This window comes from Poecile atricapillus, chromosome Z, assembly GCF_030490865.1.
Source record: "Poecile atricapillus isolate bPoeAtr1 chromosome Z, bPoeAtr1.hap1, whole genome shotgun sequence".
NCBI classification, from domain to species: Eukaryota; Metazoa; Chordata; class Aves; order Passeriformes; family Paridae; genus Poecile; species Poecile atricapillus.
Window position 1 is genome coordinate 93,853,118 of NC_081289.1, and position 72,089 is coordinate 93,925,206.

Below are 72,089 nucleotides of genomic sequence, written 5' to 3' on the forward strand. Positions count from 1 at the left end.
CCACAGATGACAGCCTTTTGATGTCCATAAAAAATCTACTTGCTGAAGCTCATACTATCAAACCTAACCCACCACTTAGAGTGACAGCGGTCAAGCTTCTCACACACGAGAAACTCACTGTATTTACCAGATTTAGTTGCAGGGATTTTTTTAAAGCAGACTGGCATGTATGAATCAAATGACTGTTGAAATATGTCTCCATGGATACATGAGTATCTAATGCATGAAGGGAGTGAAGACATTTTCTAGACATTATTGACAGATTAACTGAACATGAAACCTTAACTTTCTGAAAAAGACTTTTGAACAGATTCAAAGCAGCATCCTAATTAGAGGTACTTTTGCCCTGTTTCTCCTACGGCAACAGGCTGCATCCTGCCTAGCACAGCAGGAGCTGAAGTCTGACATTATCTAACAGCTATTTACTAGCACATATAAAATGAACTGACGTGGTTAACTTGACCTACACAGACCCACAGTCTTGAAAATTTGAATTCCTTTTACTCTTAAATACAGCACAAGTGGCCAGCAAATGCTGTAATTCTGTTCTGGGGTGCAGTTGTGGGTCAATATCTACCTAAGAAATGTATTTTAGTGTTCTGCTAAACGATTTTTGGAATATGGTATCCACTAAAGATTTTCACATTTTTGAGAGTGAAAATTCAGTTCAGCTAAAGGAAATTTAGCTGAAATTCACATGTTCATGAATGACATTCTCAGAAGCTATTGTCACATACTTTAATCTAACAAATTGTACAATAAACTCTTTTGTACAAAGTTTAGTCACACTTAGAACTGTTGTACTTTATTCCAACAGCATCTACTAAAATACAGGAGTTCTATCTTTCTCAATAGTTTCTTTCTATTTTCTTTAGTCAGACAGACAGCACACTCTCTATATTTCAGGCATATTAGCTGACTTCCCAAGAGAAGCATGGTAATGTATGCAGTTCTTTATATTCTTTATATTCTTTATATTCTTTATATTCTTTATATTCTTTATATTCTTTATATTCTTTATGTTCTTCTTCCATCTCCAGTGACCAGGGTTTAGCAAAAAAGAATTAACATTATAAGAGAAACAATGACATCTTTGCCTCAACCTAGCATAGAAAATTTCTTAACTTTTTTTTCCTGGGATTAATGTTGTTTATCTTTAAAGTGCAATACAAGGAGCACTACATGCTTCTGTACCTAAAATTACTCTTATTAGTCACATCTCTCAAGTTATTTAACAGCTGAGAGTGTACTGTAATAAAATTCAAGCAATGCTGAAGGACTATAAAGTCAGAAGCCATTTGTTGTGTGGATGGCTCATAGAAAAACTAGCAGCTGCATTTCCATAGCTGCTGAAGTCTCTCCCCTTTTTTGATAATCATCTGCTTCTCCAAGATGTATAGGGACTTTATACTGGTTACCAGCAAATACGGAAAAGACTTTTCTTGGTACTTCTCCGGCCATAATTCTGTATTTCTCAGTGCACAGATAATTAGCCGGTAACTTAGAAATTCCTACGTGTTTAAGCATAGTATCTGTATAGCACCGGAAACAGAATGTATGAATGTGAAGATTGCACCGTGAGAACAGACCACTAAAGTTAGGTCTGGTTAAATATTCTCCAGTTGCTGGAAAAAACTCTGCAGTTCCACGCTGATGCCCTTCATTAGGTACCTTCCACAGGTTTTACTTGTATTACACAACAGCAGGAGATATCCAGCCATGATTTACAGGCTTCCAGGAGCTCTCCTAGCTGCCAAGACCTCTCAAAGATGATTGTGAACAGCCACTGCTAGGTCTCCACCAGCTCTCTCAGATACATCTCCTCAGAAGCCATGCACTTATTATTCATGCCAAATTTACCTACATGTTCTCTAACCCAATTCTCCTCAACCAAGGGAAAATCTTCCTTCCAGTATTTCTGTGCCCTGGTCTCTTGGGTCAGAGATTCATAAGGGCTGCTCTTGTCAGTGAAGACCGATGCAAAGATGGCATTCAGTAACTCTGCCTTCTCTGCTTCCTCTTGTTTGGTAACGTCTGCCATTATCCTTTGTTTTCTTCTTTTTATTGATGTATTTGAAAACCATTCATTAATTAAATTAATAAATTAAATTAATTAAAGACCATTCATTTTAATAACATTATTCTGAGGTTCATTAACAGAAAAATTTATCTACAACAATGTCTTTTACAACCTATGCTTAGCAATTTGTTCTCACAAGAGCAACAGAGAGAAAAACACCAGCCCCAGTCTAAGCAAATAGTATTCCCAGTGCAATCTGGCTCACCAACAGGATAGCAATGGAACAACAAAGCATGGCACATCCAGGGAGGTTTAGTAATTGTCTTTGAGATACTTGCTTTACTGAGCAATTCTTCCTCTTCTTGGGACGTTTCTCTGGAAAAAGCCTAGGAAAAAAGAGAGCCAAAGTACTTTCTAATGGGTGTTTTAGTAAAAAAAAAAATAAAAATAAAAAAAAAATCATAAAGGGACTGGATAAAAGACACTGATGTTAATGTCAGGTCATATTACTCCATTGGGCAACATCATCTGGAATAAGTTACTGTATATTTGGTACTGGACCTATATTTATCTTCGATGAAGTGAATGTTCCTTATTTAGTTTAGTCTACTGAAACTGCTGCAGTTTAGCTCTACAAAAACTGCCTGAAAAAAGAGAACCTATAAACCATGGCCTCTGTTTTTTGGTATGTGGGGTTTGGTTGGTTGTTTTGTTTGTTTGTTTTTTGTCTGAGGAACTTTTACTGCATAATAACCCATTTGCATTTGGGTCATGTAAGCTCCCTCAGCTCGTTTTTCAACAGACTGAGCAAACAAGGAAAACGAAGATTTTTCACTTTTTCATCAGACATGGCCTACAAGAGCTACCTAATTTGAGTAGAGAGTTGTCATGGTGCGAATTATGTTGCAAGACACAAGGAAACTGAGAAAATCAAGGTTTTTGCATTTATCCTTGATCCCCTCCTGAGACCATGAACAGCTTTGGCCAGCAGGGATGCTGTGGTGGTTTCCACAGAGACTGTGGAACTGGCCACCTTGGGCATGTTCCTGAACACATCTACCAGCGAAATCTGGCATGAACTGAGCTTTGTGATTCCTTTTGCTTCTCTGCAGCTCAGCCAGCCCTTTACAAACTGAGGCGACGACGACTGCTCTGCTTTACATGGTTGGTAGGAGGAGGCCTCAGCAGCTGCTAGGATATGCTGATCAAAGTGGGAGGGCTAGATAGGGAACAGCTGCAGGCAAAGCAGCCTGACAGCTGGAACTTCCCAGAAGGGTAAGTGCTGCCCTGGCGAGGAGACCATCAGGAGCACGAGTGCGGAACCCGTATTTTGGGGAGCCCGCAGGAACTAGCACTCTGCGGCCCTGCCCCGCGCGCCGCCATCTTCCCGCACCGCCTCCGGCCGCCATCTTGCCCCGGGGCGCGGCCGGCGGTGCGTGGGCCAGGGGCGCCACCTGGCGGCGCGCGCGGGGCAGCGTGCGCGGGGGCGGCGCGGGGAGCGCTGGCAGCGCCGTGAGGGGAGGCAGCTCGGCGGCCGCGGGAGCTGCGCGGCCTGCACCCCGCACCTCGCCCGGTCCGCACCCCTCCTGGTCCGCACCCCGCACCCGTCCTCGTCCGCACCTCGCCCGGTCCGCACCCCTCCTGGTCCGCACCCCGCACCCGTCCTCGTCCGCACCCCGCCCCCCGGCCGGTCCGCACTCCGCACCTCGCCCGGTCCGCACCCCTCCTGGTCCGCGCCCCGCGCCCCGCCCGGCCCTCAACACACACACCGTAAGCCTTCTCCAGCCCTTCTCGCTTTTAACCTGCCGGCAGGCAACGGCTCCGGCAAGCAAAGGAGCCGTGGTGATCGTACCTATCCGCTGCATCTCCCCTTGCAGGCTTGGAGCTCCAGGCGTGTAGGTTTTTGGCAGTGCTGACATTTCTGTGCTAAAAGCAAAACTGACTTCATCAGTAATAAATACAGCCTTAATGTCATTTGAAGTAGCTGCATATTAGTCTTTAGCGAACTAAATTCAGTATCTGAAGAGAGAATAAAGAAACATCGCCCATTATTATAGATGATTTTAAATTAAGTATATATTTAGTTTATACTTAGCAAACGGTTGTTGCGAATTTCTTTAAGCACCATTTACTCCTGGAAACAGAGCAGTAACTCCCGAGTTCTGGCTCCCGTATCAGACGTAGCTTCAATTGTTTAGAGTATTTTAGCTATCAGACAGAAAAACCTGCTCAGGAAACCAAAAAACTAGTTTGAAAGTTAGCTGATTGTTGCATGATTAGTGAATTCTTGACAGGCATTTCTAGATTTTTCAAATGAGGTCCTTAGTCATTCCCTGGAAAGTCTAATGTACCAAGTAGTGAGTTCAATATTTTGCGTATTTCTAAATATTTTTCCTTCTTGTTATTTGTCTTCAGAAAAGTAGGGAAATGGGTCTGGTTTGTTTTACTTTGTTTTGTTTGGACAAATAATTTGCCTTCTTAATTCTTTATTGTCAAATTTTTGGTGGTGACATCTAATTTTTTGGCATGTGATGTGTTCTTCAAGCTGGCATTGACACTGAAAGAAAAAAGGCTGTGTGACATGCACTTCCTTCCCAGTTATTTAATCCCACATGCTACTGCATTTCTAAGCAGCCCAGTGCTCTTAAGAATCTGTGGGCTGTTGAGAATTATAGAATAGTTAACATTTTCATCATGGTTACTTTAAGGTACTCCTACTGCCAGTCTCACAAGCATGTTGATTAAAGAAGCAATGAATTATAAGAATTTTTTATACACTACAGAGGTGATGTGTGTTTTTTATTAGAGTTCTCTCTTGAAAGTTCACAAGAGCTGCATTTACTGGAAGGATCAGCATTTATATTTGTGTTTCTGTAGGGTGATTTTTTTCTGTTTTGATCTTCAGATGTTTGGTGTCACCAAAATATATTGGTTATGCTTATTCTTCCTTGTCCAAAATTTTGTATTTCTCAGTCTCTACAGAAGTTGAGGTTTATTTCTTAATTGGCTGGTGTGCTTATGTGTAAAACCCCCCCAAAAAGATATGATTCTGTATCCACTTTCTATCTATCTGATAGAACTACGTAAAATTTATTTTATTACTCCTTGTTTACATTTTAAAATGAAATAATTTTTATCTCACTGTCTGCAATGGCTTTATTGGCTGTTACTATTACAAACTTCTGTGGAGAAAGTTAGTTCCTTGTGTTCTTCCCAATGAGCAATACAAGTGACGAGGGACTAGAATAAGGTGTTCAAATTCTTAGAATGTCAGTGAGAGCTGGAAGTGCTGTTCATTCAGAATACCAAGAAAGTTAGTGGACTTCTGTTAATGAGTCCAAAAGACAAAATTTCAAGTAATTTTCGAGTGCTCAAGCTGTGCAGAATTCCAGTCTGTTTCAGCATAAGCCTCTTGCTGCCGAAGGACTGCATTAATGCTCTCACCAGGTCTCCTTGTGACCTGGTAAAGCAAGGAGGAGAATTTGTTCTTGACTTGGCACTGCTCACAGTATGTAATTTCTTAAAAAGCAAGACCCAGAACTGATATGAAATTACTAATACAACATCTGAAGCAAAGAGGACTCTTGGAAAATGTCTAGGGCTGCAGCTTGAGTTCTTGTAGGGAAAAAAAGGTGTGTTTTCCAGGCACTAAAATCTGGCTCCTAAAAAGGAGTAGAAGAAGATAAGAACAAACACTTTCTGTCTGTGCAATTAATACCCTATTTGGAAGCAGGAACATGTGATTTAAACTCAGTATGGAGATCCCAGAAGTTGAAAGTTTTGCTAAGAATCTCTGGCATTTGAGCTAAATTTTTAGAAAAAGATCAAAGGTGTTGTACTGTGTACTGAGTTACATTTATTGCCAACTTGCAGCATCTGTCTATAAACATGCATGCATCTATAAGGGGTCCTATTTATTTTTACTGTTATTCTTTCTCTATGGCATGACCAATTCTTAATGTTTTGTTGCACATAGTTTCTAGAGAGTAAAATCAAGAGTTAAATACATAGTCAGTTTTTACAAATCATGAGGATTTCTAACCTGAACATTTTCTTGCAAGACTTATGTTGAATAATAAAGTTTTTGTATGAATTTTAAAACTTTCAGTGTGCAAATACATGTTATAATTATATAACATATCTCACCTTAGAACTGAGCAGCTGTTATAGCTCAGGATCAATCAAACCTTTGTAACATATTTTTTTCCTGATATCTAGTTTGTGATTTACTCATTGCCCTGCAGCCTTTCGTCAAAAATAGGAAAGTTGAAGAGCAAAGTTCAGCAAATTACATTAACACAGAGCAGGTCTAGGACCTGCATTGGAACTGTTTCTCTGTGGTGGGCTGGCCTATAACATTATATTAGTACTATGCTGTCTGCAGTTTCAAGTTGCAAAAAGTCCTGCATGTAGCCCGCCAGAACATGCAAAATCTGTGCTAATAAGGATACCAGTTACCTTTAGGCTTTCACTGGCATCCTTGGAGCATTCTAGTTTCAGTCACCTGAGTCAGTGGTAACAACCTCTGGATATGTTATTTCCCACCTGTCTGTTTCCTTTCCCCAATGAGTTTTGGTCTGTTCACATTTAAAGACTTTCCTTTGTTATAAACTGTGGCAGACCCCTCAATTGAGACTAGGATATGAAATTTTTAAACTTAAGTTTTTGAAATGGCAGCCCTAGGGATTGAAATACCAGGATCATTTAGTTACAAAAAAAAAGGCGAGCCTGTATATGCAGATAAAGCATAGCTTCCCTTGCAAAAGCGTTGAGGTCTTGTGGTAAATCAGCATCAGGCATTTAAAAGTCCTAATTTAAGTAACCATCATAAGTAAGTTTATGTTACATGTCTGGTGAGTGCAGTAAAGTGCCTCCTTGGCATTGTTTCAGGGGGGATTTAGTAGAACTGTACTACTATCATTGAACTGTGCTTATAGCAGGGTGTAACATGCCATACAGTGTTTCAGTAGCAGCCAAATTACTAGCCTTTCCAAGTACTATTGTCTTCTGTAATTAAATGTGATGAGTCTGAGCTGTTTGTTCTGCTTTTTTCTTCCTCTGGGACAAAGGGTTTAATCTGTTTGTTTTCACTCTGATGCCCTAGAACTTCAAAGCAAATAATAAAGGATTACCACCTTCCTGCCTCATCTAGTTACTGAAATTGCCCTCATTTTTTGATGTACCCCAGCACTTCCTAGGAATTAAAATTCACTTTTCATGAAAAAGAAAGTCAGACACACATATCCCTTCCACCCACCCCATCTCCTAGAACTCATTTTCCTAATTTCTGCAGAAAATAACACTTAGAGTAGGTGCTGCTGACAATCTATTAAGCAGGTTAAGTCTCTCTTTTTCTTGCTCTTTTTTTCCCAGCTAAATGAAACAGTTTAAGAAGATGTGAGTGAAATTCATGAGACCTGAGCCAAAAATTGAGGTGTTTTAAAAATGTATTACTTTTTTTAAAGAAAAGGCTTTTGAGTTAGAAAAATATTGGCAAGTGAATTTTAGAAGTAAATCACATTTTGAAAGAGAGTGAAAAAATGCGGAGAAGAAAATATAATTAATCCTGGCAATTGTCATAGGCTATATTTCCCTCATAATTTAGCAGAGTAATAAAGTGGAACTACTAATAAAAACAGAATTTAGAAAGTCATTAAGTATTTATAGTCGTATAGTGTTGCATCTGGGACAACTCAGACAAAACTGATTAGTTCATGGAGTAAGAAACAATTCTGAAGGTAGATACTTGAAATATGTTTTTGTGCTGAATGCCTGATCTAGTCTAGGAAAGGAGAAATTCAGGTAACAGTTCTGAAGCCAGCACTAGCTAAAGGCTTGTGAGCCCCCATGGGCCCAATAGAAGGATATGCAAACTGAGATGTTTCATCATTCTGCCTGAATCCTATTAACCTATTATAACGCTATTTTTTTTCTTATAATTTGTTCTTGATATCAATTTTATTTCACTCAATACTGTGATGAAACCAGAATGAAAAAATTTTTTCTAAAGAATTCACCTTCTTGGTGACATTTCTTTTGTATGACTCTAGCCATGAGTATTTTTACCTTTAGCGAGTGGGACATGATTTACCACCAAGGCGAAATGGAAATTCTACAGCAACAGTAAATGAATGTCACATATACAGAATTATGTTTGTGATTACTGCCATGCTAGGACTGAAGAAGTTAAATAAATTTACTCTTGAATTAAGTATTAATACTCTTGAAAAAAGTATTAATAGAAGAGCAACATCTTGGCCAATGAAAACACTACAAAACAGACTGTTAAGAATGGTAAAATTTACCCTGGCTAAATCAAAATTTTTGGACTCTCAAAAAATCATTACAGAAAAATGATGAAATTATGTCTGTAAAAATTTTGCATTACCAGAGTTTCCCACTATGATTAGTCATGCATTATAATTTTCATCTTCGTTCACAGTTTTGATTTTTCTCTACGTATCAGCTCTTTTGCATTGCCTAAAACACAAATAATACAGCTTTCTTGAATTCTGGCAGTTCGTGTGACAGCTGAGACTTCCGTTGTATCAACATGCGTCTTTTTTGCTATTTCTTGAGGTTCTCAGACAAGACAATTCTTTGTGCACACCCTAAAGAGAATGAGGGACTTCATTCATTACAGAAGGCAGCAGTAACAAATATTGGTGACCATTCTCAGTTAAGACAGAGATTATGTGTTTAATGGCATCACAAAGGTAAGTCAGACCTTTGGCTTGGCTCCTGTTATTTTTCATTTCATACATCTAATGAAGTGTAAATATGTGTGTATAGAAATATATATCTCATAATTATGAGTACCACTCCCCCATTCATTCCTAACAATGAAGATTCATTTTTCCTTTAAGGTCCTTTGGAACTTCTCAACTAAAACAGACCAAACTGATGATTGATACCTTTTATTGGGGGAACAGTGAATTCTGCCCCTCTACCTTCTTCCTTGCTTGCCTGTCAAATGCCATCCTGCATAAATTCTCATTGCCACTCCCAGTACTTAGGAAATCGAAAGGCCATTTTGCACTCTCTGTTGTGCCAGCAGCATTCAGAAATTCTATTGTCTCTCAGCTAGTTTCATGTCACAAACAAGAAAATGTAGAAACATGTCACATTCAGAAAAAAGGAGACAGCAAAGCAGACCACGAGGAGTGTATTTACATCACATCAAAGTCATTTTCAGCCCAGAAATCTAGTGAAACACATTTGTTCAACACAGAGGTACAAGGACTTTTTCACTGTGAAATGCCAGGTAAACCTTTCTCCTAACAGCTCTGCTCTGTGATGCTGCTGCTACTCTTTACTTCACTTGCTGCCTTGGATACTCTTTACTCCTTTAACCACAAATGTTTCTGCTATTTAAATTCTAGAATGCATATAACCTGTGGAACTTCTGGTCATCCAAGTGTAGACAACTCTAAAACAAATTTTCTTTCCCTCTTTCTTCTTCCCAGGCTGTAACATTTATTCCTCAAAATGTTTGCTGGGGAGACTTATAAAAGCTGTCTAACTCAGGTTTCTGCACACAGTTACAAACCTACATTGCCATGCTCCATATATGGTGTGAGTATATTATTATATGATTTTCTTGTATGTTGTGACTGCTTCTTTAAACAAAAGTGTGTCCCAGACAGAGAGAATTAGGATGAGAAGTGTTGCTTCTTGAGAAGGTTAAGGTCTGGCCCAGGGACTACATGCTGTGGACATAGAGTAATGGAGTAGAATGGTGGTGCTGCTGCTAGGTCATGTAAATTCCATGGTTAAAACTGAAGATAATCTTAGACTTCGTTAAGAGATAAGAGAATACTCACTCTGGGACAAAAAAGACCAGATTTTGATCCTAGTCATTATAATCCCAGTCATAATAAACAGAGATGTAGCTATTTCCTAGATTCTTAGTGTCTCAGATTTGGCTGCAAGAGGGCACAGAAGTAGCACAAGATGCAAGGTGGTTTGAGAATGAAACTTATGTATTGGACTTTTATTAAGTCACTGATACTTCAGAGGAAACAAAAATAAACACTGATTTACTTAGGAAAATGATCTTCCATTCACCCAAAGCCATAAAAATAATTTTCTCTTCATCTTTATGCTAGCTACAGCTTCCCAATGGAATTCCAGTTTAAATCTCTTACATAATCAGAGCACTTTCAGGGGAGAATTTGATCCTGAGGGAGGCAGGAGAACTGGACTGACTTGCTCATGTGATAAAAATAGTCTTTTCATTAGACCTTCATGAAGTGCAGAGATTGCCTTGAAACTTGCCCTAGCTAGTATCAGAAATAGCCAAGCCAGAAGTGAAAAGCATCCTTGTACTCAAATGAAAAGGGAAAAGAAGAGCCTAAGATATCCTATGACAGTTTTCCTAATGAGTTTCTCACAGGTCACCATTTAAAATGGCATCGTGTTCTCACTAGCACAGAAGTACAGGAGTACCCTGGACATGCAGATTCTCATGCACCCCAAGTCTCATGACCCCTGGGAAGCAAAACTTCAGGAGTTCAAAGAAGAGCAGTTTCTTTCCTGGTTTTCCCTATTTGGCACATCTAGTTCACTTACCCTGTCTGCAGGTAGCCTGTTTCAGGCTGTTTCCCTGTTTGACAATGTTAGGAGATTTATCCTACTTCACACTTGGAGGGCTAAGAATTTAGTGCATTGTTCTTCCAAACGTGTTACTTGCATGTCTAAACTTTTCCACGAAATATGGAGCAGTTTATGCAGCTTCCATGGGATAAAAAGACTAATAAGGTAGGTTTTTCCTTCCCGCTGAAGTACTGAGATCAAAATATATGTAAGTTAAAGGTCATCTTCTCTTAATGGAATAAGCACCTGGGGCATGAGGAGAAGATATGCCTCATCATTTTAATGACTAGAGAAAGAGTGATATTATGATCCAATACAACACTTGGTCATGGTCAAGCATTAATAAAAACTTATCAGTGGTAAAAAATTAAAGTGCCAATATGTATTTTATAAAAATATCTAAAGCTACAGCCAGTCTGATGTAGATACTTTGAAGCAGGGGTGTGATGTGAACCTGGATATGAAACTAAATCAGTTATAATACTGTTTGTTTTAAAATACTACTGAAACTACTGATAATGCAAAGATAGAATAACATCTGTGTTTCAGGTTAATGATGCATAGAATTCTATCCTGTCTTGATAATTTTCTGCTGAAACAGAAAGAAATGAAAATATTTTTGTGTTTGTAAAAAGTCCTTTACAAAAATCCATATTTGCAATTAGAAATAATTTGGCAAAAGGCACTTTAAGAGGGATATCTCTGAGAGGTTTTGAGCAAAACATTTACATTTTCCTTTCTGGGAAGTATCTTCTTTTATTGCATACTTACTCCTGGACATTATTTTTATTTATTTATTTTTAATACTTCTAAATTTTTTTCCTCCAGCATTAAACTGAGGTATCCTTGTCATTGAGCAAGGACAGAGTGCTCCATTATGGAGGGAGATCCAGGCAGCAAGGCCGGCTGGCACCCCAAAGAGAGCCAGATCTACAGTGCCAGAGGAGGGCAATCTTGACAGGTCTGTAGATAGCCTCCAGCCAAAAGTAGAGGTTAACAGATGAATATATGGTGATGAGAAAAATCCAAGGTCAAGCCAGGAAGTCAAATCCATGTGGTCAGAGTCAGGATTCAGATCAACAGAGTTCCTGGCCATGTATGGGCATAGGTGCAATATAGCTCTGGAAGAAAACAAGTGTAGGAGACCAGCCTAAAAGCAGATCCTGGAGAAAGGTGAGGAGTCCCTGCAAGGGCTTCTCAGGCAACACTCCTACATGTGGTTTTGTGGCTGGAGAGCTGCATTGTCCATGTTGGCCCTGAGACTAGGTGGGCAGCTTCCAGGAGAGAGGGGCATGCTCAGGGAGCATAGCTGCTTATAGCCCATGTCAGGATTGTGTTTCCTTTTTATTACTTGCTTTACACATAACACATAAAAATGAGGTATTTTTTCAGAAACCCATGTGGAGATTTAGTGGCATCAGGCCTCTGGTTGCTATTTACGTCTTTAAGAATCTCTTTTTGGAATTTTATAAACCAGGGAGTTATTTTGTAAAAACTAAATTATAAAGGAAGTGAGGAGTCTGGAAGAAATGTATAAGAATTTACAGCTCAACTCCTAACTAGTATTTGACATAGTAGAGAACTGAAATACTTTATGGTGGAACCACCTGACACATTATGCTCCTTGCCAACCAGACTACACTAGAAATAATTAAGGATTCCGCTTTGGAATATAGTCTCTGAAGGGAAGGGAGCGGGATATAAAAAACCAGGAGAACAAGCAATTAGCCAATAGACAATATAAAACTGAAATAGTGGAAAATAAAATTCCTCTTTATAAATATGACTTCATATGCCCACATTTCTCCTTTTTTTCTTATTTCTCACATTTATTCTCAAGTTTTCCATTCTGGAACTATCACATCATTGGGAAAAGCAAAGATATGTGCCAGGGATTTCAGTTAAAATGAAGCTGAGCCCTAAATCACATGGGTGATTTAGCATGTGGCTACAAAGGATACCTTATTTTATTCCCAGTTGGTATGTCACATCAGGTATTTGGGTTCCAAATCAAAACAGTTTTCTATCTCTTCTTTTGAATCACCATTTTAACCACTATTTCTTGTGTCAAAGCTACAGTGCAAATGGTAGATTGATCTCCGAGTGAGAAAATTCCTGGCTGCCCAGTGTTTTCTGATGGAAGAAAGACATGTCTGACTTCAGCAGCAAAGTAATGTACCCTAAGAACCAGAGAGTCCTGAATAGCAGAGAAATCTTTTCAGGTTCAGTGGCATACAAAAATCTTCTTCTTCTCCCACTAGACTACTTCTGACAATTAGTCAGACATTTGATTCTACAAAATGGCATTATGCCAAACTGGGAATTTACAAAGTTCACTCCACTTGAGGCACAGATTAAAAAAGCTCATTGAGACAAAGTCTCCATCAGCAGAAAGACTGTGATGTTAAAGAAAGAGTGATTTTTACTTCTCTCTGTAACTGACGTTTATTTTAGTTACAGAATGAGCTTGATCATGATAGTGATCATAGGCTGCATTTGCAATCACTTATTTGCACACAATAACCTGAGGACAAAGTTAATTCTACAGTTGTAATATCTCTTCTGCCTTTATTTATTTTTTTTAAATCTGTTTTAATTGTACGTATTTTATGTATTTGTATTGTGTTACAGAAGCTGGGATGGTCCTTTTTCCCTGTGAAGAACTGCAACAATACATTTGTGTAAGATGTCTTGATACATAGTAACTAGCAGAAACCAGAGCAGTGGAGACTTCAGGTGCCTAAAAAGGATACAGAACGATCTAACTGATCTTTGTGTAGCTGGGTTAAGTATTGCAGTGAAATTATAGTGAGATAGAAGCTGGTGGGGTTATAGAGAAACCCTTTATCAAGGAATGGTAGTGAAGCCTTGGATTACACCACAAAGGAAGGGATAGAGGCTCCATTTCTGAATGTTATTAAAAATAGGTTAGACAAACATCTCTATAGCCTGGCATATGCAGAAATGATCATGACTTGAGGAAAGAGTCTGTATCTCTTTTTCTTTTTTGGGTTGGTCCAAAGAGATGATCAATAGGCTAAATGTTCTTTCAGTTAAGAGACATCCCGTCTCACTGATCTCTCAGTGTCTCTTAGGAACTCCTGATTCTGTGACATCCTGGAAACGTGGAAGCAATTGTGGCTTATGAAGGTGTCTTTGTGGGGGAGAGAAGTGCTATGTGCTACACAGATGTGCAGTGCTAATTGTACATAAAATATGAGCTTTGGAAAATCATTGAAGAATTCTGGAAACAGGAATGACTAATACGGTGAGAAGTGATGAAGACAGGAAAAACTCATTCAGGGAAAAGGCAGATTTCTGTTGAATGCTGCTGCCACCAGTGAAATGACCAGTGTATCTTAGGATCATGATAAGAACAGAATTGTCCCTCAGCTGCTGTCTGTCACTATTACCCAGGTCCTCCAGTGCATCTTAAGAGCAGACAAGGTTTCTGTTCTTAAGCACTGCAGACATGTGTAGCATTTCTGCCTGTGTGGGAGGATTGAAAGATGGGAGGAATTTGAGAACATCAATAATGTTCTGCTCGCTGAAAAACTCAAAATTATTCTCTGCTGAGCAGGGACCCACTCTTCTAAAGCTTCCCAGGCAGTCATCCTGACAAATTGAAATTCATTCTCACATTCTCGGACTTGCTGAATACCCTTTGAACAACTACAACACTGGCATGCTATGTTACAGTAACAGAAACACAAAGATTTGTTCAGGAAAATCCCTTATGCAGAAGTCTATATTATGTACTTAGGCTAGGATTTTCTAAAGTTTAACCTGGATTACTTTGAAAATAAGATTCTTGGTGGCTTTCTGAGAACTGAGAGTTCATTTTTTCTTATCCAGGCTTTTTATACACCAAGTAACCAACATCACCAATATTTTCAGTTAATGAAATAATCACTGTTACCTGTTAATTTTCTCTCTATATTTTCCTTGCAGAATTCTAGATTATCATTGTTCTATCTTCTCTTTAGAAGAAGAAAAATTATGTGTTATTTTACATTATGAAAATTTTAGAATGTTCCTTTTTTTTTTTTTTCCCTCACAATAGCTCATTTACTGGTCAATCCTCTAAACAGAGAATAGTATTGTTCTTAAGGAAAAATGTTTCTTCTTCAAGTCTGTAACATATCCTAGGTGACAGTCATCATATAACCTGGAGGAACTATACAAGATACTTTTCATTTCAAGTTTCGATGTATTTTCTAACATTTTTGAAATAAATTAAATATTTAGGCTTGTTTAGTGGCATAGATCAAACCCAAAGTGCAGCAACAGAACAAGCCTTCCTGTGATGTCTCATGAACTAGAGTGAACCTGAGGAATGCGTCTATAAAAGCATACATTTGTTCAGTATTCCTAGTAATCTGAGAGTACAGGGAAGACTACCTGCCACCTTCACCAATTAATACCACTTGCTTTTTTGAGGTTTCTCTGAGTTTGTGAGGTATGTACAACATTGTGGGTCGTCATCAGAATAAGCAGTTTCTTTGCTGTAGTTTTCACTGGCTGTAGTTACCTTTTTTATCTCTTTTGCTTTCATACTGTCTCTCTGCTCTGTTCCTTTGTGTAACTGCACTTCTGCTGTAAGTAAACTGTCATCAAAGATTAATCACCTAAAATTAACCTTTCAGATCCTTGAAAATCAGTATATCATCACATCTTTTTTTAATGTACGATTACCATTTTTTTTTATCTTGAGACCTCTTTCTTTGAAATTCTCTCAAATGTTCAATATTTGGAAAAATGTATGAGAGAAAAGAAGAAATCCTACAAAGTTAAGTGATGGTGTGTGTGCAAGGCTCAGGATCTTGCTTACTGCTTTCCAACATTTCTTCAGACCCACACTTTATTACCTGTTCAGATCTCCCAGCAGACTGAGGGCACTCAGTACCTCTGAAGCTACTAATCTACTATGAAACTTATTACAATGTTTAGTCTTTTAGTTAAATTATCAGTAATTCTGGAGAAAATCAGGTGTTATTTTTTAAACCTGCTAATCCAAGCTCAGATGAAGTGTAAATCTCACTGAACCATATGAGCTCAGATGTGCATTACTTGAATAAGTGCTTGCAACATGAATGACAGAAAAAAACAAAGGATGGGAGGAAAAAACACTAAATCTTAAGGTAGTGCATAATAATAACAATAATCATCATCAGATCAGGCTTTTGATCCAGTTGTCCAGTTCATTTACTAAGGAGCAGAAATCTTGGAATACCAGCACCATGAGGAGGGAACAAGAAGCCCATGCTGAAAGGCCTCTTTGACACATGTAATAGTTTGCTATAATGTGGATTTGCAAGACAAAAGTCAACACCCTTTGCAGGGCTGCATTACGTAGGTCAGCAAAACCCTTTCTCTGCAGGCTGAAGATGCATAAACAAATGTTTGGGGCGACCCAGTGAAGGTGTGGTCACTTGTGCTGTGGTACTGTCACCACATGCCAGAGCCCTGGCAATTTCTTGTGTCTGCGCAGTGCATCACTCTCCTCTTGGGAAGGGGTAGAAGGCCACCATCCATCTGCTGCCTCTGAACTCCCTGGTGACAACCTGAAATCGGACAGGTTCTCTGCTGCACTGTGTTCTGTACTCCATTTGCCACAGTTTGAGCATCAAGAGAGGACTTTTCTTGCAACAGACTGCGTAGTGTGGGTGCGTCCAGAGGAAGATGTCCTTGAAGGAGACCGGACGCGGTGGGAACCTGGCTGCCGTTGTGCTGCAGGGAAACCACTAGAGAGCAGCGTCAGAGTGCTCTGGCCGTGCCCCACTAACGCCGCGGGTAGAGCAAGCGGTCCCAGCAAGGAAGGCACTCGGACTCCGTGTCGTTTAAAGTCATTTCGGAGCTCTCACTGTATAACATGAAAATAGCATGGATAATCTTACATCCCTGTAGATGCTAGGAACTCGGAGCGGTGTGGCGTTGGGACGCCAACCCATGCACAGGATGAACATATTCTGAATAAGTGGAGTTGTTTATGCTAAGAACTAAAGCTTTAGCTACTGATTTCACAAACCACAGTGAAGTGCAGTCCTCATGAATCTGATAAATGGTGTCTTTGGAATGCCATAATTTAAAAATGTCAAATAAACCCTGGTAGTAGCTTTTGAGGTTTTTTTTTTTTTGAGTTTTTTGAGTGTTCGTTTTTGTGTTTTGGGATTGGGGGTTTTTTTGTTTGTTGCTTTTTGGGGATTGTTTGGTTTTGGTGCTTCTTTGGAATTTTTGGAGGTTTTTTTGGTGTTTTTGTTTTAATTCAGTATCCTCGTCTTGCTTCCAAGACAAAAATCATCTGGAAAATTTGAATGTCAGAATAAACAAATATTTTCGAGGATATCTGAAGCTTTCATCACACTAATTTTTGTTTTGGGTTACTGCTGGAAATAGGTGTTCTGAAATACTAGAAAGAACATAGGTAGCAACTTTTGTTCAGTGATATTGTCACCATTATTATTTGCTACAAATGTTAACAAATTTTTATTTATATGACTATTAAAACATTAATAGGAATGCATTTAATAATAGGAATGTTTTTAACCATATCTAAAGTTTTCTTTAGAAATAATTTTTTGAAATATCTTTATTTTGCCTCTGTTTCCTTTATAGTAGAAGTCATTATTGGATTAATTACTGAAATGGAAATAATGTCACTTAAGGGACTGAGTACAGCCAACACATAATAGAAATACATCTGTAAACATAAAGTGATTTGATACTTTAATATCAATCAGTAGAAATCACCTGGGTTTGTTTTTTTTTCAGATTAGGAGATCCTCTGCAGAGAAGAAGCCAAAGAACTCAGTGTTATTGCACTAAGCAAGTCAAGCAGCAGTACATAAAATTCACTTTATGCTAGACTGGGTCTGGCTGTGACAACAAACTCATTCATGGTATGATGGAATGTTAAGATATTAATGCAAATGATGTAACTGCTTATAACTTACAAACAGTAAAAGAAGCAAATGTAAAGCAAATATTATTGAGAACTTCACTTTATTAAAATGTATTTCTGATTTCTTTTATATACAAAGAGTTGTGGATACAGCTGAAGAATATATATTTATATTTATATTTATAGTTATAGTTATATTTATAGTTATATTTATAGTTATAGTTATAGTTATAGTTATAGTTATAGTTATAGTTATAGTTATAGTTATAGTTATAGTTATAGTTATAGTTATAATTATAGTTATAGTTATAGTTATATCACTGAGCTGTCAATCCTTTCTTTTTACCAAGGTTTATATATTTATATTGTACTGGTTTTCTTTTTAAAATTTCTGGTGCTTCTCCACTTAAATGCAGAGATGGTGATGTGCATCTCAAGTAGCTGAGATACATTGTTAAATCAGGTAAAGTGACTGGGATAGATTTTTAAATCAGACAACTGTTAGCCATTCCTGTCTGTCCATCTTTAATCCAAGATTCCCAAGTACATGTGGCCATTCTCCAGGAGTTATGAATGAGGTGGTAGACAAGTAGCTGTAAATATAATGTATGATATTTAAAGTCCTTGAAGCATGATATCAATGTCATCTGAATATTTGTCAGTCCAGTTAGAGAAAATAGGGTCTGTCTGACAGTCTTTTTGCCTCTGTAGTATCTAATAAGTTATAATCCTTCCTTGTCACCAAATTCCTTATCAAGCAAAGATATCCTAAAACACAGGGCAAATAAAACCTCTCCAAGATGTTAATATAAGTGAGCTATTTCAAGTAGATAATTATACCAAAAAAAAAAAAAAAAAAAAAAAAAGCGGGGGGAGTAAATAAAAAGTGGGATACTGAAATTCTCTAAAGGAGTTCCACAAAGTGAAACCTATCATTTGGGTGAAATCGTCATGGTGAAGTACAGGAAGACAAAACACTTGTGAGATTTAGCATCTCATAACAAACATATCATTTTAACCTAAAACATATTAGTTTATACAAATAGATCTTTAATGAATGAAGCCCAACAGATATTTTCATTAATTTACAGCTTTTTCAAGATTATTTTGGCACACATTGCAGTTTTTTTTGCATGCCATTTTGATGCAAGATATAGTGAAGTTCAAGCAGTTTGACTAAGATTCTTAATATCAGATTGGGCTGAGAGACAGAACTCAAGAGGCAGCATAGAGAAATATTCAGGAGAGCTGGATCACAACTTAAAACTTGTATTGGCAGGGCTTCAGGAAACAGATATTAATGGACACATCTATGTCTTTATTGTACCAGCATGGCTACACAGAAACCAATTTCACCTATATATGTAGAAGGACACTTGCATAGAAGTTGTCCTACACCTTCAGGGACTGAGAAATTGAAATCACGATGTCTCATACAATTCAGGTTGGAAGGAAGCTCAGGAAGCTGGTCAGCTGTTCAGCCTTACCATGCATCTTATATTGGTAGCCTTTCCTTTTCTTGGTGTTTATACACTTCTCCTTCTTTGGGCTCAGCTGTGTCTCTGTGTTTATGTCCACAGCATCAATTCATCTGCCTAAGGGTCAGATGCTGCTCATGTTTGACAAGGCACTACAATAAAATTCCCCCATTTGTTCTTCCAGTTTTAAGCAGTAAGTAAGGGGCACAAATTTCAGGAGGGTGGGTCTGCCCCTACAGCAAGTGGGGACTTTTCAAAGGGTTTCAGCAGAGGTGCAGAGGGGTATTTCCACCCTACACCATGAAGTGGAAGAAGAGGGAAGGAGGAGGCAGAACAGCTGCAGCAGCTGGAGTTGCCAGGATCAGCTTGCCTAGCAACCCCCTTCTTAGGCAAGGGCATCTAATTCAGAAGCAATAGCAACATCAGAAGCATCCCTAACACTTGGTGAGCTGGGTGCACGTTAGGGAGCATGGGAGCTGTCAAATCATCAGCTGTAGAGCTCCGAAGCCTCCTCAGTTTTTTGGTAGGTCTACCTAGATCTGCTTATCAGAACATATTCCTCTGACCTGTGCATACAGAAAGAACTGTATATGGCTTATTACAGTGAAACAGCTATTTGTATTGGGAAGTTGTTGATTTTTATTTTAGTAATGTAGAAACCAAGAGTAGTGGAAAAATCAGTATCAATATCAGTATCTTAGAAAAATCAGTTGTATCATTCTATCTTGTTCCATTCACGTTGTGTTGTGATAAGCAATTGCATGATACAGTAGATGATTATGCTTTAATAATACATAGAAAAAACAATAGCAGATTGTATGTGTAGAAACTATTATATTTTTTTAGAAAAGAGAATAAGCACAGAGTACATTATCATAGAGTATTCTGATCTGTTCATGTACACCCTAAAGTGTATTTTTTAGTACATGACTAATATGATCTGCTATAATGTATTATATATACATATATAGTGTATATTACTTTTGCAGTTCAATCTGTGTGCTATTGTCATGCTGTATTCTACCTACAACAGGCATATGCAATCCTTATTTTATGTGTCATTGTGTATATTAACATTTCTATGGTTAAAATTTGTATTGTGTTATTAAAAGTATAACAAAAAATTACTGGTTAAAATATTTTAGGTATAAAAGACTAAAAGAAACTGAGCAGTTTGGAGTGGGGGGAATGCCATTTTAAAAGCAAACAAAAAAACCCTCTAAATAAATTGTCTCTCTGCATATGGTCCTAGAACCACCTGCTCTTTGTAAAGAACCATTTTGGAAGGGAAAGGTTAGTTAAGTCCCTTATCTGTTTCATGCCAGTTTCATGACAGATCAAAATAACATACTGGTTGTGTTTGTATGGAATTATCTTTCTTCTTTTTTTTCGTCCGGAAGTTGGAGAGGTCAAAATATGCCAACCTATGTTTCTGCATTTTGTTCAATTTCTCTAGAAGGATTATAAATGTAGAAGATAGAGCTCATCCTTTCCCTCTTCTCATGCTGCCTTTTATTGACTTTATTATTTTTTTTTTCTGGCAGGTGATATTAGTGGAGGGGTGGCATGATTTAGATAACAAAGAGTATGACTGTTGGCCCCTGGAAAAGCCAGATGAGTATAACATGCTGGACTGTGGAGGTGAGTGAGTCATAAAGAAAGATGGTTTCTTACTTGGGAAATGGCTGAAACCCCAAAATTGAAGTATTCATTATAATAGTTTACTCATGATGGATATTATCCATGGTGAAATGCTTTTAAATTAGTGAAATCAGAGAAACAAGTGAAAGAAACAACTAAAAGATACTTCAGAGCAATTATTTGCCCAGTATACCTTTGTTTCAATAGAAAAAGTAATAACAACAACTGTATGCATTTGCTCAGAGAGAAACTGAGAACATTTTTCTTCTCATTAGAAAACCAAATGGAACGTAATCCAAACAAAAGTGTACTGTGCTTAATCAGTAAGCCAGTAAGCAAAATCACTGATTCTACCTATCATGCTTTTCCACTTTTCTCAAAACTGTTCCATGAGTACCTAAAAGACCCTCAGACCTTTAACCACTTACTTCTGCCAGTATAAAAAATTTACATGATGAGATAACAACAAAAAAGATAATAACTTTTATGTTGATAATTTTTGAGATGAAAAAGTAATTGAGGAGCAACTGATATGTGGAAAACTCAATTTAAGTATAAGTAAAGTTTCTTGTGGTTATAAAGCAGTAGAACAGTCCCAGAAATGTTTTGGCTTCTCCCTTCTTGGGGATTTTCAAAACCTGACTAGACAAAGGCTAGAGAAACATCCTTGAGATGACCCTGCCTTGAGCAACACAGGCTTGGACCGAATGATTTCTGTAGGTGCCTTCCAAATTCAACTCATCTGTGATATTGTGACTCTGTAACAAATAAATAACTGATGTAAAGGAACACTTTGTTTGTGTTGAAAAAGGTAGGACTGGAGACAGGTGTTCAATAGAGTTTTTAGGAAGAACACTTCAGATGGTGATTCTAATAAAACAGTCCAGGAAATATACTGCTGTGTCACACTCCTAGCTCAATGTTATAGTTAAACATTCTCCAATTAATTCTGTTGGAACAATGAAGTTCAAAGACTTTCTAGATAATTTCAACTAAGACTTTTATCCCTGTATGAATTTTCTATTGGTTTAACATTTAAACAGCTATTTATCACTACAGATGCCTTGTTTAAAGCTATTTTTACTAAGTACAAGGGAAAATAATGTGATTAGGTTGCTTAATTAATGTATACAGTCAGTTTTAGAATGAACTTCAAGCTGTATCCTGCCTTTCTTTGTAGGTTTTCTTTGCCATTTTCTGGGTATTGCTAGAAACAAAGCAAAATGCATATACTGTAGCCTCATTGCTGTGAAATTAACAAAAGATCTTCAAAGATTTTATATGTGGGAGTAACTTCCATTGAAAAGAAGAGTTTAGTTTACCTTTGTGACACCTGTATAAGGAAGTAGAAAGTAATTTTACTGAAATTTGTGCTGACCTTTTGTCTTCATTCTCATGTATTCTTTGAAGCTCAAATCTCTTACCTTTTGGTAGAAATCACACTAGCATTTTTTTAAAAATCTTTGTATTACAGTTTTTCACTTCATGTTGGCAATTAAAACAAATTTTTGCTTTTCAAGGGAGATTGGAAATAAAGAGGTTATTTTACAATTTGCCTAGCTAAATCTGATAGTAAATTAGGGGGTTTCAGTACTGTGCAAGCGAGGAACATACTTGTTAAAACAAGTATGAGTAACAGAAGAGGTCATAACCGAACAACAACAAAAACTCTTGTATTTTTGTGAGATCTCTTGTAAGGCAGGTTTACCAGTCCTCTGCAGAAGGAGTGTAATACTTCATGACAAACTGAGTTACAAAAACTGAGTTGTATTATGTAAGTAATTTGATGTGGTGAAAATTAAAACCTTCATCCAACAATAGACAAAAAGGTAGGTGAGTGCCATGGGAAGATTTTGAGGGGGTTAAGTTTATAGATTTAAACTTCTTCCAACGTTTATCTCACTTCATTCTCAGGCCCAGAGGAGGTAATATGGAATCCCAGGGACAAGAGATATGATGGGGATAATTCATCTTTCCCAGTTTAAATTGTGAAAATGGAACATGAGAGATGTCTGATAGCACTCTTTTCACTGGCCTTTGTTCTAGAAGCCTTATGGTTCTATCACATGAGAATGCATTCTTAAATATGTAATTATTTATATATATAATTTATGTTTCAAAAGTTTAAGGGTTTTGGCTGAATTTTGTGTGTGGTAGAGTTATCTGTTCCTCTTCCATAACAAGGTGTGTCTCAGTGAAAGCAGCTGAGAATTAAGTGCAAAACTGCCGGATCAAAAGAGGGAAGCAAATATGCCAGAACAGGCAGCAATGCCATATTCTGGAAACAAAGTTAGTTTACATAAGATGAGCAGATTTTTCATTGCATTTCTCCAACTGTTTGATCTTTTCTGAGTGTCAGAATTCTTCAATTAATGTGCATTTGTGTTTACCAATACAGCCACTAAAATGCATGACTCTTTTTAGCTCATAAAAACTATACTTGAAGAATACTCAGAGGGTTACACAAAGGGTTGTGATGCACTGGAACAGGCTGCCTGGAAAAGCTGAGGATGCCCTATCCCTGAAAATGTTCAAAGCCAGGTTTGATGGGGCTTTGGGCAGTCTGGTCTATTGGAAGGTATCTCAACCCATGGCAGTGGAGGAGGAACTAGATAATCTTTAATGTGCCTTCCAACCCAAATCCCTCTATGATCCTATGAATAGATGAAAATCGCTATAGAGAAACTTTTACATTTGTATGTATCTGTTAAGTAAAAAAGTATAGCAAATATTCTGACCCATGACTGCATTGTTTCTAGGACTGGAGATGACATGGGTGCAAAGGCCTCCAGAGAAGGCTGTGAGTGGGGAATCCTTCAACGTGACCTATGCAGTCTTTGCTTCAGACAGTTTTTATCAATATGCTGTGCAAAATGGAATCCTTTCCCACAGGTATTACTTCTTATATAAATGCTGTCATGATCATATGAGAATTTTGTTTGTACATATTCAGCGATACATTGGAACAGCCACTCTGGGACTCTTCATTATTCCTTTCATCTTTTGAGATCTCTTATAGCTCTCTTTGCCCTGCTATTTTTCCCTTTGCTCTCAGACCAGCCATCATGACACGTTTGCCTGCTAGGTCAGAGACAAGGAACATCACTACTGTTACAGTGAAATTCTGAACATCGCTTCTTGCCTTCTCTGCACATTTATACAGTTGTCTATACAATTTATAGCTGAAGTTTAAGCATGAGTCACAGGCTCTCTGTATCCTATACTTCAATCATAAGTATGATGCAAGTACAAAACATGGATGTGAAAAAGAGCTAGTCCAGCCCTGAATCCATTTAATTCAGTGAGCAAACTTTCTTGATTTCTGTGGGATTAAAATCACTCCAAAAGCTTGTATGTCAGTTCACACGCTCTGTTGGTGATTATGGACATCAGCAGTTAGAGAGTATGTAAGGGGGCAAGTCCAGATCTACAGACCTGGATCTTTAAATCCAGGGGTAATACACTCTGATTTCACACTTTTGTCTGTAAGTAGCAATTCTCCATCCCTATCTAGGAACATCTAGGACAGAGGAGCCCCACTTTCCATGCTGTTGTGTAAGAGATGTTTGTGGAACATTTTTCTCTGCCTGAGAATTGTTCAAATTATAAAAGCTGTTATCCAGAGTTATTTTATTTTATATTGAAAGATGATCCATAATCAATTTGCAACCACAAAAATTTGAATTTTTTTTTGTCATCTACATAGTATGTTTAAAAACTGTTTAAAATTTGTTTATCACATTTTTCTGAAATTTATGGCTACTAATAGTTCTGAGAACTTAACCATGAAGCAAGTTTTTCCACTGCTTGACATGAATCTGATTTTGCTAGTGTTCCCTGGGAGACCCACTCACTCAAATCAGTAAGGAATTTGGAAAAGTCTGCTTTTTGTGTACTTATACATACCTTGAACATGGAGACAAATGGCAGATATTTTTAAAGAGAGATAAATCTATGCTGCAGTTTTTCAAAGGAATCAAATTTGCACCTCATTTTGACTAGAAGGTTATCTGTTTGACACTAAAGGTTATAGTCGCTGACCCAAATATACCTGAGGCTGGCAAGTCAGTGTATGGGCATCAGTGTAATTGGGTGAAGTCATAGTGAAGATATTGAATGAAAAATATGTAATACCATACAAATTTTGAAAACGAGCCCTAAAGAAAAGTACATGATGGAATTAGACACGAACTTAATTAAGTATTTTTCTTAATTTCCAGCATGAACTCAAAGGCTAATAAATTTTAATATTTTATCTGTTTCGATTTTTTGGAGATTGACATGTTTGCTTATCTCATATTTCAAATATGTCTATGCCCTTATAAATCTTGCCATGAGTACAATTTATGTTAACCTATTCCTTTGTGGTTTTGTTTATTTGTCATAATAAACACAGTTTTCTCATAAAAAACCAAAGCCTACTGTCTTAGACCCACTCATTATTGGATAATTCTTCTTTCATTAGGAACAAGCCAAAATATAAATCCTGTGTTCTGGAATTGTTTTATAAAGATCCAACACAAGTACATAACATTTCAGCTGAACTGCAATTGATTCTGGCTGTATCTGAGTAAATCATGTTTGCAGAAAATAATTTTATCTTACAGCCAAATTTATTTGGGTGATAATAAATCAAGTAAAATTACCTAAATTACCCTGAAAGTGTAACTGAGGAAACAGTGTTGCATCACACATTTCGAGATGAATACATTAATCTTTCAGGAATAGGTTTTCAAAAGTTGTTTTGCAGAACAGTCCGTTCAAAAAGTCGACTCTAAATTTGTGGCTTGGGGAATCATATCTGATGTTATCATCCATTTTACTTATTTTCCTTGGCAATTTAGATTGTGGAGCAAAGACTGGAGCTAAATAGTCTGTATGAATTGCATGCATAGATGAAGGTTTATGACTGAAAACATTGAGACAGGAAGTAGCCAGGGACACATGTATCTTAGAGTGGAAATAGAATAACAGTGTCTTTATCTGTGCCAGATGAAGTAGTGCCAAGTAATCCCATCTGGTCATGAAGTCAGGCTGGAAAGAGAAGTGGAGGTTGGTCCCTGCTTGCAGCACAGTATCTCCTAGAAGTCTCTAGTGCGTGGTTAGAGGTCCAGTTGACAACAATCTTCAGTGCTCCAAGAGCATTTGAACCAAAAGACAAATGAAAGAAAGAAACAGTTAAACAGTGTTTACTTCACCCCATATATTTTTGCTACTAATTTCTCTGTGCAGGATAAAGAACAAGCTGTCATGTGTTTGTTGCAATTTTTGTAAATGAGGAATGGATGTAAAAGTTTTTCTCTCTCTCCTTCTTGCTTAGCAATGCTACTGCTGCAAAGGAATTCTGTGAGGATCATGAATGTCCTGCCAGATGGAAAGATGCAAATGGGGATAACTGCTGTGTCTACCATGCCAATGTTCATTCCTGTCCTTTGGCCTTCATGGTTAGTGTGATGGTGCAGCATCATGTGCTCTGTTCTTGCTACTGGACGAGGCATCATTGTCATACGCTGGTTCAAGTTTATAAAGTATTTCTGTGATTCCAATTAGACCAAATTTATATAGTTCATTGTATGTTCACAAATTGTGGTTCACTAGAATCATGGTGGCAATGTCTGTCAGTTTTAGATTTTTTTATTTTTTTTTTTTCCACTGGATGCTGTGGTTGGGAGGCAGTATTCAGAATCTCTCATTAGTGGGACCAGTTTCATTCATCTGAGTTTACCTGACTTGGACCACTTCACAGCCAACAGAGAAAGAAAAATAGATCACTGCATTCTAAAACAAGCAGGGAAAAGTTTTAGTTGGAGGTGTTCCAGTCTCTCTGTTTTATAGAGAGACTGAATAATTTGCTTGGATTACTGGAGTTGAGGGGAGTGAGTATCACCACTTGGGACTTGAACTGAAGCCTATATACCCATGTCCTGAGATGGAATGATTTTTCTTCATTGTGTCAGAGCAAAAAAAGGGAATCCAAATACAGGATAACAGACTTTGTTCATGCAGTGAAGGCAAGATCCATTCTTAGCCTGTCTGCTTGGCCTGTCCCTCTTTGAATGACTCCTTAAAGTTTTCATTCTAAAAATACTGTTTGGAACAATTTTTTTTTTTATCTGTGAGGCAAGCCTTACCCTGCATAAGAACTTTCATGCAGCTGCCCAGTTTTTCTACTTTCACATTCTTGGTGACCAAAGGTGGTGTAACAGGAAGCCTAGCCTACCACTCATCTTGCAGCTGTTTCACATACCCTTCTGTGTGAAAGTCTAATGACTCCACAACAGCTCTAACTTGCTTCTTGGCAATCTGTTCTTAAGGGCTTGTTTATTAATAATTCCCTGAAGGCCTTAGCTGGCACCAGGACTTTGGTTTAAAAGAGGAATCCCTGATGGCACCATTACATCAAAATTTTTGTCTAGAACCATAGTAAAAAACTTCAACATCCCCCTGCTGTGGTGACCTCTCTATTATTTCTATTTTCATGATTAGTTCTGCTTGAAATTATGGTGTGGAAATGGAAAAAGCATGTTCACCAGCATGCATCATTTGATTTCTTCATAATACTCTAAATGTTAGAGTTTCTGCTTAAAGGAACTGAGCTTTTGACTGTCATACAGTTGAATATCACTGCATAATATTGAACATACACTTCAAAGTAAATTTTTTCCATTATTTGAGAGGAGTTTGGGTTTTCATTGGTTTTTTGGGTTTTTTTCAGCATCATGTGTTCGAAAATATTTTATTTTGGTTGATTTGCTCCATTTCTTTTGACTTGGTCTATTATTTACTCTCCTTTGAAAGAACTGTCTGAAGAATTATGTGGAGTTAGAAGATAGGCTTAATCCTTTCAGGTAAACAAAAAATGATACGATCTTTGGACAGCCAAAATTAGTCCTCTGTGTTTGCTGTTGTAGGAGGCTTGAGAAATGCTCTGCAAACAGGCCCTGAAGCAGTGCCTCCCTTCCTCGTTAAAGAAAAAAGAAGAAAACCTGTAGTATCAACCACTTGATACAGCAGCTGTTGTAGTCAACAACTACAACTGAAGTATAGTTGTACTGTACTTCAGTACAACCCCTTGAGAAAAATAATAAAAGTAGAATATGTTTCTGGTTCTGGTTCTAGCACAGCAAATCCAAAAAAGTGAACCAGCTTCATAAGATCACTCATTCTATGAGTACACTACAGAGGCTCATGCTTTAAGAAATAACAATGTATGTGAGAACTTAACTGAATATAGGAACAATTACTTCTCTGTTATTTTGTCACAGAACCGTGTTGCTTGTGCTTTGGCAATTTGATAGCTTTGGTTATGAAACAGAACTTTATTTACTGTTAGAGAACATAAATAATTTTGAGAAAGTAAAAGAGGAGGAGCTAGGACTTTCATTGTGTTCTGGTATACTGACATGACCAATATGTCTACTAAAGGCTAAAGGAGGAATATGTGGTCCGTGGATCCCAGATGACGGCCAGATATTTACTCACACATTGTCTACTGCTGGCAAAATGAGCCAAAGAAACTGGACTGCCAAGGTAAAGTCTATTTATTGCATATAGGATTTGCTGATTTGCTCTTTTTGGAGCTTGCTAGTAATTTAATGCAGTTCATTAACATATTTCTCATGTCATTTATGTTTATGTATTATTATCTGAGTTATGCATATAGCTGAGTACTGTCAATTCCCAACTGACTTGATTTGGACGTATCACCCTTACACCTTAGGTGGTAATGGAAGGAGTGGGGATGGGAGGAAAATGAATAGCATAATCTGTCCATTTGAGGTCCACATTAACAATACATTTCACTCCTGACTGGACTTTGATGGAGGTTCATATGACCATTAGGGAACTTCTACCTAAAGAAATAGCATGAAAGCCTACATGGCAGGATGCACAGGGCTGATAGCCCTAACTGGTGAGTAGAAGACACACCAGGAAGGGAATCAGACCAGTCTTTCTCACAAGAGCTGTCTCTCCTGATTTGATTTGAAAAACACGCACAAATTCTTCTGAAGGATACCACAGTCGGTCAGTTCTTGTTATAAAAGCCTAGTGTATGCAAATGAAGTTTTGGTGCTTTCTGGTTTGTTTACTTGTTTTTCAGGTTGTTCTAGTTCATGTGGGTGTGACTTCTCTCATTGCACACATCAGAGTTGGGAGAATCCAAGCTGCTCTGGAAGCAAAAACCACAGTCCTTCCTGCAGTAGGTATGATGTAAAATGAAAATGTGAGTTAATTGCTTATTGACTGCAAATCTCAGTGCTTTCTTCATTTGTGCATAGTTAACAAGAGCAAAAGCAATTCCTACCCCAGCCCACCTTTGAAAATACACAAATGTCTTCCTGAAATTCTTCTTCACATAACATGAAGTCTGAAAAAGTGTTTGAGCTTCTAACAGTTGTATTAATCTAGAACAATAGAAGGCCACTCTTGTCAAATAAGTAAGTCAAGTACCATGACCAATGGCTTTAGGTACTACAAGGCTTGTCTGCAGTTCATGGGAATGTGAGAATATTCTTCCAGCTAGTGTTCTGAGGATCCGGACACTTTTCCTCTGAAGGGAAGCAGACTAGTCTTAAACATATAGGAAAGGTAGAAATCCATATTGATTCCCATGTTCACATTGAAAATTGCTCCCAAGGGCATCAGTCTTTCATTCTCTTGAGTGTAAGAGTATAGGAGGAAAGCACAAAACACTGTAGCAATTCTCTTAGTGATGTAAAATTTTAAAAGTGGACTTGTTTAATAAATTAAATACACAACCTGAAGAAAGTTATTGAATAAAACAAAAGTAGCATCACAATACTCTTGTTAGCTACTCTTCTGGAAGTGTGAGAATATATTTCCTAATGTTACGGGAAAAGAAGAGAAAAAAAAACACAAAGCAACTTGAATGTGAATAGAAGTATTTATCTATAGAATTTTCAACTCATTTCAAAACAACTGCAGCTGAATTTTCCAGGAAATTTACAATATATTTGACATGAAATTTTAAAAATGCAGCTCTACCCCTGAGGCAGAAAGTGACTTCTGTTATTATCTTCGTATTATACTGGAATTAATGAGGCTGAAACAGAATTATTACTGAGCAGTAGCATTTTTTTGGGTTTTTTTTTTTTATTAAAAAAAATTACATAATGACAGAATAATACCTTCAGCTCACCTCTCAAGTCTGAAGTACAGCATAATATTAGTTTAGTCACAGAGGTAAAATTGAAAGACGACTCAAGACATGGGAGAAGGACTTCTGTTATTTAAGACTTTTGTTTTAAATTACATCTAATATTGCTGATAATTTATATAAGACCTTGGAGTAAAGTAAAGAAAATACTTGAAGTGTGGGTTGCAAGGTTTCTTTCTGCAGTCCCTAGTGTCTTCTGTTGCTTCTGAGGAAGTGTCCCTGGCTTCTGGGGATCACAAGTGCTGAATTAAATACAAAGAATGCAAAAGAAAATGCCAGCCTTGAAGAACTTTGAGTTTTAGAAAAAAAAAAGTATGGATAATGAGAAACACAATAGTGATGAAGTGATTTATACACAAAACATGTCAAAAGCTTAGATGTAATTAACATTTAACCTGATCAAAGAAAACCTGTATTACTTCAGCAATTCAGATTGTTCTTTAAGTTGCTGGGATGGCATCTCTGAATTCTTCAAAATTTATTCTCTCTGGGACTCTGAGGTTACACAGGTCAAGAACCATATGATTAAATCTCAATACAATCTTGTGGATGGATGAAACTGCCTTAAAATTTTCTGATACGTGTTTTGTTTTCTAATCAGTCTGTGGAGATGGTTTTTGTGAGGAAGAGGAAGACTGCTCTATCTGTCCAGCAGACTGTGGGGAATGCCCTCTTTCTGTTGATGTTAGGATAGCAATTGCCTTACCAATATGTTTAGTCTCCACTGGTTTCATCTTGACAGTCATGGTAAGTTTTTATTTCCTTTCTCTTCCATGATTTTATTAGACAGAGTGGAGCTCTCTCTTAGTAGAGGGATATATTTTCTTCTGCCTCCAGCACCATTGTTCATGGAAAAAAGCAGAAAGAAGGGAAACAACTTTCAAAGCTTCCTTATGAGGGAAGCCACATTATATTAGGAAGTTTTGTCCTGTAAAAGAGAAGATTGAGGTGGAATGTAACACAGGGATGGGTAGATTATGGTAAAGAAAAAAAAGATTTTCCACAACATGGGGTGTAGGGAATGCCAACAAAGTAAGAATACTTTTCACTTGCAATAAAACTCTGTTATGAAATAAACCATTTCAAAACATTATGAAGGCCAGAATTATAAAAGATTTCAAAAACAAATTAGGTAAATTCATTAAGGGATTAGGTCCACAAGAGGCCATTAAATCTCTGAGTCCAAACAGAGCTTTAAAAGCAATGCATTCAAGTTGCGATATTCTCAAAAGAATCATGGGGAGAGGATATTTTTTTTTTCTGTTTTGGCTAGCTGATTTTTTTAATAGGTTCATTCTTTTAGTGTAACAACCAGCTTGGTTTAATTCAAAGTGATTAATTTTTCATAATAGTTATCAATTATTATAGCAGATTTAGGAAGGAAAAAAACAAAAAGGGAATGAGGAGAGAGGAGTATATCAATACTGGAGAAGTAGTTTTGGGTGTCTTTGAATGAAAATGCCTGTATAAAGAGAGAACGATATTATGGCTTATTACTTAAGAGTGCTTCTGGGAAAGAGGGTCTACATTCCTTATATGTCTGCATCTTGAAAAAAATGCATTTGTGCGTTTCATAACAGAGGTTTAGCAGGTGAATATGGTAGTTGTAGAGTCATTGTGTCACAGTGTTGACTATGTTCATAATGGGTAGTTTACTTAGATCTTGGCTTATATAAAATCCTCTAAAACTATAGGCTCTTTTGTCCTCAGAGATCCCTTCTCTTTCCATCTTATGCTGCAGTTGCAGTGAGGATCTGAGGAAGGCAGCTGCATAGAGAGGGAATGAGTAGGAAAAAGCTGATGGTCCACAAATTGAGGTTCTAAGGGAGGCCTGAATCCCATTATATTTGTCTGTCTTTCTGTGCCTCACTGTGTGACTTTTTGAGTTTGGAACAGAAGCACAGTTGAAAGCTATTTGAGCATTCGTAATCCACAAGGAAGTTGTGACAATGAGTTTATAGCAACTGTCCAGTAAATACACATGATCTGATAGAAATATGCAGTTGGACAGATAAGTTCAGATAGTTTTTTTTTTTAGAAAATGCATTGGAGATTCTTGGCCTTGCATATGTTTATTTAAAGTTCTTGTAGCAAAATTAGTCTATTATTTCTGCTGTTTTTCTGGAGGCTGGGAGTAATTTGGTTTTTTCCCCTTCTTTCATTTCTGTAGACATGTTCCTGCTTTCTTCAATAGCAGCATCATGGGGTTTTTAAGTTTTATTGGTTTTACTGTAAGAAGATAGGAAAGATTATTTTATCTGGTTCAGGAATTGATATAATGTAAAAGGAACCACCAGGGAAACTAATGCCTTCTATAATGCTTCAAGCAGTGGAAAGGATTCCACTATCAGTGCCAAAAGAAGCAAGCCTAGTATTCACTTCTTGCTAACATGTCATTGTACATTGCAAGATAAACTGTAGGTTTCTTTCCTCAGAAGCCCTTTGAAATAAGTGGGATGACTTAATTTTGATTCAGTGAGCTCTATATTTGTCATAATTTCAAGCAATGTAGCAACACAATCTCTATAACCTGTTCCTTGTCCATTATCTGGGCTTTTGTTACCCCTTTCAATGAATGCATCATACCTAATATTAAATTTCTTACTTTAGAGAATGGTATAATGATGGTAAAATGCTGCTTTGATTTCACATTTTGGCATTGACTGCAGTCATAACAACTGTATAATTTAATCTGTTGCTCATTTGAAAACATGTATTTACACTTTGTAAATGCTAGCTTCATATGTCAGCTCTACTAAAAATCAGCTATTAGCTTAATGCCTTCTTTACAAAGTAGTCACAGAATCCCTGCCTAATATTCTTTATGATAGAGTATTTGACATAATATGCCTAATTTGTAGGTCATGGGCTAATTCTATTCCAAGATATAAGTTACATTGCTTATTATCTTGGGATTGGGATGAAGTGTGTTCTTGTCATGTGTTTACATAACACAGGGCACTTCCATGAGATGAGATTATTTAAACTCCTCATCTGATCTCCAGGCTGAAATGTAAATGCATAAATGTTGACGAATGTTGACAATGATGGAGAGTTTGTAGACAATGCAAAATATGACATGTAATTAGTTCTGGAATATAGCCTGTACAGTTTTTAGTATATTTATTAGATGCTGTTTTCTTCTAAGCCTGATATTAATACTTCTGGTTCTGATGTTACTGTAAAACATATGCTGGATGTTTACACTTCAGATTTAATTTGGCTACTTCTACGTTTTCATATTTTATAAAAATAATCTCTGATTCAAGGCCTTCAAAGACAGGAGGGTTACATTAGGATTGAATTTTTTTACTTTTGTAGTGGTTTCAATATCAGAAACAAAAGATGCTTTGGGATGAAAGCTGGATTATAGACTTCAGTTGCATCAAACAAGGTTAGTAACTTGTAATTTAATAACTGTAACCAGTTTCCTTATTAATTTTGAGAAATAATCCCAATTGTTCATATTTTAAGGGTCTTGCAAAAACTGAAGCCATTTTTGAAAGACATATCCAGTATTTCATCCCTGTAACCTCTGTGGGCTGCTCACTCATATTTTTGTTTATCAAACTTTTAGATCACAAACTTATTTTAAATAGTTGCCTTCTTTTTATTTATGTTGATTTGTTAATTGAACAGGCAAACCTAACCCAAAATAAACAGGTAAGATCTGAAGCTGGATGAAACAAATTGCGTCAGTGGATAGACCTTTCTGTATAATTGATCTCACTAAGTTGCCCTGGAATTGCACAAATATATTGAGAGATATAGCACTGTCTTAATTTCTCTCAGTATATGCTGAGTGTCGCAGACTCGTTACAAAAAGTGATAAATTTTGACCAGAGGTTTTGAGGGTTTTTTTCTATTTTATCTTCTCGTTATAAAATATGATTTAATTTGTTCTAATTAAAAAAGTTAAGAATAAATTCAGGTGTTATTATATGATTTATTATGCTGTACTTAAGATACATATAAATGATTTACTTTGCTGTTCCTTGATTTAGCATTCAGAAGGAAAACAATACCTAGATCCTCAGATCTAGGGTAAATCGATGGAAGTCTGCTATGCTGATTGTACACACTCTCGTTTTCTGTCTCTAGAACAGAAGAATTTCTAGGAGAAATTGCTAGGCAGATGTCTACTTTGGGTGTCCAGCATTGATATGTTCTTGTGATAATATATAGTAGAGATACTTTCAGCCTTAGACTTGAACATTAATGTCTTTTGATAGGATATCCTTGTTGTTGTAAATAAGAGATTTTGGCTTAGAAATTATTTTGATTTCCGGAACCAAAATTAATTTCAATCCAGATTTGTGAGAACAGAAATGGAGAAAAGTGTTTTTCAATACAGCAAAAACTAATTTGCAAAATTTTCAGCTGATAGTAAATTAGAAAATGCCATAAGCATCACATGCGAGGGGTAGCAGTGGAAAGAGACTGAGGGAAATTAGTAACATCATAAAAAAATAACAAATTAAAATTACTTTGAAAACTCCAAGATGAAAGATGTAACTTTCTTAGAAAAAGAGCCTGCAAAGCAGCAATACTGTTTAAGAGTATTGCTCTAAAAGTGATGATTAGCAACTTAATGAGGATTGATAACATTATAAGGTCACAACAGTATGTCTTCTCTGTATAGAGTTATTCAGAGCTACCCACAGTAGCCTGAAATGCACAGGTACTAAATGAAAACACATCTGCAGTGCTGTACCCAGGGTATGTAGCACTCAGTATGAAAAATTAGCCTTATTTTTTTAAGGTAACTTTGTTTTTTGGTGTATTGCACCATATTGAGAGATATATATGCAGTCTTAGTCTCAAAGCTATCTCAGGGATCTGTAATGTATTTCTGGAAAGAATGCTGGTGAAAGCTTCAAATGTCAATGCAATTTTGAACTGCATATGGATAATACTATGGTGTGGGAACATGGCAGTCCTGATTCAAGGTGAGGTGTTGAACTTCCTCAGCAAGATATTTCTAAGAGGGAGAGTTGAGAGGTCTCAGCAGTTCTGATACTAATTGGCTAAATCTGGATTTTAATTGGAGATTATGACATGATATGTAGTTCATTAAATTTGTTTTGAATTTGTCCATTTTTTTACTGTGAGCTGGTCAACTGATATTAAAAAATGTACATTGAAAATCAGTGGGATTTTTTTCCTCCTACTGTATTGTTGCTCTTCTCTGACTTCTCTCTGGTGTCAGAATCACTTCCCACATTCCTGTACTTTACAGTCTTCTAGGAGCTCCAAATAGACTTGTTAAAATACGGCACAGGGTTTACTCTCCTTCCCTGGGTTCTGTCCTCAGCTTTTAGAAAGCCCTAGCAGAAAGGGCTAATATCTCAAGAGCACAGAAATGAAAATTGCATAAAATCCTGAGGATTAGTGAGAAGTATCTCTGGCAATGAATCATCTTTGAAATTTTTTTACTTTTTATGCAGCAGTCACACAGCTTTCTCTCTTAACAAGAGCAGATGAGATGCAAAGATTTTGAGAATTCTCTATATTTGTTTGCCTTTGGAGTCTCCACCTGTGCATAAATAAGGACCACTGTGTGCCTTTTCTCATCCCACATCCCATTTAGATTGCATTATGCAGACAGCAACAGGAAGCATGATGAGTGCTCCCCCAGCACTCAGTGGCTCCAACATCAGTTGTGTTACTGCTCTGAGCTCCTGCACAACAGCTGCCAACATGTCCAGAAGGAAATATTTCACCCAGACGGGGAGATAGTAAGTCAATATACTACTCATTTATTGCAGTATCTACTGTTTTAGTTTCACCTTGATTTCTGGTTCTTGCCACTTTACATTGATAGGCAGCAAAAAACCTTGAATTTATCTTATTAGGCCAAATCTGGTATGTTAAGGTCATCATCTGACTTCTGTACCATATACTGGCTGTGGAGTATTTTACATGCCAGGCTTCTGGTTTGGTAGTCATTTCTCCTTTTCTCTTAGAGTCTTGTTAAAAGATTGTTGGTACATAAGATGTCCTGCATGTGTTTATGAATGGCCCTTGCTGTTCAAATGCATCTCAAACCAAGACTTTTATAAAACCCTTTTTTCTAAAATGCAGGCAGAGCAAACTAGGTTCTTTGCTCCATAGAAGGGCATCGTCTACAGTAGCACATTAGAAATCTTGTCCTTTAACCAGCTGACACAACTCAAGGTTCAGAGCATATCACCTCTGAATCAAATTATAAAGGTGCATATCATGTAACTATAAGGATAAATGTTATATCCTGCCATGCAAAAAGCAACTTTTCCCATAGAAATGATAAAATTAGGAGGTAGGAGCAGGACACATGCAAAGCTAGAAGCTGTACTTATCATTTGAATACACAGGGAAGGATCTATGCTTTGCAGGATAAAGAAGCTTACTTGGGATCATTGGCTGAGAGAGAAAGTGCCTTCAGCATAGCTTGTGGAAAATCACAGCCACTTCATTGATGAAATACTGTGTTCAGCATTGATCTTTTTTTCTGAACTCTTTCTGAATGGTGGCATTTTCATCATCATCATCATCACCTTCCTTGCATGACTCAAAGTCAAAAACATTTATAGGTGGTGAAAAATGTAAGAATGGGGCATTCAGTCTCATTGGTGAAGCACCTACAACTGCTATGCTAGACACCCAATGCTCTCTATTTATATGGTGGACATCACTAAAATTCCTGCAGGTATCTTCACTGAATTCCTTTACTCTGAAAAGGAAAATTGCCTTGCTCTCTATCAAATTCAGCTACTTCTTTGCTGAGAATGCTCAACCCCATGAAAACAAAAATATGTTAAATGCCAGTGAAGGATCTGCAGAACAGTAGCCAGAAGTAATGGATAGCTAGGAGGTGGTTATATGTGTTTCTCTAGCTCTGACATTTTCTTTGCTGTTACTCCATCATCAAACTGCCCCAACTGACTCTAACACTCACATTCCAAATGTTGTCCACAGATCGGGATTGATTGAATATAATCACTAATGTTCCTTTATCAAAAGAAACTTCTGTTTCTTATCCTGTCCCTTGTCTTAGATTCAGATTTACAACTACATATAAACATGCTTACATTCTCTGCCTCATCTCTACGGATACAAAGATGTTCCCCATTACAAAATATATGCAGCCCATTTTTGTAGTATTGCTGGATTCTGAAGTGGCCCTAAGACTGTTAACAGCATTTCATTCTGTTTCAGTGATGGTAGAACAGTGGCCATAAAGAAAATAATGAAGAAGGCATTCACACTGTCTAAAACCATACGTAAAGAGGTAAAGCAAGTGAGGTAAGAAGTGAAATCTAAGAACTGTATGTTGTTCCATTTGTACACTAATTTTTTAGGGCTTAAAATCTTTCCAAATGTAACTGTAAATTCGTATTTCTTTTTCTTTCAAACTTTGCTTGAAAGGGAGCAAAGATCAAAATTTACTTATGTCTGTTTTACTTTTTCTCTACATTGTGAAACAAGGCACATTTTCATTTTCCAGTTGTGCTAAAAAATCAGGAGGGGACATATGTGAAAATTATTGTTGTGCTGTGATTTTTGTTGATTTTCATAGGGAACTTGACCATCCCAATCTCTGCAAATTCATTGGCGGTTGTATAGAAGTTCCAAATGTTGCTATTGTCACAGAGTACTGCCCCAAAGGCAGCCTGAGTGATGTGCTCCTCAGTGAAGATATTCCTTTAAACTGGGGTTTCAGGTAAAAAAATCCAGCTTTTGAAAAGCTAAATGACATAGACTGTGCTATATGCTGTTTAAGACTAAACCTTAATTTTAGAAGTTCTTGTCTAGACAGGCCTGTAGAGGGGAGGGAGGGAGGGAGGGAGGGAGGGAGGGAGGGAGGGAGGGAGGGAGGGAGGGAGGGAGGGAGGGAGGGAGGGAGGGAGGGAGGGAGGGAGGGAGGGAGGGAGGGAGGGAGGGAGGGAGGGAGGGAGGGAGGGAGGGAGGGAGGGAGGGAGGGAGGGAGGGAGGGAGGAAATTTGAATATGCATACTCAATCCAACTTATCTTTTGAGTGTTTTGAGAAATCATATGTTTAGTGCTTGAAATGCTAAGCCAATGACTTTTCAGCTCTTTCTCTAGTTATACTGCAAAACTATTTGAAAACCCTTTCTTCCCATAGAACTTTACTTCGCTCCCAAATGGTTATGTTAGGTATCCCTAGTTAACTAAAATCCACTGCATCTTTGTTTGTGAAGTCATACTGGTGAAATTGTTAGCATACCTGCAAGTGGTTTATTATTCTTACTAATACAAGAAATGAGCTTACACTGTCAATGAAACTTTCACAAAGGCAGTGATACTGTTTTTTGAGATCGATCTTCTTGACATGTCCTTTCTGCTTCTGCTGTATGCTTGCCTTCAGCAAAGAAAAATGCTTTTCAGGAAGGAAACCTTCCAAATAAAGCAAGAAAGATAATAAAATTGTTTCACTTGTAAACATGTGAAAGCACTCCCAAGGATACAAAAGTACTGACAATTTCTAGAAGAAACTTTACTGTCTTGGCCTGTGAGCCCAGGGAGATATGGGTTTTCAAACAGTCACCTTAAGTGTTTTGGAAAAATGAATATAGGGACACAAATTGAAAAAAAACCCCATATTTTCTGTAAACTTCAGTAGGCTTTGGAGCCATTCTTGAATGAAAGTGGAAATACTAGCTCACTGATTTTTGACTTTCAGGTTTTCTTTTGCTACTGATATTGCTCAAGGAATGGCCTATCTCCACCACCACAAAATGTATCATGGACGGTTGAAGTCTAATAACTGTGTGATAGATGACCGGTGGGTTTGTAAAATTGCAGGTAAAGAGAAAGCTAGAAAAAATTTTCAAAACTGCCCAGCTAAACCCCTTATTATAAATTTTACATTCTTCCCAAGTGGTTTCATGTTGACATTTCATGTGGAATTGCTGACTGTACCAGACTTCACCAGCAATGCCTTGTGCTGAAGCAAGTTTCATGTTGCATTATCAAGTCAAGTCATTTAGTACTTGTCAAAGATGCACATTTCAGGTCCCACAAATTATTCAGTCTATCAACATCTGAGCAGAAACTCTACCTCATTCTCTGTTTTGATAGACAGAAACCTGAGGCATGGACAATGGTGTAAAAAGATGTAGTAATAATGCTGACTGATTGGTAAGCACAAGGTAGTTTAATGGAGACTTGGTAGAAATGGTAGTTTAAAGCAGACTCAACTCAGAGCTTTTAAGTCCTGTTCACAGTGTTGAATTGTATTCTCCCAGAGATGGTGCTACAGGTCAGGTCTACTCTTGGTACAGGAAGACAGCCTTTGGGAACAGGAAATCCACTGGCGAGTCTAGTTTGGTTTGCAGCTGCCAAAGGGAATTGAGGCAGTGATCATCTCTTCTACTTTTTGCCCAGAGTAGTCACAATACTCTCTAACCCATAGCTCTTTCTAAAAGCAGCAGCAGCAGATTTGTTTTTTGGTGGTACTATGACTAAGGCTCCTACACAGGGCCAGGCTTGGTTCTTCAACTCCTCAGTATCCTTTTGATTTTAAAACTCTGCTTGGAGCCTGTTGTGGAGAAAAAACATAAAAATTAGACATAGTTGAATAAAATCAACTACCTCACCTTAGCATAGCTTCTTTCAATTAAATAGGATATCTGTGAATTCATTAAAAAATTCTGTTTTGATTCTGTTCTGTGTCAAACAGTAGTGTTTTCAAATCTTCATGGTTTATCTGGAAGCAATAATGTCAAACAAACATCATAAATAACAAATGTGGGAGCTATTATAAAAAATGTTCTCTACATAAAGATTCAGTCCCTAGGAACATCTTAATTAGAGGTCACTTCAGATAAAACCAGATGTCTGCATCCAGCCTTTGCATACAATCAGAAGAGTACTGTTTACGTAAGAAAGAAAACAGAACTCAGTTGTTTTTTTTCTCCTTCCTGATTCTGAGTCATATGCTAAGAATTCCTTCTATATTAGGCTAGAAGTATAGATGGAAAGATGTTTCACATCTATGCTGCCTTTGTTCTGATGCTAGTGGTGTTCAAGTAACGCCCACCATCTGATTTTCAGTTGTTAGTCTGTCTAACTAGTAATTAGTTGAGCAACCTGCCACCAGAGATAAGGATCAAGGGACAAAGTAGAAAAGAAACCTGTATTTACATGCTAACTCTTGCACTGTGTTGAGACTATTATATGAAAATAATTTGATAAAATTGTAAAATAATTCTGATTGCAATGGATCACATAGTTCAGTTTCCCTATTCTAGTTCATTCTTGCCCAAATATTTTGCTTTCAAGATGCTACATTTTCAATAATTTATGGGGGCAAGACCATCCAAACACCACTATTTCTAGACTAAGATGTGTATTTAGAATAGGGAAAATTAAATTCTTTAGACTAGCTGTGTTACTGTCTACTACTGCACGTTTCAGGGAAGTATCCACTGAACAGTTTCCTTCCTGTTTTCTTCCATTTTAGATTATGGCTTGCAGTCATACAGAAAAGAAGATACTCCTGATGGATCAAGTTTATCCCAGCAGCCTTTGATACAGATTTACACAGCTCCTGAAATACGTACTCTTTCAGATTTTGAACCCAACTCTATGGCAGATGTCTACAGGTAACTAAGTTTTCCTGATCTGGCTTTTAGTAATCTTGAGTATTCTTTAACTGCAGTTAGGCTTGCTGTAATTCTGTTGTCATTCCAGGTATATATTTGATTGTATTTTTAAAAGGATTGGAATATAGAACTGGAATCTGGAATATAGAATAGCATAGATATCACAGGATCTTCCCTTTCAAGTTACATAATCAAATACTGAATTCACTGACATTATTTAAAAGCAGAGTTGGCCAAATGATCTATAGGGAGTCACTTGACTGGTAAGATGAAAAGGCATAAAGATCTGCTGCTATCTAATTATCCTTGTTGCTGTTGTTGTTATGAAAAGTAGATTATTTTCAACAACAGTAATACTTTAAAAGTTAATAGCATCGATGTTCTAGAATGTCATAATGCACATATGCATCCTATAATTCTATAACTCAATGTCAATACAATTATTTGGGGGCATTTACATGGTGACAATATTTGGTTTACAGAGGAAATATAAAGAGAAGGGAAAAAAATGGATGCACTAGCAAATAATTTCATTCCTTTCCTTTTGAAAGCATTTATAGAAGATCGCTTTCCAGTGGCTTTCCCTACCAGTGGTGGATTGTTTCTATCCAGCCACTTTTCAGATAAGTGGGAGCGCAATTGTAAACAAATGTCTGCATATAAAATGTACTCGAATATCATTAATTTTTATCTATTCTAACAGATTAACTGAGCAGGAATTTGAAGTCTCAGTAGTATATCTGCCTATAGGCTTCAATATGCCCTTAGAATTTGTTCCAAAACTGCTCAGCTAAGGAATTTTGGGTTGTGTTGGTATTTCTGTCTACTGTCATTTGTCCATGTCGCTCTGTACTTTTTCAACATGAAGTAGTCTTTGAAAGAGCTCTGCTCCAACTAAACAATAATTTTCGGATTGTCTTATGCATTTCAGTTTACCATTGCCCTGCAGCCAAAATGCATCCCAGAAAATGTTTCCTTGACTTGTTCTCACTTTGCTCCTGTTCTGGATAGATATCATTATTTGACTTTGCAGGCAACTTTGCCTCCTCATGGCATTTCTTGCCAAGGGTTTCCCCTTTTAATAGTCCTAATATCTGATTTGCTTCTCATATCATATATGTCTACAATGAACTTTTGACAGATTCAGTGAATGCTTCCTGGATTTATCTTGCTGTCCCACCCACATCTCTGCAAAATCCACATCTTCTTTTGTGGCACTGCAGGTATTAATTTATTGGTTAAAGAAAAGGTAAAAGCAGTGAGAGATAACACCAAAAAAGGGAGAACATGCAGGCGGGGAAGATAGAGAAGTACCCTGTGTGATTGAAAGGGTTGTCTTCTTATCTGGGCTGTTCTTTCAGAATTTGCACTTTAACAAATTTTGTGACTGATGATTTAAGCAGGAGGTAAGCCTTCCTGATACATGTATTTGGCCTCACTGGCCAGGCAGCACTGATTCAATCTTAAAATCCTCAGTTTTTATCCGTGCAAAAATTCCATTAATATTCCTGAAAGTGAGGCCCAAATAAAAAATGAGTAGAAACTGCAGGAGTGGGACTTGTAATTTAGTGTGCTCTTACAGATGAATCACTTGCTTTTAAAGTTCTCTAGGCAAAGTGTTGGTCAGATGGGAAAGCTAAAATGGAAATGAGAGCAGGAGCTGAACGTAGCTTCTGTTTTGAGCTAAAGAGGCTGTTTCAAGTCACAGTTTCTCCAACACTGGTTCTTCATGATTTGTAATCGTCATATGAATTTCACTATCCACAATGGATAGTGAATTTCATTGGGCAGTGCGGCTGAAGATGAATTAAACCAATACTGCTTTATCAGACTTACTATCATCGAATTATTATCCTTGAAAATCTGTTTCAGCTTTGCTGCCTCACCAGGATAGATTCTGCTTACTCCTACCAAATCATCACAAAATTAATACAAAAATCTCTTTAGATTAATTTCTAAATTATTCATCATGTTTTATATGTATTATTTTATTTTCCAGTGGTGGTCCACAAGTAGGCTGAAAGACAGATAAACATATCCTCTTATCAACAGAATGTCTTACAAAGCAGTGCAACCATTAGCAACACAATAGATTGAAAACCAGTATTCTCCAAAAAAGTAAATGTTACCAAGCTAAGAGGCATGCAGGGGTAAATTATTGCACAGTTTCACTATATAAAGAGGCATCTTTATCCAGCCTGTTGGCTTGCTTCTAAGAGGCCTCTGCTCTGAAAGATATCCAATGAGTTCAGAAAAAAGACTAAATTCTCTGTTTTTACTGTCTTTTTCCGTTCTTCATCCTTGATGAATGTATTTGACCTTAGTTCAACTGAGGAAGATAATGACCATGAAAGTATAATTCAGAAGAAACAAGCAGAAAAATATATCTCCTCTGGACACACAGACTTTATGGAGATTTTCTAGAACAGTGATCTTTTCAGTGGCTGAAAAAAAGCTACTCCTCCTACTGGTGATTCTGATGAACCTGCTCCTGACCCCTGATTGGAGCAAAAATCCGAACTCTGTGTTTAACTGGTAGGAATCACGTACATAAACCTGCACATATCACCTTGGATTCCATTAATTCTTACAGTAAAAATTGCTTTGCTCTCCCTCAAACTCGAACATCTCTGGTACTTACAATCATGAGAGGGAAATGCTATGAAACATTCAGTAACAGACCTCTGAAAACACAAAGTAGTAAGAAGTAGCAGTACCATTGCTGTCATTCTTTTTGAGATACTGGGCTTTCAGTCATAGAATGGGGAAGAAAAAGAAATGATGAGAAGAAGAAATCACTGACTCAATTAACTGTTATTGCATTAAGATTTTTCTTCATTTTTATTCTGCAGTTATGCCATCATTTTACTAGAAATTGCCACAAGAAGTGACCCTCTGACAGTAAGTAAATATGAACTATCTGTAGAATATGACAGCTTTGTTTCTGCTTCTGCTGATGATACAAACCATAATTTGAGCTACTGCACCTTTGAGTTACTTTTTGAGCTTATGAATACCAGTTCAGTTCCCATGGAACTGAAACTTCAGAGCTTTGCAGAAGAGCGTATGATAAAAATAATGTAGCTCCAAAACTGCCTTTTGATTAGTTTTGTGAGGCATACTGGCTAGGTGGATGCAGGGAGAATGTATGTATTAATATCTTCCTTTTTCTTCTGCTTCTTCCTTTTCCTGTAATTTACAGGCCCTTTAGTGGAATCTTAGTGATAAGAATAACCTAGAAAAACAAATTAGCTGCTCTCCATAATGAAAATGTCTGTTTTCCATGTGTCTTTTGATCACTGCTAAATAGCAAACACAAAAGAAATGCACCTTGAAATTGAAAGCAGATGGTCTGGATGTATAACCATGTTCTCTCTGAAATAATTTGCTTAACAAGAATTGTAACAATGAAGACTTGAAACTACCATTTTTCCAGTTCTCACAGTTTGTGAGAATAGACTAATATAGTCCCTGTGGTCTCTTAAAAGTTTCCCGATATCTTGCCAGGTATTTGTTTGTTTCAAAAGTTATGTCATATAAACATTGAGATTAAAGCCTGTGAGCCATGAAAAAGCTTTTAGACAAGTTGACCCATTTTAGACTGGGTTATAGTTGGTTTTTTTTATCCTTTCTTCTCCCTTGTGCTCTTATGTAAAAAAAAAGCTGACTTAGAAGTGATAGGGAAGATGTTATAAACGTGATGATGATAATAGTAATATATTTTCAGTGGCTGGCAGGAGAACCATAACACTTGTTTCAATATTGTTCTGAAACATTTTTTCTCTAGAAAGATGATGTGCATTCAGCTGAATGTTCTTGGTGCCTACCTTTGGCAGAATTAATTTCAGGAAAAGCTGAGAATTCTTGCCCGTGTCCCACAGATTATGTAGAGGTGAGTAAAATACAATACTGTGTATAAAAATCATTTATTGAAGTGAATTTACAACACGTCATAGAAGTTTTATGGCAATATTACCTTTGATAACTATAAATAACCCAGAAATCAAGAAGTATACCTCAAACAAGGCAAAATGATAATATTTAAAATCTATAATAAAAAAACCTGTCATTGTGACAGTGAAAGATTCAGTTGCCCCCTCCAGCTGCCAGTGTAATAGATTATGTTTTTAATATCCAATCGTTAATTTTTGTGCCATTTCATTTTATTATAAAGTGTTGAATTCCATACATATTTTATGTTAGTAATATCTAGCTTACTGACAGAGGGATTTCACATAATGAAGTCTGTCTTAGGCAAATTATGAGTTTGGTTTGTTTCTTATGCAACAAGTCTTTCTCTTCAGTAGCCTCAATAAAGTACATCCCCTCCTAGTTTAATTAAATCAGAACAAGATGGGGTCATCCTCATTTCAGTTTAACTGCTATATAATTCACCTTTGCTGGTTTGTAGCAACATAAATGTAAAAGTACTTCTCCTTAGTAGCACAGGCTTTTAATCAGAAAGATTAAAAGATTATAACATTCTTAAGGGGTTCTTTAGCTCTTAATCCTTTGTGAAATTTGTATACAGACTAGTCCTCTGAAAACAGTATGTGACTCCAACAGCACAACAGCACGAGACGAGAGCTTAAGCAGTGTTCAGCAGAAGGAATGTGTATCTCTTACTCATGATTTCCCACAGCAGCATTTTCATGAGCTGGTATCTTTCATCCAGCAAGAACCTGTACAACTCCAGAAGATTCAGTACAGCTCTAATGTTTTTCACCAGCTGCAGACAGAGCTCCACACAGCCAGTTGGCACCAAGGAAACAGACGCATTAACTTAAGATACTGCTTGTGCTTGGAATAATAATGGCTGTTTGCTTTTCTCACTTTCTTTCCCTTCTGCAGTTAATTGAAAGGTGCAGAAAAAGTAATCCATCTCAAAGGCCTACATTTGAGCAAGTCAAGAAAACACTGTACAAGATGAATCCTGTTAGCCCTGTTGACATGATGATGACTCTGGTAAATTTAGATCTTTAATCCAATCCAATCTGCTCACTTTCAGTAACTTCTACCTCTATCCTTAGGGTTGTTTTTCTTTTTTATCTTATTGTCTTTGTTTGGTGAAGAAATCCACAGTTACTTGTTCAGTTCTTTTGGGTTAACTGTCGCTGTAGTTCTGCTTGAAACCCAGCTTTCGTCCTCATTCAGTTTTTTAACTTTCTCAGCTTCTTCAGGGTTGAACAATTTTTTTTGTCTGTCAAATGTTGCTTGCAAACTGTATTCCTCATTTCCTGTGACTCAGTAGTTTATGAAAGAGCATCGTGACCTTTTGATAAAAGATTGAGATTTAGATACCTTTTGTTTTGTTAAGATTTTGTCTGCAGGTTGCTCTCTGCGTTGCATTTGACCCCTATAGTTTGCATGAAATTTGAAAAGCTGAAATTGCCTCCTGCTGTCTTGTCTGTAAGCAACAACCTTGAGTCTAGATTCATAAATTTACTTAAGGAGAAATCTGATCTTTGGATTTTGTAAAAAAGTGTCAAGCGTCTTAGACCTGTCCCCTTTTTTATGTCTGAATGTTTTCAAAACAGAATCATTCAAATACTTAAATCCTATCCAACTAGGCATCTGTTTCAGTTAAAAGATGAATTTTTGAAAAATTTTGGAAAATTCTCTGTTATTTAGATGGAGAAATACAACAAACATCTGGAGATACTAGTTTCTGAGAGAACTCAGGATTTAATGCATGAAAAACAGAAGACTGATCGTCTGTTGTACAGTAAGTTACAAAGAAAAAAATACTGAACATTCTTCTCAATAATTTTATTTCAGGTGTGTAACTACAAACAATAACCTTTTGATAGGTGATTATTTAATAGGTAACATTTAGCTAGCAAAGAATGAATATACTTTTTTCTTGCAAATCTGGAAAGATATTTAGCTACTTTCTGTATTTCCCCTTTAGAAATCGGTACACTCATCTGAGAGCTTTGGCCCAAAATCCACGGTGTTCTGACTTTGCATCACTGTGGCAGGCCTTTTACATAGTTATAAATGTTGTGGAATTGTAGCTGGTTACTTTTGATGGCAGTGTATGTTTCAGAATTCTGTAAGAAAAAAAGGCATAAAGAGATGGGAATAGCATGTATGAGAGGAAAAAACAAAGGGATGTGAAAGTGCAAGATAGGAGGGGCAAAGATGATTAAAAAAAAAAAACAAAACAGGGAAGAGAGAATAAACAAACCTAACGCAGGTAGAAGACACTAGCAAAGAGTTAACAAAGAAGAAATTAGTAAAATCCCAGATCACACCATTAGAATCTAACCTTACTCTTTCTTGGAATGTGTAGGTACTGTTTTTTTGGTCTAAAAGTTATGGGCCATGTGAAAAATCTGGATGTGTTATCAGTGAGATTTATTGTGAATTCTCACATTACAGCAGAGCAGATTTTGATGCAAAAGTGTTTTCTCATTTTCATAACATTTTGCATTTATGAACATTTTTTGTGCCTTTAAACCAACATGTTATGTTTAATGTATTCTTTTATGCATGTAAAAAAATTACAATGCTCTACTTTCTACAACAGGTATGTTACCAAAACAAGTAGCAGATGATCTCAGGCAGGGAAAACATGCACAAGCTCAAAGTTATTCAAGTGCCACCATCTTCTTCAGGTAAATAAAATTGAAAGATAGGACTAGAGCTAACTCCTACTGAAGAAACTTCTAGGCTTCTAGTGGAGGTGAAGCTCCAGTAGAGTACAGAATTTATATCTAAATAGAGTAACTGAGTACAGAATTTATATCTAAACTGCTATTTACTGTAACAGGTGGATCTGTAAAAAAAAGTCTTTCAAAATTTTCACACCTCCCTATTTATCATTATAATTACTTAAATAAAAAATTACATTACTCTGGAGCGTTAACAAACAGCAGCACATCACTTTACATGTGTTACACATGCATGAATATATGTTTCATAAGATAGGTCTAAGTAAAGAATCCACCATTTAGCCTGTGTAAAGTAAATTTATCTATCTTTAAAGTCCACATGGATTTACAATTTAATTTTTTTTTATGTGTACAGGAAGCAACATATAAATGGCATGCCTTCACTTGTCATAAATGAACAGATATCAAGTTCTCTTTTTTTCATTTATACATAACCCAAAATTGAAGACTGCTTAGTCTGTTCCAGATTAAAGTCTACCTGTAAATGGCTTTACTGCATTGATAAGCAAAAAGACTTGGGTCAGTCCATTTTTTTTAATGGAGTCTTTTGTAAATATAAATAAATAAAGACAAAACTATCCAGTAAGAATCTTAGTGAAAGAATTATTGAAAAGAAAAGGTTGATGTAATTGCATTGAGAAATTTTTACTGTGTATTTAAGATTACTAATCAGCAATGATTAGGACAGTGGATGATCACATTCTTTCTGTTGTTTTAACAGTGACATTGTTGGCTTCACTGAGCTGTCCAGCAGTAGCACACCATACCAAGTGGTAGATCTCTTGAACAAACTTTATACCACTTTTGATGAAATCATAGATAACTATGATGTCTATAAGGTGGAGACAATAGGAGATGCCTGTAAGTTCCTTGAGCTGTGGACAAAGATGGGGCTTGGGGCATTAAGATAGAGACTCTCTGGTGACAAGAACAGCTGAAGGAGGTTTAGAAAGCTTCTTACCACTGGGAAGACCAAATAAAACAATCAGGAGATGAGTCCTACCAGAGCCCTAGCAAACTTCAGGAACATTTTCCTGCATACCTTTTGTCATTTGTAGGATTGATAATGCAACATATAATAATAATAATAATAATAATAATAATAATAATAATAATAATAATAATAATAATAATAATAATAATAATAATAATAATAATAATAATAATAATAATTGTGAATCGGACAAATTAATTGAGTAAAATACTGCTGCTGTTTATTTGGTTCCTGTGATTAGTGAGGTCTGGTTTTAAGTCTTGGCAGCATATTAATCCCAGTTCTGTATGACAGGAACACAACTAAACAAATGACCTTTATATGAGATCGTAGATGCCATACCCTAAGGTTTATTATCTGTCTTTTTTGCAAACAAAAAAACCATAACAATCTTCTTTCTCATAATGCACTGTAGGGGCTTGACTGCCTCTTTTTGAGTTTTGTAGGGAAATGGCTTTATATTTGCTACCGTGGCAATCTGCTGGGGATCAACTATGATTAAAATGGAGTTCCATAAAACCTAAAGAAATCTAACAGGGCTTTTGGATGAGACAGACAGAATACCTATAAGAGATATGGGGAAAAAAAGACCACTCTTTTTTCTCCATGGAACTATTGAACACATCATAAAATTCCTGAAAGAAATGCAACCCACAGATCCCTAAAACATAAGTTGCTTGCTCTACACAGTAACAGAATCAAAGAATCATAGAATATTCTGAGTTGGAAGGGATATCATAGGATCAAGGATCATAGAGTCCAACTCCTGGCCCTGCACAGCACCATCCTAAAGAGTCACACCATCTACCTGACATTGTTGTCCAACTTCTTGAGTTCTGTCAGGCTTCGTGCTGTGATCACTTCCCTGAGAACCCTGTTCCAGTGCCCAGCCACTCTCTGGGTGAAGAACCTCCTCCTGATATCCAGCCTAAACCTCCCCTGACACAGCTTCAGGGCATCCCCTCAGGTCCTGTCACTGTCACCACAGAGCAGAGATCAGTGCCTGCCCCTCCTCTTCCGCTCACAAGGAAGCTGTCACTGAATTGAGGTGTCCCTTCAGTCTCCTCCAGGCTGAACAGACCGAGTGACCTCAGCCACTCCTCATATGGCTTCACCTCAAGGCCCTTCACTCTCCTTGTGGTTGTCATTTGGACACTCTCCAACAGCTCAGTGTCTTTCTTACATTGTGGCACCCAGAGCTGTCCCCAGCACTCGAGGTGGGGCCGCCCAAGCTCAGAGCAGAGCAGGACAATCCCCTCCCTTGCCCGGCTGTGATGCTGGGCCTGATGCACCCCAGGACACCGGGGCCCTCCTGGCTGCCAGGGCACTGCTGGCTCAGGGTCAGCTTCAACCAGGATCCCCAGCTCCCTTTCCTGCACTCATTTCTGCTTTCTAGCCTCTCCTTTCCTAGTCTGTCTGCACATCCAGGGTTGCCCCATCCCTGGAGCAGAATCTAACACTTAAACACGTTGTTGATTGCCCAGTCCTCTAATTTCTCAGGGACTCTTAGCAGGGCCTTTATGCTTGTGAGGCAATTTAGTAGCACTGGCAGACTCAGTATCTCTTCCAATTCTGTGTCCACGCCATTTATGAAGGTGTTGAAGAGCACAGGGCTGAGGATGGAGCCCCATGAAACTCCCCTAGTGATATGTCACCAGTCTGATGTCACTCCATTCACAGTAACCTTTTGTGCCTGACCCCTGAGCCAGCTGCTCACCCATCCTGTGATGTGCTTATCCAGTTGCATGCCAGACAGTTTGTCCAGAAGGATCCTGGGAAAAGCAGTATCAAAAAGCTTTACTGAAATCCAAAAAGATTATATCAGCTGACTTCCCTTCATCACCTGGGTGGGTTATCCTGTCATAAAAGAAAATCAGATTTCACAATCAGGACTTTCTGCTTATGAAGCCATTCTGGCTGTGACCAATGACTGTGTTGTCTTTCAGATATTTTTCATTACCTCCCAGAAAAAACTTCTCCAGAATTCTGCTGGGCACTGAAGTTAAAGTGACCGGCCTGTAGTTTGCAGGGTCGTCCCTCTTCCCATTCTTGAAAGTTTGGACATTTGCCAGCTTCCAGTAGACTAGGACCTCTCCAGATTTCCACGACCATTCAAAAAGCATTTTCAGAGATCTTACAATGACTTCACCAGTTCTTTGATCACTATGGGATGAATCCCATCACATGCCATAGATTTACAGGGACCAAACTAGAGCAGCAAATCCCACATATATTCAGGTTTTAGTGGGAGTTTATCATTCTCACAGTCTTGGCTGTCCAGCTCAGCACTCTGGGACCCCAAGAATCTGTCATCAGTTTTTAAAGCATAGTGCAGGAAGCATAGGACAATGTCTAGTAGGATTCATTGCCCTTTTTTATAATATCTGCCCAATGAAAAAGGTGCATCTGCACTGCCTGTCCCACTTTAAGCATTCTCAGTGGAGGGGAGGATGAACAAAGAAAGAAAGGATTGGAGGGAATAAATCTTATGTAAAAATAAGATGGAAATACAAAATTTTTCATACCTAAGGTAATTCCACACATGAACCATTGCCCTAGCCTTCATTTGTTTCTGTCCTTCTTTGCTCAGCAGGCACAGTGTGCCTTGGGATATGAAGAAACAGGGCTTCTTTCTTTTTTTTTATCTTTTAATATTTATTTTTTTTATTGTAGTCAGTACACTTTAGTAAATCTGTGTGCAATGCCAGAGGTTAACACATTTGCATTGTTGTGTTAAGATATGGTGGTGTCGGGAGTACCCAAGGAGAATGGGATCCTTCATGCTGGTGAGATTGCAAGCATGGCTTTAGATCTTCTGAATGTCTGCAAGATTTTTAAGATTCCACACAAGCCCAATACCCTCCTAAAGATAAGAGCAGGAATACATTCAGGTATGTTGAGAAAGCTGCAAAAGATTCTTCCTCTGGCCTTACAAAAGGATCTGTAGTGGCCATTTCTTCTCCATTAAAAAAAAAAAAAGTTAGTATTTTTATATGCAGTGGAACACAATACAGAGGTCATCCCAACAGAATAATTTATTTGATACATGGGATATTGGTACCTCAGTTTTGCATACAACATTGGAAACATCCCACAACACTTGTGCCTTTGCTGATGTGAGTTAGAACTACCATTCTGTATCTGTTGTTTTTTCTTGTCAGCTGTTCTCAAAACAGTGAGTTGTTTTTTGACACTCTGATCTAGCCTTCACTCTCAGAGTCCTAGCTCCCTGATTTAATTTGATGTATGATTGCAACTCCTTCTTGATAGACAGACAGAGTTGGACGTGTCCTGTGCAGCCCAGCATTTTCCAACTAATCAGCACACATTGTCTTACCAAGAAATCATATCTTCTATGTTTTAAATCACTTGTAAGACAGATTTGTAACCCATGTAAAGACAATACTGACGCTCAGGCTTTATCTGGTTAACAAATTAGATTTAAGATAGTGTGGGAAGCAGGCTCAAGGCTGTATGACTGATTATATGATTTATAAAAACAAAATGTCTTGTTTTCTATTTCTTAACAGGGGCAGTTGTAGCTGGAGTTGTTGGAACAAAAATGCCACGGTACTGTTTATTTGGAGATACTGTGAACACAGCTTCCAGGATGGAATCTACCAGTGAAGGTAATAAGGAACAAACTGCAGGTGGGGTTTTAATCATCCCTGAATTAGTTCTTTAAAAATGTTAGGCTGAGTTTTGAGTCCTGACCTATTCAAATGATTCTGAATCCTGTAAAGAGGTTCTTGATATCTAGGTCCAGTCTGCCTAGGGACGAATAATTTGAGTGGTATTCTCTACAACTGTTTTTGTAACCAGATCCCCTTATTTCTCAAGTCTCAGAAAGGGATTTTTGTGGCTTTGAAGTTCTCTACAATAAAAAAAGGTAGAAATAAAACAAAATGAGAGGCAAGTGGTTATGTTCACTGTTTCTATTTGTTCCTGGCACCCAGGTGGATTCATGGTAAAAATATTTTCATTACTCCTTTTTTATTTCTTATAACTTTCTGTAATGGAGAATACAAGAAACAGTAGGACACCATGGGAGCTGTATATGTATTGTAGAAGACTGTATATACTTTTGAATATTGTTAGTTAATTATTTATTTTAATATGTATGTAATGTAATGTAATATGTATGTATGTAATATGTATGAATACATATTACTTATGTAATATGTATGTGTCCTCTAGAAAAGAGTCTAAACAGAATTTCTGTGGAGGTATTCTCACTGCTTCTTCCTAAGAGATAACAGGAAGTTTACTCCAAGTTTACTTAGCAAGCTTTGTCTTTAGCCAATATGAACATTTGAATCTCAGATTCTAAAATATTTTAGCTGATCTACAAGAACTGAAAGAAAAAAAAAATAGAGTGATTCAATGTCACAAAACCCTCATTGCTTGTCTCCTTTCATTCTTGAAACAAATTTGAGTAGTTTTATGGCTCACATTGCAATGCATTGTAAATGAACTAGGCACATACAAGATTCTTCAAGTTTAATTTAATGGTAAAAACTGATGCCTTCAATATCTATTTTGATCCACTAAAAACAAGGCAGAAAGGCAGGGGAATGGTCCTAAATGATGGATTTGAAAGTTTTGAAAGGATTTGAGAATAACTGGCATCCATTCCTTCTCAATATTTTTGTTTTTAGAAAGCGAACACTAACCTGGGTGGAACACATATAACTTCATTTTTTTTCTGCCAGTCTCCCAGATAACTCCTTTCATACTTCTTTTGTCATCTTATCTGAACTCCTTTAAAACTAATACCTTCAAAATCTGCTTCCATCATTCACAGGTTATCTTTCGCTCTGTGTGCCAGTTTCTTTCTTAGATGGTGCATCAACACTATAGACTTAGAAATAAAGAGAACATTTATCTTTCAAGCCTTTGTTTTCTCTCCCTCTTCTTCTGGCCACATACTGAGGACCTCAAATTACATTACCAAGTTTTAACCCTAAGATGATTGGTTTAAAATAGATTAATTACTAGCAATGTGCATTAAAAATGCTATTACCTAGTATCTGAGTGCTAGTGTCTTGTTTTCAAGCAAGCTGACAAGCTGAAATATAATGTATCTACCGCAAAGAATATTTCTGAGATACGCATCTCATACATATATATATGTTAGAACATATATCTCCTGATCTACAGACAATGTTCCGAGACTCTAAAAACATGTAAACAAATAAAAGTGGACATTATAGAAATGTCATTTTCTGATATAGGAAAAATCAGTCAGACAATCTTAGCCAATCCTACTATCATCTGGGATTTTTTTTTAAACAAAGAAGCATTATGATTGGCTCTGTGTCACAGAATGTTACAGGTTAAAAAAACCTTTTTTGAAATTTTTTAAAATTTTTGGTAAAAGTTTGCTTTTCAGCAAAAGTAGAATTTCTTCTATCTGTCCTCCTTCTTGGTCCTTCCTCCATCATTTGCAAAAGGCAAGACAGGCGAGGTTTACATGGTTTACATGAAGATAAAATTTCAACTAAGGAAAAACCACATGGTTTAAAAAATTGTGGAATTATGTTAATATAATCTCTTCCATATGTCTTAAATTAAAGGTTTGGAGTCAGAGCACGGATGGCTGCTTCTTTAATGTTTAGACTTTGCTGAAAACTGAATGTGCAAAGAAAGCACTGGCTCTTTATTGACCAGGAGGTACAACTGTGTATGGTTTTCTTCATCAGATAAAAAGGATGCTTATCAGTAGCAAAGATAGATAACTGTGAAGAGTACAAAAATATTATTAGATGCAGAATGTGAAGAGTAGTGCTTGTTGACAGCCCCATATTTGTCTTGAGATGCTCTTACAAACAGGCCGGGATACTAGAGCTTGTACGCAAACATTCTGAAGAACAAATAACAAGGAATGAAAGCAAAGACTTGAAAAAAAAAACCAAGGGGGAGTTCATTAATGAGTCCTGAAATTTTTGACACACTTTGGGAGATGGATCTGTCTTAGATTTATAAATTGTTTGCTAATATGATATTTAACTTTCTTTCCAGCTCTTAAAATACAGTGCAGTTCAAGTGCATACCAGCTGTTGGAGCAGATTGGAGAGTATGTGTTAGTATGCCGTGGGAATTTACAAGTCAAGGTGTGTATGCAACATTTACAGTCAGCTTTTCAGAGAGGAGAGTGTGAAAGTGCTCTGGAGTCCCTGAATTTTAACCCATGCAGTTCCCTATATATTCTAGTCCTCTATACCTCACAGTGCTTTGGTTAGACTAATTCTAGTACCTGAAGAGACCATGTTCACATTTTAAGCCAGGACCAGTTCCATGCTCTTGTTCATGGGACAAACCTGGTAAGTCAGAGATGAAGGACTTAGTCAAGCTTGGAAGTCCTGCATAGCACATTCACTGTTACAACTGCTTGAAATAAAGAAAAGTCCTTCAGAGACATGACAAATCATCATGTGAGTTCCACAAGAGAATTAACATACTTGTGGAGCCAGTTTTGGATGGGACTTCAAAGAATTATTTTAATTGATACTACTGTGTAGTGGTTTAGGTTTGTTGAGATTTTTGTTAATGTATTAAATAATGTGGTAGGTTTAGTGTTGGTTAAAATTATTAGTGTATTTATTTATTTTTTGTTGTGAGATATGGATTAGGAGGAGGGTAAAATAGGTTTAAATTTAAAAGGTATGAATAAAATTTTATTAATATAATTAAAAAATAAAAATAATTAGAATAAAATTTTTTAGAATTTTTTTGCTTGATTTTTTTAATAAGAAATAGATTTTTTGTCTTTATTTTTATAAACAGTAGTTGTTTGGAAAAAAATTGCAATTGTGAAGTTTTTTTTTTTTATTTTTACAGCCTTCACACAGCTGAGTTTATGGTTTATGTTAATTTATGGGGTATTATTTTAAGGATGAGTTGTTTAAAAGTAAAGGTTTTTTGTTTTATTTTTGTGATTTTTTTTTTAAATAGAGGGGTTTTTTTCTTTCTGGGGTAAAGGGCTTTTATTAATTTTTTTTTTTTTGTTTAATTTTTTTATGGGATAACTTTTTTAACATTTGTTTTGTTTTATTATGGTTTCTTCTATTTATAGTTTGAATATTTTCTTTCTTTACATTTTTTATGAATTAAAGGGGATATTTTATTGTATTATAGTTTATTTTTATGGCTTTATTAAAATAATTTTTAGTTGTAATATTAGAGTAGTTTAAAACTTTTTAATTTAGAACTTGATTTTTTTAAAATCAATTTTAGTGTTTTTATGTGGGTTTTTTTTATGTGTTTTTACTTTATTTTCTTTTTTCACTGCAGGGCAGACTGAGGTTTGTAGGTTTTATTTGTGCAGTGAAAGGGTTAGTATCTTGCTTAGGCTTGCAGATGGTTATGGGCAGAGGTTGAATGAGTTACAGTGATGGATTTTAGGTTGTGCCAGCCCCTCTCTCTGCTTGGCCTGCTTTGAGGGGGCCTGCTTTAGCCTGGATTTTTGGGGCTTGGTGGACTTTGGCTTGGGACAACGGCAGGGGCAGGGCAGGGAGGAGGAGAGAAGTTTCTTGGGTTTGTTTGTTTTCTAAAATGTAGAATTTACAGAGGCGGACTTAGCTTTTAAATGGTTTAAAAGTTGTTAATTTTTAGAGTTAGTTAGCTATTGGGGTTTATTTAGGTACAGAGGAAGATTTTAGTAGCTTTTTCTAGAAAAGTTATTTTTGTAGGAGGCTTTTTTTTTTTTTTTCCACTTAATGTTAACTAGCAAAATGTTAATGCAAAACTAGCATATACTGGTATTATCTTTTAAGGAAATGTTTTATGCCTCATTTTTCCTCTATGTAAAGTGGCTGACAAGCACGTATTTCTCTTTTTGGGACTTGTTTTGAGTTGTAGTAAGAAAATTATTTCATAAAGGACAGATAGTGTTATAACCCCATGACTAATATTCTTCCTTAGGGGAAAGGAGACATGGTCACATACTGGCTTGAAGGTAAGAAAGCCTCTGTCACCCAGAAGGCAGTCACCTGCACTTCTGTGACTCCTCAAGATGCCGACAGGGTTTCATACAGCCCGATACCAGGTGTCCTTCCCGGTGATCCTCTCTGAAGTCCTGCTTCCTAGTCACTCATTAACTCCAGTATCCCTTCTGCTTTCAGTCTGTTAGGTCATCTTGCTAAATTAGAAAATTAGGAAAGAGATTATGTACCCCTTTGGCCTTGTGAATGTATTAGCTCAGGCTTTATTTACAGGTATTTCTCCCAGCAGTGGCACTGAAAATACAAAAAAAGCAAAAACTCGTCCTAAGGAATAATACATAGAAATGTCCCACCAGCTATCAGAGCAGAAGGTAGCGCCCAGTGTTACTTCTTGATTTGGTTTTGATGGGAAATCTTCAGCTAGCAGCCACCATGACTTCAAAATCAGCTGGTTGGACATTCCAGTCTGTGAGGTGCTCCCACAGGAAAGGAGACAGTGTAGTGTTGCTGTTTAGTGGTGTCATGAACCCTGTGGGCATGGCTGGTTTTGGGGTCCGAAAGGGAAAAATGAGGTGTGTATTGTGTAAGGAAGTAAGATCCATCAAAAGAGGAGGGTGAAGCAGAGAAATTATAGTGGATACAAACTGAAACAAGAATTTGTACTCCTTCCATTTCATCTCCATTGTCTGGAGCATAAAAAGAAGAATTAAGAAGAAAGCTTGGTGTGTTTCCATACAGCCAATTCCTAGTGAAACCTGCCATCTTGCTGCAGAAACCTGAAAATCTTGGGAGAGAAATGTAAGACATTGTATGCCATTGCTAAAATGGATAAAGTTCACTACAGCTGCTCTTGTCTTTGGCTACTCTGGGATTTCTCTGAAAAACAGCTCTTAACATTAGCTGATGTTGTTGCTTTCACTAAAGTGGTAGTGAACCTACAATTGCTGGATAGCTATCTGTCAATGAAATCAGGCAGCCCTCTGAGTCACTGTGTAATTTAGGACACGGTTTAGGAAAGGTCATTCCTGAGCCAGCATTTCCTGTAAAGAGAGAACCATCAATACAAGTAGAGTAATCTCTAGATGAGCATGATTCTGTGAGCACTGCTGGTGTTGGCTTTCTTTAAAGACTTACCTTTTGTGACTAATCTATTTTGAAGAGTTTAGCCCATCTCAGTTCAGCTGATTAACAAACAATCTAACAGAATAAGTGAAGCTGAGAGACAAAGGATATCAAGAGTAAAACCATTTCCACCAAAATGTGAACTAAACTGGATAAAGCTAGTTGGGAGATGAAAAGGAAGGACTTTGAGTGACACAGCACCACTTACTCCTGCTTATTCTGCTCCCTTACCCTCCAGTCTGTCCCTAATCCTGGGGACAAGTACAAAAATATGCATGGAGTTACAATTTTTCTGGTATAAATTTGTGTAATTTAACCAAGCATCTGGCTACTTGTTCATGTTCCTATGTAGCTAGCATAGCCACAGCTTTTAATTCCAAGTATGTGCTGTGTGACAGTGATAGGAGTGTCACGCTAGTCTTTCTTCAGCTTCTGTGAGAAGCAAACGCTGCTGTAATGGTAGATTTTTCAAGGAAGTCTATCAGAGGTGGAATGTTAAATGCTTCCAAATTATGGGGGAATTTTTTGAACTGCACAGAAAAGATGTGTAACATTTTGCGTGAAAGTATGTCTCAGGAGTCTGTGAAACTCTCTGTAGTCTGAATGGAACAAGAATCACAGCAAGGGAGACAGACATAGCTGGCTTTGGCACATGAGATTCCCAATGTAAAGTCCAGCGAAATTTTTTAAAATCAAAATTTTAAATTGGTTTCACATTTTTTCTAAGCTTAAAAATTCCTTTCTCTTTTGAAATTTCATATTAGAAGGTACATTTCAATTACTGATTTTGTAATCTTAGCAGAATAAACCTATCAGTAGCCCAGAGATATCCTCTAATACAACCATTTCCTTTATCCAAATGCTGTCTAAAAATTGTGAAACTCTTTGCTGTTATAGTGCTTCATGATGTATTAAATAGTTTACATTATTATCTTAATGAGTTTACATTTGTTTACAATTCTATTAAAAAGGTACATATCTGTTAAGAATAATTAGAAGATTGTTAACATGTTACAGTTACTGTTTGTAAACCCCTAACTTACCTTGTACCCCTGTCCCAGGCTTACTTACCTTGTATTCCTGTCCCAAATTGCTGTACCCCATGTTTCTTGTTCCTTGTTCAGCCAGGCCCTGCCCCCACTGCCAAGTTGCTGTACCCTGTGTTTCTTATTCCGCGTTCAGCCAGGCCCTGCCCCCACTGCTCCTCGACTCCCACATGGCAACACTGTACCCCTGCCCCAAGCTGCTGTACCTTGTTCAGTTGGGCCCTGAGGAGGAGGATGACATAAGGACTTTCATGTAAATGAGAGAGACCAGAGACTCATGGGACGCACCCAAACTGGAAAAAACCCCGAGACAACGAGCCACACAAAAGGGAAGGAATAAAAACAGTACCATTGAACGAAGAAGACCCAGAAGAGTCCTCTGACTTCCCTCCAGAGGCCGACATAACCAGAGGGGACTCAACTAGGATGACACCCTAGACTACGAGACCAAGCAAAAGAATCTTCCTGGGGACTAGCTGTGAGGAAGGAAGGCGTAGCTCTGCTCTTAGTGATAAAGTTGCAGGGATCGTTCCGTTCTGTGGTGTCCTGCGGGAACAGTGGTGATGTGTGCGACCCCTCAGGCCTCCACCCCAGAGCTGTCCTGTTGAATAAAGGCCTTTTTAAAAAGGGCTGGTCTCTTGGCCCGTTCATCACAATATCATTATCAAATGTGCATGTGAATCCATATGCTTTGTCTGTAGTATTTCAGTTTTAACTCTTCTGCTTTATTTTAATGTTGGATATAGAATTAAAAGATTTTTTAAAAGTGTCTTATGAGTTTAAAATCTTCTAAGTAGAAATAAGTGATGAATGACCAACAGCAGCCTAGCTGGACTGACAGCTCTAAACACTGGCAAATCCTTGGGTAGGTGTCATGGGGTGGCTTTACCTTTAAGACAGCTTTGAGAGTTAAGGAAGTTGAAACTGCTGGTGGCTGATGGGAGTTTTTCCTCCTGACCAATTATCAGTCATTTCTAAGAATTGACAGCAGTTTTGACCATTAAAAAGTGAATTCAACCTGTGAACACCCCCTTAAGATGTACAGTCAGAGCTCTCTTGTCCTCTTTTGTTTCTGGCTTTTGAGAAGGTAACAAGGCTCTGTTGTGGCCTCCTCATTCCCCCCCCCCCCCCCCCCCCCCCTTCCTCCAGGCTGGACAAGGCCGCAGAGGACGAAGGTGGAGGGGTGGAGGAAAAGAAAGCAGAGCTGGCCAGCCTGGTTTAGTTTTCAGTTTCTGCTGCTGGACTGAAACCTGACACCATGAACTCTTGCAGCTTTTCTAAAGCTTTTAATTCTTTTACTACCTGGATAAAACGTAGAGATTACTCCTTTTTCCCAGAAAGACAGAGAGACAATCAGCATGAAGAAAACATCGTAAAACCACCAAAAACAGTGAGGAAAAGAGTTAAGTTTTAAATGGGGAAGAGAGAATAAGGAGATGCTTTACAGCTGAAATATCTTTCTGTTAAAGCTATGGAGATAGACAATAGTAGTTTGAAAAGACTCCTTTAATTCATGACAGTATATTGGGAGGAATGGAGCGTTCAAAGTGTGGATTTGGAGCAAAAGAGAGAGTAATTGTGATACAGTGAGTTGCTGGAACTGAGTTGAGCGAAGATTTTAAGCCTTGGGGGCAATGAGAAAACTGTTTTCCAGGAAAGCTCACAGAGACAGATAAAGAGGACTTTTGCCTTTGAATAACTCATCCTTAAAATGACATCCCTAATGGGAGGAGAAAATCTGATGACAGATTTCCGCGCAGCTGGCATCAGGGCAATGGAAAACTATAACAGAAATAGTTTTCTTGTTAGAAACTCCATAGATTAGCAGAAGGAGACTTCTGTTTCTCTACAAAGACTGATGAAAAGGCTGTAGCAAGAATTGGGACTGTTTTTAACCACCAAAGTTCCAAAGTTTTTTGTCTCTATGTTGTCATGTGTACAAAGAAATAGTCAAGTAGTGAGAGAAAAAAGGGTTTTCTGGAAGTTTATTCTGGTGTTCTTATTCTTGTAGTTTGTTAATAAACTTTCTTTATTCCTTTTTAAGTTTTAAGCCTGTTTTGCTCTTGTTCTAATCCATATCTCACAGCAAAAAGTAAGTAATTTTTTTAGTTACTGGTTTAAAACCACGACAGTAAGATTCAAGTTCTGCTGAAGACAGCAGAGACTCTTGTTGACTTCAGGAGGCTTAGAGCCTGATGTTTTTCTATAAAAGAGGTACAGCCTAAAGAGTGCCTGTGTCAGCCTACCTCAGTTTTATTGTTACTTCCTGTTCCTCTCCTTGAACAGAGCATCTCCAGAATGAGAATAATTTTCTACAGACTATTGAATCTGCCATAGCTTTCCTGCAACTTCAAGCAGTAGTCCTTAGTAATGCCAGTTTGTCTGATGACTGTGATGATATAACTGACTTTGGAAGATACAGTAGTGCATGTTACAGACACAAACAGAAGTGTCCTCAGTCAACTGACAAGTATTTTAAGATTAATCTCAGGCATTCTGACAGATGTAGTCAATGACAACAGTCATATTTCAGATGCAGGAAAGCATTTACCAGCTGGTAAAGCTGAAGTATGGTAACCAGCACATTGCTCATCTGTGAGATACTTTAAATCCACACAGATTCACATCCCAGAATTGGAACTAGTCAGCTAATCTAGCAAGCGTTGTTTTCCAAAATGGCACTATATACTAGAAGTATGTGATATGCTCTTGCTTTTCTTGATGATTTTATCCATGCCAGAAAATGGGACAGCAATTGCAATAATAGAGCTGAAGAAGTGAAGGTGATATGTACTTTACAGATCACTTCACACAGTGGCCATTCATTTTCTACAGTCATGCATGATAATACAAAGGATACTAAGACTCTATTCATGATGTGATGATTTTATGGAAAGACTGTGCATTCTGATTTTTGTTTATTGCAGCTCCATCTACCTGGCAGTGAGAATGCAGGCAGGAAGATGAAAAGAAATCACACAACAAAAAACCTGACTTATGAAGGTCTTTTATTAGATTGATAAACTTTCACTATATTGTTTCAACTTGAATATTGAGAAACAGACTGAATAATCACAATATTTTAAAAAATCACAACAAGTAAAGCCAAAAATTCATTAATGTATTTCCAAGTGTAAAACTTCCTAAATTTTATTCAAACCATGGGCATTGGAAAAAGACTGTTTTGCCACCAAGAAGTTATTCTGTATCCCCTAGATTAGGTAGCAAACATATTTTACTTAGCTTGTTATTAGTGTGTGTGGGGTCTCCAGTTCCAAGTTCTTTTTTTTTGCAAACAGAAAAGTTAGCTGCTTCCTTGTACAGCTAATTAGACCCATGAAATAAATAATTTTTTTAAAAAATAAAAGTGAAGTGAAATCAGTGTCCTTTGCAAGCAGTGCAGGGGCATAAAATGAGTGTTGAGCCTGACTGTGCAGTCAAAGGATGCAGCGTCTCTTTAAGACCACTGATTATAATGAGATTTTCCCAGTTTATAGAACATCTCTCCCACCTACTCAGACCCGTAAAAATTGCTAATAGCCCTTCCATCTGAATTGACCTCAAAAGTAAAAATCTTTGGTTTTATTAAGAGTGTCTTTCTGGGGCTACCCTTTCAAACCTGTAAAAAGACAAGGCTATGCAAGATTGTTCTGATCATACTCCAGCTGAGTACCATCTGCTTTTCAGCTAATGAGCACTTTGTCCTCCTAATTTCTCTCCCAATTCTTCCCTACTTCAGTATAGAACATTGCATTGTACATTTTTTTACGTTCTAAATTGGAATTCAAAGATAAAATATTTTGCAATAAAATGTTCTCTCCAAATAAAATATGGAGAAATTGCCTTTCCTCCTAATGTAAATTTTGATTTAAATTTAAATGCACTTTGGATGTAGAGATATGGAACAACCATAATTTGAAATGTGACAGAGTGGGTGTTTAGAATTTGTTTGTGTGGGAACCCTAATGACTGAAACCTTCTAAAGAACTCCCATGAGTCTACATGATGTTATTTAATGTCCCACAGCATAGTTACCACAGTCCTCTGGTTCACACAGCGAAACAACCTACCCCAGCTGCTTATTTGTACACCATCTTTCCACTGCATTGTCTTAAACACATATATTCAATCCTTTTTGGAACTAAATTCCAAAGACTGGATTCAACAGTTTTCATACAGCACTAAGTTTGACCTTGAAGCTCTACATTAAATGTTTAGTGATACATCTTTGGGCAATTTGCCTTGGATTTCAACAGAAACAAAATAAGTATTTCCTACCACTGAGTGCCAAATACGAAGCTAATGTAGGAGCATTCTTATGTTTATGACTGTGCACAATTGCTGATTATTACTGCATTTCATACTAAAATATGGTAGTGTGAAAAATAAGTGTTTTGATGAGATGTAAAATTGCATCCCCACTACCTGGTAATTTTTTTTTTTTTTGTGTAGCTCTTGTATCATGTCTTCAGGCAGGAAAACTCTCTCTCTGTCCCTACCTGAGAAGCCATCTGGGTAAGCTACCAAAGATAAAGTACACACATGGAAGAGTGTACTAAGCATACTGCTTCTGTGACCAGAATTCAACACAGTTAACCTGACAAAGTAATGAAATACTGTGCGTGATGCCTTTTTTGGTCTCTTTTGCTTTTATGAAGACCTCTTCTGTTCTACTCTCACTAGTACATGTGAGACTACAAAGCCATGAATTCAAAGTGCTTAACCCTTTTTCACTCGCTTTCAACTTTAGGTTGAAAAAAAATGCTAGAAATGCATCTTTCAGAATTGACCGAAGGTTCAGGGCTTTTACCAATGGTTTGGGGAAATGCTGAATGCAAAGCACTGGGAAAATTCAGATTTCAATTGCCAGGATTTCACAGGGGGCATACTGAAACACACATGGAATGTCTTAACTCTGTTGGAAGAACTGTGTCTTCTTAAAGAGCCACAACAGAGTTGTTCTTAGAAGTTTTTTCTCCTGAAGAGCAGAAAGAATTTTAAATTGCAGCAATAGACTTGAGGCAAAAAAGCTGGGTAAGGTGTTGGAAAAACAACTCTGGGGAGATCTCAAATTACTATGTCGCTATGATTGTGCATTCTGTTACCTGCCCTTGCAGACAAATGTATAGCATATATACACACACCCATCCAGGGTGCAGTTTGTAAGTAAAAACGTTAAGCATAAACACTTCCATGTATCTGACACAAGGCTAATCCATGCAACTGTTCTAAACACAAAATACACAAAGATTTAAAAATTAATGAACTATGAATCTCCATGTCTGGTAAAGACATAGAGGGTCTGGAATTCTAGCACTGATAGGACTGCTAAATTCAAGGTAATGCTTACCTATGAAAGTTTGCCAGGGTGCATGAAAAGTGACTTCTCAATCCACTCTCTCTGTGGTTTCCAGACATAAAAGAGCCCATACCACCAGAGAAATAACAAGCCTGCTGACAGTTCTCCCTGTAGGGATTGCATGTTCACACTACCTGCAGAGTGGAAACGGGCTCAGTGTGAGCTGCTTTGCAGCTGATGCCCCATGCTGTGTGTCAAGAGAACACATCTAGCCTACACATCAGGAAACGCCTTTACAAGTTTTAATACAATTTATGTTAGAAGCATCGACAGAAACCTTTCAGGACTCAAAAGTTTCCTATGCCATGGCTTTACTGGCAACATGTAGAGAGTCAAGGTCCTGTGTGCTGATAGTACTCTGCAAGTAAATAGCTTAGTCCCTACACAAACCATGAAAATCAGGTTGGCAGTACTTAGTGGCCTGACAAGTCATCCACTTCTAACCCATGGCAAAATCCCAAACTGGTGCTGCAAGAACTGACAATATAATTGAATGTCTCAACATAACACCTTCATTGGATGGGTGATGTAGTGTCAAACTCTACCACCCTGGCCTAACACGAGAAGTCTGGTATGTAGCAGCAGGCATGGTAAGAGGGGGTCACAGTAGCTGTTACTGTGGAAATAACATAATAAATAATTACTGGAGCCAGGACTGCACAGAGTTTGCATCAGAGGGGGAGGAACTGCCTCTGCAAGAATATGACAGTTCTGCAGAATGCAGATGAAGAATACAGTCCAGAGGGACACATGCGCTGAGCACACTTACCTCTTGCTTATTCAGTTCTGGGCCAAAAGGACCAGCTATTGTTTTGCACTCAGGAGGACGAAGTGCACAATGTTTAAAACTTTCTTTTAAAGACTTTGCAGTGATCAGCTTCTACGACTGTAAAAATGCTACTTGTTACAAGCAACACAAAATTGCCTTTTGTTGATCTGCATATCACATTGTCTCTTAAAAGAACATAAACTACACTGTAGCACTATGATAAATGCTATTCCAAAAATAAAGTTTATATATCTTAGGAAACTTCTCTAAATGTCCAAATTACTGTTTTCCATTAAATGCTTTATACACCCTGCCACACATATTTTAGGACCAAGCAATATATGGTTTACAAGACATTTATCCCCCAGGATATTTATCCCCCAAGCTGAGCTCCCCTACAGCTTCATGCATTGTTTGGAAGAGAGCACTGAAGAGAGAAGTGTGACTTTGACCCAGAGTTTTTTAAAGCAGCAAGAACAGAAAGAAGCTTTCATCTCTGGTCATGGCTTGGAATCACACCCCAAGCTGTGGTATCCTGAAGCCAAATTCAGACTAGAAGCTTCCTCTGAAAAGCAAAGTGATTATTCCTGCTTGCTCTAAGATCTGGTACCACAAGTTCTAGTGTCCACATGAGCTGAATGAAAATAAAGTCCCAGGTGCTCTCTGATCTGGCCATGTTATATGCATAAAAATTTTGAAAATGCTGTCATAATGTCTGTGATCAAATATGTGTTAGATTTCTACTGGCAGAACTATGAAAATGTCACTTTATTAAAAAAAACAACAAAAACAGAACCACAAAACAAACAAACCCCAAACTTAACACCTAACCCCCCAACAAACAAAAAATCTAAACCCATTTAATTTTCAGATTTACAAATTAATATTCTTTAAATGGCCAAAATAATCAATTTCCATTTCACTCTCTATTAAACTAGCAGGAAAAACAAAAATGAAAAAAAAAAAAGAAAAAATAAAGAGGTTTTCAAGGCCATACTAATTTATTTCTCTAATTTCAAATTCTCACACTTCAATGACCAAATTTAAAGGACTACTGTATATTAGCCTAGAAATATTGCTTAAAGTTGTATTTTATTGTGACATCTTATCTGAATGAATGGAGGAATGACGTTGCCTGCAAATACCAAATTTTAAACACACATTTTTTTATACCTCTTTCTATAACTCGTGGGAAGTTTTCGCTCCCATTAAACTTTGCCTGAATACAAGCATTCTCTTGTTTGCACACTAAGAATGGACAAAAGCACATTACTCACATCTGCATGTCTGTATATCAAGTTATATATTTACTATTCCATTTGTCACTAGAGTTTGCTGTCTTGTCATGAAAAAGCCCATGTAACTTTTGACACAGAACATCTAATCCTAAACAAAATGGAAAAACTTGACTGCTTCCTATATGTTTTTGCAGAACTGTACAAAACTAGGTTCCCAGAAGGCTGGTGCCTTTCTCTCTTATGCAAGGCAAGCGATTACTCACAACCCTGTCAAAGGCAGCAGGCAGGACCCAGTAGCCTGTTTTCTCATGGTGAGTCTCATCTCCAGGGATGCTCAACACCCCTGGGCACACAGTGAGACCCTCACCTGCTCTGATTAGAAGCAGAAAACAAAAGACCCTATTTGTCAACATGTTCATTAGCAGCTTTTTAGCTGCTGGCTTCAGAGGTCATTAAATAAGACTTCCTGGTGCCATTAAAGACTTGTTCTGTACCTTGCAGAATAAGGTCCTGCAGTGACTAAGCTGAAGGAGGAGGTAAGCTGCTGACAAGTGCTTTTATGTGGAAGCTGAACATGTCAGGGAGAGGGTCTGTTTTTGTTGAATTCCTCTGCTCATTGGATAACACCTGGGCTCCACAGAGTGCAGGTGTTCATTTATTACCACAGTAGTGTTGTTGCGTGCCTGAGCAGCAGAGCTGCCTGTAACCACCTATTCAGAGTTTTTGCCTGGATTCAACTAGCTAGTGTTTTTTGAATTTATCCTAGAGTATCCAGATGCCCCACCAAAGCCTGGCCAAAGGGTTAACATCTTATTTGGTCTGAAAGACACCAAGCTAGTCAAAAAATTGCTTCCTTCTTCTGGAAACATCTTCAGAGACTGGTTGTCTGTTGATTTCACATAAATTTCTCAACAAACAAATACACACATAAGTATATATATATATAAAATTTACATTCACTTTCCAAACAATTCCATAGGCATGGAAAGCCTCATTTGAGTGCAAAATTCCTTTTAATTTTCTATACAACATCTCAGGTTGCTAAAAATGAAAGGCTGTTTTTCTTATTTCCTACTCTGGTAACTCAATAACATTTCTCTAGTACACCTTACGTTGACAAAAACCAGCTAAGTAGGAACGGCAATTAAGACTTTGATCACACAGGAACTTTTTGGCGTTCTGGGAGTTTACTTATAGGAACTGGGGCTTCGTGAGATGCTAGCAAATTACTCTGTGCTTTACCCTATGACCTGAACACTTAGAGTAGCTGCTTAGCATGCACATTGTATTATACCACATCTCTGTTACCTACACCGTAGAGGTCAGGTCAGACGTTTATGCACAGCATGGAACATGCAACTTAGTGTTGGACAGGATAGCCAGGATTTGTATTTCAGTATGTAAACTGCAGGCTCTGAATGCAGGTTAATCTTCATTACTCACTTCACATTTTCTTGCTATGTATCCATAAGCTGTGAAAAAACCATCTGTCAGTCAGGTCCTCTGTTCCCTTCTCCCAGCAAAGCATGGTTTTGAGACCCCTGAGTGGACTGTCACCATGCATCCCCATACAGAAATATCTGGCATTTTAGAAAAGGCACAAGAAAATGGCATTTTCAGAAGAGTCAGATCCCACTCTGAACATAACTCACAGTAGTCTATTCCTGAAGCAATTTTTGAGGTACTGAAATATATTTTAAAGACCTGAGCTCACTGACATCTGCTCCTATTCTCTGCAAGAACTGTGTCGTGCTCATGTTGCATTCTTCTTGTCAAGTATGCCTGTAAAATCCAAAAGTGTTAGAAACATTCCAGTGAACTCAAGACCAGTGGAAAATTAAGCTAACATGTCTATGTTCATGCTATTGATGATGGGCTAGTCTTTGAAAACTCTCCTAAGCCTATCTGGCTCCCAGAAGACTTTCAGAAGAGCCCATGGGGTCAGGACATCTATTCCTTGACACAAAGGAAAATAAAATCCTGCCAGGACAAAGGGAGACAAATGACTTCTACACTCCCTGACATCAGCCAGCTATTGGAGTTCATGCTGACATCTCTCAATCCCTCCCAAAATGAAGTGACAGTATTTCAAAAGCTTATTCACCCATAGAGCACCACATTCTTTCTTACAGACAGCTCCAGAGTTTCATTCAGCTCTTGATTTCAGCTGACAGCCACTGCTGTCCTTCTGCCAGTGTGCCTACAGGCTTGGGTACAATGGGCAGCAGGAAAACAAAAGGGAGGGAAAGGGAGAAAAAATAAAATTAAAATGTAATTTCTTTTTTTCCAAAAATTAAAAATTGAATTCTTTAACCTTTAAACATGCTCGTTTACTTACAGAAAGAGTACTTCAGGCACAAAAGGTTTGAGTATCAGTCACATACCACTTTAAATTGAAATAGTATCAGAATTGTCCCATGCAGTCAGCTATATTATCCCCTATCAAGTTGCAGTCCCTGTATACATACATATATATAAAGTATGCATCTTTCACACAATGGTCTCCTGGTCTGAGTTGACTCCAGTGGGGTTTATGTAACAACAGTAGCTGTCATAAGGGCTGTTATCCTTGTAAGAGCAGACAATGATACTATCTTTAGGAGCCACAAAAATGTTGTCTTCAATGTCAGGGCAAGGAGTGCTGTCCCTGCTGGGAGAAGAGCTCTTCTTCTCCAAGGCACTGTATGTGGGGCCATCTCCCACGAACACATTCTCTGGCATCTCTGGGTAACAGCTCTCCAGGTATTTCAGCATCTCCTCCTGCTCCACTTTTTTGGTGAGGCTCTTGCACTCTCCCGTGGCATCGCCGGTGCTGCTGGTGGTGCAGATGAACACGGTGTCCTCTCCCCTCAGCCCTCTCCTGTCCTTGCGGTAGGCTTTCCTGGCCAGCTCGTCACAACTTCCCTTGCCGGACTCTAGGTCCGAGGGGGTCCTTAGCAGCTCCATGACATCCCGGTCCTTGACTTCCTTACAGCACGGACGCATGTTCTCGGGACATTTGGTGCAGCCGTCGGTCTTTCTGGTCAGGGCAATGGCGGCGATGCCCGGCAGGCAGATGGCCGGCCCGATGGCCAGCAGCGGGATGTCTCCCAGGGTCTCTCCCTTGATGCCAGACACGGTGAACATGAAGCCGAATACCAGAAAGACGCTGACCAGAGCCACCACCAGCCCCGTCCGGGGGTTGATGTCGTCGGGTCTCAGGGTCCGCGCCATCCAGCGGGTGCGCACGGGGACACTTCCCTCCACCGGAGCTCCCTTCGGGGCAGGAGACGGACGCCCCCCGGCAAGCTTCCGAAGTTTCCCAGGCAGCGAGGCACGGAGCACCCCGACAGCCGGCACCGCTCGGCTTCCCCTCGGTGGAGCCGCAGACGGAGGGCGGGCCGGGGCCGGGAGCTGTCCTGCCTCCTGCCTCCTCCCTCGCTCCCTCCCTCCCTCGCTCGCTCCCTCGCTCCCCGGAGCCGGTCGGAGCGGCTCTGCCGCCTGCAGCCCCGCCGCTCCCTCCGGCGCTGGCGGCGGGCGCAGGGGGCTCGGACCCTGCCAAAGGCCAGAGGTAGATTGACCGGGCGGCTTCCAGCAGCAGCGGCCGGGGAGACAGCTGCCGCGAGGGTTCACCTGCCCGGTCTCCGTTTCCTCTTCCTCGTCCTCACCCGGCCCCACCGGAGCCCCGCACAGCCGTGAGTACGAGCAGCGCCCGGCGCGGGATGCTGCGGGGCCGGCGCGGGGGCTCGGCGGGGTTGCCCCTACCTGATGGCCACTGCTGCTTGGCCGACTGCTGCCACCACCGCGGGCAGCCTTTCCCTCTCGGGCGAGGGGGAGCGGAGCCCCGACGGGCGGCCTTCCTCGGGAAGCCGGCATGTGCGTCCTCCGCACGGGCTCCCGCGCTTAAAGCCTCTTCTTCGGTGAGGACGGGGCTTGCGAAGTAAATCCTCTCCCGGGCAGACAGCAGTCCTGCCCCGAGTCTTCTCCCGAGTTAGGCACCAGTGGAGAGCAAGGTTTCAGGAGATGCTGTGCGGCAGCTGGATTTCATCCTGGAGGTGGCCCTTAGGGATAAAGCCTCTCCTGATGTTATTCCCTCCTCAAGAATGAACACAGATGTTGGGGTTCCCTTGGTATCCATGGCCTGCCGACTGTGGTGGTGACGTTCTGTCCCTGTGATTTGATGCACTTCGGTGATGGTAATCTGAAGTAAGCACCACCAGCTGAATGAGTATAGGAAAGGATCTCAAATAGGTGGGAACGTGGAAAGGCAGCAGCATCTTCAGGCAGGTTGCCAGTGAAACAAAAGACCAAGTGCTTTCACCTGGGGCAGAGATACTAGGAGATGAAAAGGAGTTATACCAGAAATCTTCCAAGAAAATTAAAGTAACAGAAAAGGACACTCTGAACTAAAATTATGAAACCATATTTTTTAAAGTTTATTTAAGTTTTCCCATTAACATGATTCATTTTCTTCATACTACAAACTTGGAAAGCTCAGAGAAGCCAATTTAGAAAACATACAGATGTTTCCCAGGTCATGGAAAGCATGGGTTTTATTTTTATTGTTTTGTCCCTACAGTACAATATCAACAGAGCATCTCTATGTTGTAGATTTCCAACTTGCCTTGTAGAGAGCAAATCCGAGAATATAATTTTGTAAGTGGGAACAACTCCTGCCTTACAGGACACTTCATAAATGGGGTGTCAAGTTATAGTATTTACTGTTTCATTTGAAGGATGAATAAATGTGAGTAGAAGTACACACTGGGGAGATTTTCTAAGTCAGTGGCAATGGCATGGGTTTGAGATTAAAAGTTTGCAATGGACCATGATCATTGTTTCAACTTGTCCTCCAGAAAATTGTCCAGTAAAATTCACACTGAACCTCTCACCTGTTGCAGACTGGGCTGAAACAGGAATGTTTTGGACTCTGTTAGAAATACCTTTCTTGACTGGAAGATTTAAAAAGTAAAATCTTGCAGCCAGCACAAGGTAACTCTACTTTTGCCACTGTCCAGGATTTAGTAGTATGAGAAGTGAGACAGTAGTGTTCTCAGCTCCTATTTTTCAGAGTGAAAATTTGCTGTTTCTTTCCATCTGCTGTTATTCAGATGCACAGTTTTTATGTCCTCACATTCATTGGAATGAATAATGACTTTTTTTAACCATCAGCTAGATTCTGGATGAAAAGAAGTGATTAACCTTCAGCAAGCCTGTCCCACATAACTAAAATGTTCTAAAGTGTAAGTTATAAAGTTATGAGTATGTTGGTAACTAATGCCATGAAAGTCACTGTTCCTGCTCCCTGACTTCCTTCACCTTCCCTAGTGCATTTGAATAGTCTTTCAAAAAATTGGAAATTGTTCTTTTGTTGAAAAACAAATTATGATGCCTGGGTAAAGCAATTACCTAAAGCTGTATTCATCAACAGTCCTTCAGAGATAGAAAAAGGACACAGAAATGTAAATATTAGTGGCATTAGTGGAGGGGAAAATTGCTGTAAGAGCTGAAGTACATGTCAGAATATCTAACAGGACTAAAAAAGGCCCTTCAAATTTAAGCGACAGGCTTACTGAGATGGAAGAGGGAACATCTACTGTGGAACAGAAAGCTGTTAGTGCACAGAAAAACACAGAAAATGTCAGGACAAAGGTGGAACTAAATGTCTTCAATTTGTACCTTTGTGAGTGATTTCAAGACAAGATTGTATGCTTCCAGCAGGAGGGGATAGAAAGGGAAAACAATCATCCAGTTCCAGGAAAGCATGCCACAATTGTTAAAATTGTCTTTCCAAGCTAGAAATCAAGAGATCAGCAAGTGCCACTTAACACAACTAAGCAACAATGCAAATGGTTGAATTTTCTGTCCTGTTCATAACCAAAGGGAAAAAAACCACTCCTTTGAGGTGAAGTATGTTTCTGTTCTGGAGCTGTACACAAAAATTAGGTACTCAACCACTTTTTTACCTCAGTTCTCAATGGCAACCTCTCTTCTCCCCTCTTGAGTGGATGGGCAGCAGGATGGAGACGGAAAGAAAAAAGTGCTCTCTACTGTAATAGATCAGGTTTGTGATGACCTGAAGAACCTGAACATGTGTGTGTCTATGGGATCTGATGAGATGATGTGCTGCTTTTGTCTGGGATAGAGATTTTTAATTTTCTTCACAGTGTCTGATATGGGGCTGTGTTTTGGGTTTGTACTGAACACAGGGCTGATAACACAGAGATTTTTTTGTTATTGCTGAGCAGGGCTTACACAGAGCCAAGGCCTTCTCTGCTGTTTGTACTTCCATGCTGGGGAGGAAGTTGGTGGTGCCTGAGAGGCTGGGAGGAGACACAGCTGGGACAGGGGACCCCAAGGGATCAACGGGATCTTCCAGACCATGTGACATCATGCTCAGTACATAAAAGTGAGGGGAAGAAGGAGGAAATAATGGGACATTCAGAGTGATGGTGTTTGTCTGCCCAGGTCTCTGTCAGGTGTGATGGGTCCCTGCTCTCCTGGAGATGGCTGAACAACTGCCTGCCCTTGGGAAGCAGTGA

The 72,089-nt window shown here is 38.1% G+C and overlaps 2 protein-coding genes across 2 annotated transcripts; one reads left to right on the plus strand and one right to left on the minus strand.

Moving 5' to 3' along the window:
* The first annotated feature begins 19,463 nt into the window (after positions 1–19,463).
* On the plus strand, positions 19,464–56,164 carry LOC131572620 (atrial natriuretic peptide receptor 2-like). Its single transcript, XM_058825869.1, has 23 exons — positions 19,464–19,517; positions 20,539–20,635; positions 23,395–23,527; positions 25,956–26,079; positions 28,061–28,165; positions 28,737–28,839; positions 30,415–30,560; positions 33,135–33,207; positions 35,404–35,551; positions 37,011–37,097; positions 37,372–37,515; positions 38,497–38,618; positions 40,279–40,420; positions 43,273–43,321; positions 44,208–44,312; positions 45,272–45,385; positions 46,052–46,145; positions 46,953–47,040; positions 47,819–47,958; positions 50,830–50,982; positions 51,622–51,720; positions 54,113–54,204; positions 56,015–56,164. The coding sequence occupies exons 1-23, from the start codon at positions 19,464–19,466 to the stop codon at positions 56,162–56,164; spliced, it is 2,562 nt and encodes an 853-aa protein (XP_058681852.1).
* An 11,894-nt stretch (positions 56,165–68,058) lies between these two features.
* Positions 68,059–68,781, minus strand: TMEM215 (transmembrane protein 215). Its single transcript, XM_058827868.1, has one exon. It carries the CDS (start codon positions 68,779–68,781, stop codon positions 68,059–68,061), a length of 723 nt encoding a protein of 240 aa, XP_058683851.1.
* Between the last annotated feature and the right edge of the window lie 3,308 nt (positions 68,782–72,089).

Bases quoted from the DNA above. Each gene is read 5' to 3' on its own strand.
- TMEM215 (XM_058827868.1), bottom strand. From the start codon at position 68,781: ATGGCGCGGACCCTGAGACCCGACGACATCAACCCCCGGACGGGGCTG.
- LOC131572620 (XM_058825869.1), top strand. From the start codon at position 19,464: ATGGGAGCTGTCAAATCATCAGCTGTAGAGCTCCGAAGCCTCCTCAGT. The intron at 20,636-23,394 runs GTGAGTGAGTCA...CATTGTTTCTAG, and splicing joins TAACATGCTGGACTGTGGAG to GACTGGAGATGACATGGGTG. The intron at 28,166-28,736 runs GTAAAGTCTATT...CTTGTTTTTCAG, and splicing joins AAAGAAACTGGACTGCCAAG to GTTGTTCTAGTTCATGTGGG.